At 54.1% G+C, this 68971-nt stretch overlaps 3 protein-coding genes across 3 annotated transcripts; 2 read left to right on the forward strand and 1 right to left on the reverse strand.

The window, feature by feature from the left end:
- The first annotated feature begins 4644 nt into the window (after window positions 1-4644).
- Window positions 4645-27221, forward strand: RANGAP1 (Ran GTPase activating protein 1). Its single transcript, XM_065887282.1, has 15 exons — window positions 4645-4756; window positions 8903-9030; window positions 11788-11847; window positions 13258-13437; window positions 15637-15771; window positions 17727-17885; window positions 18889-19002; window positions 19340-19439; window positions 19525-19609; window positions 20680-20812; window positions 21816-21935; window positions 23554-23656; window positions 24608-24696; window positions 24969-25090; window positions 27152-27221. Exons 1-15 carry the CDS (start codon window positions 4645-4647, stop codon window positions 27219-27221), a joined length of 1710 nt encoding a protein of 569 aa, XP_065743354.1.
- Window positions 27222-32947: 5726 nt separating this feature from the next.
- Window positions 32948-38484, forward strand: CHADL (chondroadherin like). Its single transcript, XM_065888121.1, has 5 exons — window positions 32948-32955; window positions 34464-34632; window positions 35194-36888; window positions 37416-37582; window positions 38235-38484. The coding sequence occupies exons 1-5, from the start codon at window positions 32948-32950 to the stop codon at window positions 38482-38484; spliced, it is 2289 nt and encodes a 762-aa protein (XP_065744193.1).
- A 3912-nt stretch (window positions 38485-42396) lies between these two features.
- Window positions 42397-58847, reverse strand: L3MBTL2 (L3MBTL histone methyl-lysine binding protein 2). Its single transcript, XM_065887134.1, has 17 exons — window positions 58788-58847; window positions 56353-56587; window positions 54739-54872; window positions 53355-53478; window positions 52487-52566; window positions 50821-50938; window positions 50286-50420; window positions 49913-50001; window positions 47104-47335; window positions 46672-46748; window positions 46381-46485; window positions 45607-45754; window positions 45123-45205; window positions 44582-44816; window positions 44023-44088; window positions 43045-43161; window positions 42397-42605 (listed from the first exon to the last, which is right to left on the reverse strand). The coding sequence occupies exons 1-17, from the start codon at window positions 58809-58811 to the stop codon at window positions 42493-42495; spliced, it is 2115 nt and encodes a 704-aa protein (XP_065743206.1). The 5' UTR covers window positions 58812-58847; the 3' UTR covers window positions 42397-42492.
- Window positions 58848-68971: the final 10124 nt, after the last annotated feature.

Here is a 68971-nt window from a genome sequence, read left to right on the forward strand (position 1 = left end):
CCTTGCAGGCAGAGAAGGAGAGGGAGGGTGGAAAGAGGATCCACATCTCAGTAGTTGTGTGAACCAGGGTCTGGAGCTTCAGTGTCTCATCTCTGCTGGGAAGGGTGGCAATGAGGCCCGCTTCCTTTGTAAAGATTAAATTAGTTGTATGTGGAAGGATCTGGCACATATTTAACCCTGAATTGCAGGTAAAGCAACCACACGTGTGTGGGCTGAGTTGCGAGGTAACTTTGGAAAAGAAAGCTGCATATGTTGAGAGTGATTGTGTCTGGGAGCTAAAGTTTCTTGGGTAATGTTTACCTTTCTCTTTATCCTGTTCTGTGTTGCTTGAAGTGTTTATAATGAACATATGTTATTTACACAGTGGTTAAAAAGTTCTTTGTGAAAAGAAAAAAAGAAAAGCTGTTTGTGTTCTGTTACTTAAAAAAATTTGAATCTAGAGAAAAGTGGCAACAAAGTTCAAAGAACTTCAGAGACCCTTCGCCCAGATTTACTTATTTTATTTATTTATTTTTTACTTTTTGGCTGCGTTGGGTCTTAGTTGCGGTATGCGGGATCTTCATTGCGGCATGTGGGATCTTTTGTTGCAGCGTGTGGGCTCTACCTTGTGGCGCAGGGGCTTCTCTCTAGTTGTGGCGTGTGGGTTTTCTCTCCCTACTTGTGGCGCGCGGGCTCCAGAGCGCATGGGCTGTAGTTTGCGGCACGTGGGCTCTCTAGTTGAGGTGCGCGGGCTCCATAGTTGTGGCACACAGGCTTAGTTGCCCCATGGCATCTGTGCCCTTAGATCCCCGACCAGGGATTGAACCCGAGTCCCCTGCATTGGAAGGATAATTCTTTACCACTGGACCACCAGGGAAGTCCCCAGATTTACTTATTGTTAACATTTCGCCACATTTGCAGTCTTTTGCCATATATATATGTGTGTATATACACATTTTTTGGAGCCATTTGAGAGTAGGTTTGAGAGTAGGTTGCAGACATCATGCTCCTAATTATTTCAGCATATATTTCCCAAGAACAAGGGCAGTCTCTTACATAACCCAGTACAATATAAAAACAAAAAAATCAGGGACTTCCCCAGTGGCACAGTGATCAAGAATCCGCCTGCCAATTCAGCGTACACGGGTTAAAGCCCTGGTCCGGGAAGATCCCACATGCCGTGGAGCAACTAAGCCCGTGTGCCATCAACTACTGAGCCCACGTGCTGCAACTACTGAAGCCTGTGCGCCTGGAGCTCATGCTCTACAACGAGAAGCCACCTCAATGAGAAGCCCGCACACCACAAGGAAGAGTAGCCCCCACTCGCCACAACTAGAGAAAGCCTGCGCTCAGCAACAAAGACCCAACACAGCCAAAAAAAAAAAAAAAAAAGTCCAATGTGGATACAATGCTATGATCCAACATACAAATTTTGCTGTCTCGATATTGCCCTCTATAGTAATTCCCCCCATCCCCACCCCCAAGATCCTAGCCAGGACCATGTATTGCATTTAATCATCGTGTCTTTTTACTCTCCGTTAATCTGCCACAGTTCCTCAGCTTTTCTTTGTCTTTCATGACACAAACATTTTTGGAAGAGCACAGACACGTTATTCTGTAGCATGTCCCTCAGTTGGGTATGTCTGATGTTTCCTCACGATTAATTTTATGCGTTGCTGAATGGATGGTGATCCTTCTCAGTACATCACAGCGGGAGGTGTGCGATGGATGTCAGTTTGTCCCGTTATTGACGTTAATGTGGACCACTTAGTTAAGGTGGTGTGGCAGTTTCTCTACTATAGAGTTACTATTTCCCCCCTTCCCCCCCCTTTTTAATTATCAAGCAATTTGGGGCTATTTATATGAAACCCTCGAACGTCCCTCCAATTTCATGGGACAAAATAGGCGAGGCTTTCCCTTTAGGAAATGGACACCTAGTTCTTGCCGAATCGATGTAGCAGCGAGCCTACGGCAGTACCACCCTTTGTCAATAAAGTTACGTGAACGTGAACCTTTCCGGAAGGGCTGAGGCGGTCGGGACGCAAGGCGTTTAGGGAATTGTAGTCGCCCTAGGAGCTCGCGGCTAAACACCGCCCAGTGGCCTCTCAGAGAAAGAACCAGAAGCCGAAAAGGGAGGGCAAAGAGGGACGAGCCGAGGCGCTCTAGGATGCGGTGCATCACGGGAGTGATAGTTCAAGCGCATGGTCCTTCGGCGTCCTGCCGCGCCCCGCGCCGGAGAACTGGACTGTCATACCCGATAGGCCACGCGCGCGGGGGAAAGGGAAGCCGGCCTTGGCCTCCAACAAATCAAATCGAAGGAAAGAAACTGCCGGCTTTCAAAATCCTCCTCCTCCGCCATCATCTGCCGCCGTGCGGGGAGCAGGTGGTGTTGGAGGCTCGAGCGGCGAGAACCGCTCGGAGAGTTGACGGACAAGTGGGTTGGGCATCGGGGCCGCTGGAGTGGAGGCGGCGACCCCCACCTGACCTGACCCGGACCCTAAATCAGTACCCACCCCGCGGGACCGACGTGCGCGCTCCGGTCTCCCCACGCGGCGGCGCCGCCTGTTTACGGTAAGGTCGGGGTCCCTTTCCTTTTCTTGTCACCTGCCTGGGATTGGGGTGGGGGGCGGCGCGGCCCTGGAACTGGACGAGGAAGGTGTGGTGCCCCCGAGCACTCTGTGCGTGCCCCCTCCGCCTTCTCCCCTGTGCCCTCGATGGCAGAGCGCGATGGGGGTGGGAGTGAGGGAGTTGGGGGGCGTTGGCCCTTTTCACAAGTGGGGAGACTGAGGCTTAGAGAGGGCGTCAGGCCCACCCTGGCCGCCCAGCCCGCAGCTGCCAGCAGTGGCGTCTCCTGTTAGCGTCGGTGTCATCTGGGGGCGGTGCGCGTCTGCCTGAGATCCGGGATGGGGTTCCCGTACAGCGTGGCTGTCATTTGCGGCCCGTACTCGCGCATCGCTCGCTGCCGCCTCCCAATAGGCCCACACCCGCGGAGAGCCTGGGCTGGCGCCGCAGGCCCCGGACCAGCGTGAGTCTCTGCTGACGCTTGGCAGGAGCCGTGGATGTGTACCTAGGAAAATCTGCGACGCTCCTACGCGGAATGGAGAGGAGTGTGTGTAATTACCGTCTGTCTGTGCTTTGCCGATGGTCCTTTGCGGACCTTGGACCAATCAGTTCACCACTGTGTGCTTCAATTTCCTAGTCTTTATAGTGGATGGTGTGTGTTTGTGTGTGTGTGTGTGTGTGTGTGTGTGTGTGTGTATGTACTGGACTGAGAAATGGACCCTCTTTCAGCTGAGAAGTTTTGTGTTTCCATTCCATCTGGAGGCCTCACCACCATTTTTCTAACCTTAAATTGTCCCATTCCATAACTCAAGTAGGAGGGGGTTGAGGCTATTTTATATTCAGTTTCATCCCCTCATTCATTGTTGGAGCAGCTTCGAAATGCCCTGCCTCATGCAGCAGATAGAGTGATCCTGTCAAAACATACGTCAGATCACGGTCTCTCTTCTGCTAGAAACCCTCCAATGGCTCTCTTTGTCACTCAGAGTAAAAGCCACAGTTCTTAAAATGGCCTTTGTGACTCAGGCCTCTTGTTGACTCTCTTTCGTCATTTCTTACCTCTTCTCTCCCTCCCTGTCTGTGCTCCCGCCCCGCTGGCCTCCTTGCACTTCCTCTAATCACCCCTCTTCCCCCACAAGAACCTTTGCATTTGCTGCTTCCTTTGTAAGAATGCTCTTCCCCCAGATATCTGCATGACCCAATCCCTGATATCCTTCAAGTCTTTGGTTTTTTATTAATAATACCTTCTCTAACCATTCTATTTTAGATGGCAGCCCTCCCCCAAGAAAAACAACAAAACTCCTTACCCCTTTCCCTGTTTATTTTTTTCTTATCACTATCTGAGACACTACATATCCTCGTTCTTCCCTGATTACCTGTTATTCCTCTTTGGGGAAATGTAGTGATGCTTTCTGCCAGTCTGCTGAACTCCAGGCTGGAAGCTCCTTTTTTCAGCAACTCTGTCCTTGGTCTGTTGTGATGGTGGCTGTTGTGGTGTAGAGACTTCTGGTCTCCTAGGAACCCCTGAAGTCTGGTCACCATGGGTGGTCCAGTCTCCTGGCCAAGGCTGAAACCAGACGTACAGTGGGCTGACCCTCGTGCCCCACCCCCAGAGTCATGCCACCGTAGGGATGACCTGGATCCCATAGCCGTTTATGTCCTGTTTGAGGAATGGGACTCTCAAACAGAGAGCAGCCCAGATGATCAGGCAGCTGTGTGTGCTTTGGGTAGACTCTTTGTAGCCATCAGACTGGGACTTGACGGCCATTCACTGGGGACCCAGGAAATAGTCAACTCACATGGCTTTGCTTGGTGTCCCAGCTGGGGCAGTTGGGCAGAGGAGGACTTGTAGTCAGATGGTAACTCTTCAGAGGCTGAAACCTCCGCCTTTTTAGAACTGTTCCTTCCCAAATGCTATTTTCATTTCTCCCAGTGGTTTAGGGCTTGGGATTTCCTTAGCAGGGGGAGGTGGGGTCAGGTAGCTGAAATGACTGATGTCCTACCTTGCCCTCCCCAACCCGGAGGCACCCGGAGAATCCTGTCTTTTAATGAACTTTGACCTCCTCAGGTTGCAGATTTCCAGGGGAGCCCACCAGCGTGGCCAGCATGGCCTCTGAAGACATTGCCAAGCTGGCAGAGACGCTAGCCAAAACCCAGGTGGCCGGGGGACAGCTGAGTTTCAAGGGCAAGAGCCTCAAACTCAACACTGCAGAAGATGGTGAGTTCCCGTGCGGACTGGCTCAGCGAGTGAGCGCTTACTGTTCCCACTTGTCAGGCCGGTTTAGCTTCATTATCACACAATTTGTCCTAGCACAGTGAGGCTCAAAGATGATTTGCCCATGAGCACACGGTGGGCATCCCTGCTGGTGACAGCTCAGGCTGGCAAGGTGGGAAGGGCCCCTTTATCTCTTGGAAGGGATGGTAGGCAATGAGGGACCACAGTTAGCGGCAGTCCCGAGATACAGCCCTGACTTCTTACTTCAGATCCAGCCCCACCTTCACCCGCAAGATCCAGAGCTGGTCTGGGAATAGTTGTTACCTTCCCCAGAGCTGAGGCCCTCATGCAGATGCATTAAAACAACAATCCAGGCCCTCTTGGGAGGTCTAGTCCATGCAGCTGAAGGGCCCTGGGAGAGGGATGGATGCTCCTGACTGAACAGGCGTTAGGACTGCAGAGAACGAGGAGTCGGAAGGCAGACCCTGTCTTCCCATCCCTGGCCAAGGCATGGCTGACACTGATCAACCCTGAATACCCTGGCATCTGGAAGTAAAGGCACCTACGTCAGTACTTGTAAGGCCTCTTGAGGTTCTGGCCCAGCCAGGGAAGCTGGTCTGGACTTGCCTGGTTGTCATGGTGTGCAGGCAGGCGTCCTCCCCTCTGCCGGGTCAGAGACTGCTTGAGTCCTTGGGCTGCTGGCAGTGTGGTGATGCACGTCCCTAATATCTCTGTAGGGCCTTAAAATTTAGAGTTTCTCCCTGTGCTTTGTCACTTTTGATCCTTGCGTCATCCCTGAGGGAGGGAGGTAAAAATGTTGCCATTTTATAAATAAGGAGAAAAGGACTTGGGGGACTTCAGTAACTTACCCAAGGTCATACAGCTGGTAAATAGCAGAGCTGGGATTTTGTCAGAGGTCCAGCTGAGTCCCTGTTCTGGTGTTTCTCAGTAGATGTGCAAGCTCAGCTCAGTAAACATGAGTTTGCTATTAAATGCTGTCATTAACACGGTGTCAGGCGGTCTTGACTGCCATACAAAGAGTATCTCAATTTATCCCCCCAAAAGGCCTTGAGGTAGATTTCATCCCATATTGCCGATTGGGAAATTGAGGCTTAGGGAGGTGATAGGACATTCCTAAGGCCCAGCTAGAAGTAGTGGAGCTGGGAAGAAAGTTCAGGTTTGTCTGGTCCTAAAATCCATGCACATAATGACTTCACTAGCTCAGGCTGGATATGCTGCCTCCCATTTTGGAGGTCATCAGGGATGGCCAGCTTGTAGCCATGGCATCTCAGGAGCTCCTTACCTGGAATAGGAATGAGGTACCCAGACAACCAACAGGAGGGAGAAGATGAAACGTGCTCGGAGAGACATGAAGAGAAAGCTCTGGGAAGTAAGGTCGAGGAAAGGGATCTCTTTTAGCTTAGGAGGGCACAGGAAGTCATTCTGTGGATGAGGTGGGTGTTTGAAGGAGGAAGGGCACTGCACGTGAGTTGACCCAGGAGCTGAGACACACAGGGTGGGCTTGAGAGAAGAGAAGTCAGAATCTCATCTCACCAGGGCAGAGGCCCTTGAATGCTGTACTGAGGTGCCTGGTGGCCTAATCGTGGGCCCAGAAAGGGCCTCTATCTGGGCTGGGAGTGAGCGGGTGAGGTCCAGGGAGGGCAGGGGCCTGTGAGGGGAGGCCGTGAAGCTGATGATTAGAACAAGGGCCTTTTCTCTCCCTAGTAAGTCATTTAAGGATCAAAGTTCTTGCTGCCTTACATAGCAGAGTACCTGGAACTTGTTACTTTGTGAGGCAGTAGAGGCTGAAAAGACAAATCCCTTCCATGCAGCCTCATGACAGTCGGTGGTTATTCAGGGATGGTTGGGGCCCATCCCTTACCTGTTTTTGAGTTTAAACAGAGGTATGGGTTGAATATCAAGTGAGAGGGGCAACTCAACTGTGACCCCCACCCTCTCCTGTACCTGCTCTTCCCATCTTGGTGCTTTTCCTTCCACACTCACTCTGTACTTGTGACTCTCCCCAGGCTAAACTTGTGGCAAGCGCAGTACCTTCAGATCTCTGTACCTGTGTCACTTACACGGCTCCCCTTGGGGCCCTGGCATCTCTGTTGCCTTCCTTCTAAGAACGGTATAAACATTCCCTTGAGCAGTATCCTTTCTTCTGGTGACCTGGCCATTCCCTGGATGTTAGGGGGACTTCCTTTTGGAGCAAATCTTCCAAAGGGCTGAGAGGCCATGCCAGCCCTTGCCCCAAGTGCCAGCTGCAGGGGAGGCCTGGGCACCTGGAGCTCTGGAATTTCAGCTCCAGAGTATGGAGAGAGGTTCGGGGACTTCTCCACCAGGGCCCTGCATGAAGTCCTTGGTTGTGCAGAAGCAAGGCTTTGGGGAGCAGCACGTAGGTTCAGTTTTGGAAAACCAGTCTGAAGCTCAGCTCTGCCGTTTTCCCTGAACTCCTGGGCAGGGTGGTTTCATTCCTTGGAGCCTCAGCTTTCCTCTTTAGAAAATGGGAGTCTCATACCTGTCCAGTCTTTCTTGTTGTGAAACGAGTGCTGGTCACTGCCATCTGTCCGTGTGACCTTAGTAGGTATTTCCATACTCTCTCTGCGTCTCAGTTCACTCAGCTGTAGACTAGACCCAACAGTAACTACCTTTAGATGTGGTGGTAGTGAGCAGAGGCAAAGCGAGTCCCTTTCTTCACAAACTCATGACCCAGTAAGGAAGATGGTATAACGATCAAGTCACGGGAGTTCCCTGGTTGGCCTCCTCGTTTTCACTGCTGAGGGCCTGGGTGGGTTCAACTCCTGGTCGGGGGAACTAAAAAAAAAAAAAAAAAAAAAAAGTAACTATTCAGATGAGTGTAAAATTGTAGCAGGCTGCACGTGAGACATCAGAGGCTGTGAAGCCCGGTTGTTGGCCAGTAGCAAGGGTTTCTGAGGAAGTGCTGCTGCACGGGAGGCGCGGGGAGGAAGGCGCGTGGGGAGGCTTCTCAGGGAGCCCCTTATGGGCTGCAAGTCACAAGCTTTCCGACAACCCTCCGGTTGTGTGTTTTTCTCTTCTCTCACACTCCTCTGTCTCTTCCCTACCACGTCACCCGCTCCGTCCTGTGCCAGCCAAACTAGATTTGTCTTTCATGTAAGCTGCGTGCTTTTTTCAGATTGTGAAACTAATACATGCTCATTATAGAATATGGAAGCATCGAAAGACGGAAAAAGAACCATATCTTCATGATAACACAGCCCAGGGATATAACTGCTTTTAATTTTCATGCATTTTTTCTGGTCTTTTGTTTTTTTTCTAAACACATAGCTGAGTTCCTCTTTTTTTTCTTAAAATAATTGAGATCATAATTACAGATACTTTAAAAGCTGCTTTCTAACCTGATGCATTGAGAATATATTGAGCAGGTGCTGGAAAAACACAGATTCACTCAGAATCCCACCACCTGGAAATAACCCCTTTAACATTTGGTTTCTGGACCTCAGTGTGTGCGTGTGAGAGAGAATGCATGTGTGATCAGGCCAAACACCACTGGATAACCTAATTTTTCACTTACCACTATAACATGATTATTTTCCAAGTCAGGTAATCACCTGTGTTGCCATTCATAAGGACATCAGTGTAACTATTTATATCACGTATCCCAGTGAGTTAACCTGTTCTCTGCTGATGGACATTTAGGTTGTATGGAATTTTTCATCATAATGAAACAGGACAATAGTGAGCACCCCACACGCGAGTCATTTCACCATGAAAGCACGTGTGCCATCGTGCCTGCTGACCTCTGACTTGTGCCGTTTCCCTGCTTGGCCTGGCGTACTCCCCTTCTTGGCAGGCTACACACACACAACCCACAAGGTGTGCCTAGCACCTTCTTCACCCAAACCAGCCAGTCCCTCTTTTCCCTTGCCTCCCAAGCCTTTCATACCTGCCTTGTTTTAACACTCATTAGAGAGGGATTTTCTGTGCAGCCATGTCCCCTGCTAGACTGTGAGCCGGTCCAAGTCTCCCTGGTGAGCCAGGGTCTGGCACCCAGTAGTTGAACCGTAGCCCTTGGAGTTGTGAGTGACGAGGTAGTCGCTGGGCCTCAGTCGCTCTGCCGTTCGTGGCTCCAGAAGTCTAAGGTTCTGTTTTTTTGGTCCTGGGCAGCCAAAGACGTGATTAAGGAGATTGAAGATTTCGATGGCTTAGAGGCCTTGCGCCTGGAGGGCAACACGGTGGGCGTGGAAGCAGCCAGGGTCATCGCCAAGGCCTTGGAGAAGAAGTCGGAATTGAAGGTGAGGTCTGCAGGGTGAGTAGGCTCAGACTGGTTGGGGACAAGCCTCCGCTCACAGCCCCACGGCCGATGTCATTAACCCTTAAGGCGACTCAAGTCCATTTTGTGAGTTAAGGGAACTGAGGCTCAGGGGAGCTGAGGAAACAGCCCAGGATCTTGCCACTGGTCAGTAGCCACTGACCATTCCCGTTTCCAAGTCGGATGCGCCTTCCGTGGCACAGCTGTGCTTTCTGAAAGGGGAGGCATACAGGGCCTGGGCCATGAGAGGAAACGGAGCAGATTTGTCCAGGGAGGGCCCCGAGCTCGTTGTCAGAGTGACCCTTGATGTTTGTTTCCCTCAGGAAGATCACGGTCAGGTTAACAGACAGCCAAGTCAGGACTGTCTCCGCTCTCCTGCCCAGGGCCTCCTGTCCTGATCATAAGCTGGGACATTTTCCTATGAAAGAACTCAGCTCTCCTCAGTGACCTGTGAAGGACAGGAACGGAGGAGAGGTGGCCTGGGCACGGAGGCCGCAGCAGCTGAGCTTTGGCATCCAAGGACCTGGGTTCAAGCCCCAGCACCACCACCTTATTTGCTGCATTATGAGGCCTTGCATTGGACTCAGCTCTGAGACTGGGCTCCTTTACGCAAAGAAGTTTTTCCTCCCTGAGATGTTGCCATGGTGGCCACATGCAGGCTCATGTAGTGAGAGAGCTTGAGCCGCGGGAATACCGCATGCATCTTGTCACCCTGTGTAGACCCAGGGCCTTGAATCGCCCCATGTCGTGTCTCAAGCCTGCTTCAGTGCTGGAAGGAGCCCAGGGTGGGAGCAGCGGCAGGGCCAGAGCTGCCCTTGACACCGGTGCTGTTCTGGCCACAGTACTGATGCGAGATAAGTAGCTATTTCCACTCTTGCAGCACGTGCACAAGTTAGGTCTTGACAGATGAGGAAAGTGTGGCCCAGGGTCACACATCTCAGGATTGCAGCCCAGATACCATCCCGGTCTCTTGACTGCTCTGCTGCCCACTTGGAGATCATTGAGGCCTAAAGCCTATTTCAAAGATAAGATACAAGGGGTCAGAGACAGGGAATGGCAGGCCTGCATCAGCTAAGTCAGGACTAGAAGCCAGCCTTGTGCTCCAGAGCCCCATGCTGACCTCAGCCCATCAGAGTTGGGTTGGGGAAGCTTCAGGATGAGATGCCACTGTCTATTGGGAGGGGCTCAGACTGTGGCTACCTGTTCTGACCCTGCGCACCTGTGTGCAGGTATGACTCACTGAGCAGACCCATATAGAATGCCTCTCGGTATGTTAGTGATTTGCATTATTGGAGGATGTGAGAATTCTCCTGCAAAAATCAACTTCTCTTGTACTTAAGGTTGGGTTTAGTTCGTACATTGTAAGGACTGGGTTTCAGGGGAAAGTTGCTTATCCTGTGTCCCATCATTTCCAGGTTTGGCCCAGGAAAGGCTAGAGCTGCCAGAGTTGATATTTTGGTGGACACAGCAACCAGAGTTAGAGGGTAGGGCTGTGTGCTTGGAGCCTCAACTCTGCTGGCCAGCATGATACATGACCCAGTCACATGGCCACTACCTTTGTGACATTTACCTGATATTTCCTTTAAATCAGCTCATTTTGAAGTAATTTAAAAGCAAACATGATCCCTTCTATAACTGGAAAATGGCATCCCTTACCATAAAGGAAATAAAAGAGTGTTATTAAATTCTAGTTTGAGGCCATTGCCATCCAGAGACTCTGAGCCTGAAGCCTGCTCTCCCTTCGTTAGAAAGGCAGATGAGCTGGAAGTGGGGAGGTGGGTGAGACCCACCAGCCCCAAACCGAGCCTTCCTTCTAGAGGTGGTCAGGAGGGTTGAAAAGAGACTTGAAAAGAGAGTAACTTCCGGGACTTCCCTGGTGGCGCAGTTATTAAGAATCCGCCTGCAGGGCTTTCCTGGTGGCGCAGTGGTTGAGAGTCCACCTGCCGATGCAGGGGATGTGGGTTCGTGTCCCGGTCTGGGAGGATCCCACATGCCGCGGAGCGGCTGGTCCCATGAGCCATGGCCTCTGAGCCTGCGCATCCGGAACCTGTGCTCCGCAACGGGAGAGGCCACAGCAGTGAGAGGCCCGTGTACCGCAAAAAAAAAAAGAATCCGCCTGCAAATGCAGGGGACATGGGTTCGAGCCCTGATCCTGAAAGATCCCACATGCGAAGCAACTAAGCCCATGTGCCACAACTACTGAAGCCCGCGCACCGCAACAAGAGAAGCCACCACGTTGAGAAGCGGCAACAAAGACCCAATGCAGCCCAAAAAAAGATAAATAAATTAATTTTTAAAAAAAGATTAACTTCCTCACTGCTGGATCCTGTATTGTTTCCTTTCCTGTTCCTCCACCACCCAAAATCATGTTGCTGTGGCCCACACAGTGTGGGAAACTAGCACTGGGGAGGAGTACTGGGCCAAGAGTCTAGTGTCTTGGTCCTGGTTCTGCCACTGCCCTGCCAGCGGGCCTGGGGCCAGTCCCTTCCCTCTCAGCCTGATTTCCCTCTTGGAGAACCAGAGGGTTGGACAGATGGCACGTTTTCCTGACACTTCTGCTGATTCCCCCATGGTCCTTAGGGGCTGCCAGGTCCTATTAGCTTCGGTCAGAGCTGGTCCCACTTTTCACCCAAATTCAGCAGTCTTGTTGTGCTCAGTAATCCAAGTCTATGGAGACAAGGGGCTGCCCGAAGGCCACCTCCAAGGGTTTCGGCTAACTCTTTTCTTCCTCTTTCCAAAGCGATGCCACTGGAGCGACATGTTCACGGGAAGGCTGCGGTCTGAGATCCCACCTGCCCTGGTGAGTGAATGGGGCCTCTGCTCGTGCCGCCGGCTGCAGGGACCCCTTTAGCACTTCCCAGGACTTTTTCTCACAGCCTCTTCTTTCCGGAGACTGAGTGCCCTGTGGGTGCCTGAGATGCTGAAAAGGCAGCCAGGCGAGCACAACCTCCGCCTGTGTCCTGACGAGCAGGAGCCAGGAAGTGAGGACTCAGAGTCCCTGTGAGACCGGGCGGCCCGGTGACAGGAAGTACAGCAGACACTTCCCAGGGTTCACTCTTGAGCTTAGTGGTTTCGCCCGCAAGCAGCATGGATCTTACTCCCTACGTGATTACCCCTCTCGTCCTGGCCCCTCCCTCCCCTGCACCCTGTGGTCCTCTCGACCTCATTCTGCACACAGGCTGCCTTGGCTGTCCCGTCTCCCTCCAGCCCTTCCCTTTCTCCGATACCACTCTTTTTTTATTTTTTAACATCTTTATTGGAGTATAATTGTTTACAATGGTGTGTTAGTTTCTACTTTATAACAAAGTGAATCAGTTATACATATACATATATCCCCATATCTCCTCCCTCTTGCTTCTCCCTCCCACCCACCCTCCCTCCCTATCCCACCACTCTAGGTAGTCACAGAGCACCGAGCTGATCTCCCTGTGCTATGCGGCTGCTTCCCACTAGCTATCTATTTTACATTTGATACCATTCTTTTTGCTTTGGTTCTCATCGTGGGTGGCTTCCCTCTGCCTGTTTTCCATTTCCCCATTCCTGGGGCTCACCTCCTCTTGGGTGGAGCTCCCAGCCTGTGTGTGCACAGGCACACTTGTGGGAGGGATAGGAGGGGTCACAGGACAGAACATGGCTCAAGGGAAGGGGGCGGGGCTGGCAGCGGGCAGCCTCTCAGTGTATCCTCCTAGCCCAGAGTGTCCTTGGGGCGAGGTTCGTGGTCAGTTGTTGGCACGATTGTCCATGTGCCGGTGCTGCCTTCTCAGGCCTCCATTTATCTAGCCGGCACTGGTGCTCCTGAGATGCCTGGGCACCAACCTCATTTCCAAAGCAGTTCAGTCCGGCAGACAGTTAAGGGTCATCCAGGTTGTGACAGGTGTCCCCATGGAGGCCCTGGAGGACGGGCTCCCTGGGTGGGGGATTTAGGAAACCCCTGGAGAGCTGCTCCAGTTAGATACCAGCCTCAAAGGATGGACGAGAACCAGGGGAGGCTGGGGTTAGAGGGCAGGTTAAATAAATTGATTTGGGTGATTTAAGAGCCCTCTGCAGGGTTTTCAGTCTGATATAACATGATCAGCTCTATAATGAAATGGTCTGTGTCTCTGCCAGTTCCCCACCAGTCTGGGTGCCCCCTGAGGGCAGGGGGGGCCTGGCATAGACGCAGCACCTGGTCCGTGTCTGTGAAACGGACATGAGCTCCCTCTGTGCCCAGATCTCACTTGGGGAGGGACTCATCACAGCCGGGGCTCAGCTGGTGGAGCTGGACCTGAGTGACAACGCGTTTGGGCCCGACGGCGTGCGAGGCTTCGAGGCCCTGCTCAAGAGCTCCACCTGCTTCACCCTGCACGAACTCAAGCTCAACAACTGTGGCATGGGCGTCGGTGGCGGCAAGGTGGGTGCGGCAGCCCCCTTCCCCGCATCCCCATTGTCCTCCGCCTCCCTCCCTGCCCAGTCCCCTGCTACATTTGTGTCCATCTGAAGTATGTGCCCTTGGCCACCCACCGTCTGGGATGGTTGGCCTGTTGTTTTTCTCTTCAAAGGAGAAGGGCCTCAAAGGCAGCAGCCTGTGGCCAGTGGGGAGAGGAGATGGAATCTGTGAGTGTGGGGTTGCCAAGCAACCATCCTCGGTTCTTGTGTTGCCTTGGCAACACATAGGCAGTATTGCATACATGCTCCGACCTGCTGGCTCTGCAGAATGCAGGGCTTGGGCATCACTAGATCTGCTCTGCCCTCAGAACAGCTGGCAGAGCCATGTAAGGCCTGGCGTGTGCACGTGGGAGAGGGAGCCCAGAAAGAGAAACTACTCTGGGAGGCCTGGGCACAGCTCACCTTTGTTCCTGGCTAGGACCTTGCCCAGGGTGCCTCCCCCATCCTGCCAGCAAGTCAGGCTGGTCCATGTAGAAAGGCACCTAGGGAGGCCAGCCCTGTTTATTCTCTTCTTGGTCCATTCTGGCTGCTTTAGGCCTAGATTCTAGAAAGGCTGAGCACCCCTCTGCATTCCCATCCTCCTTCCCTCACGTTCTGACCAAAAGGAGCAAAGGGCCAGGACATAGGAACAGACAGAGAACGGAGACATCGTTTCTTTGAAGATGTGTTACCTTAATTCTCTCGCCCTTACTGAAAGGTGGGTGACACTGTCCCCATGTTTTCAGATAACTACACTTGAGCTTAGCGATGTTGGGTTGAGCACCCCAGATGATGTACCTAGCATGGGATGGATGTGGGATTTGAACCTGTATCCACACGGCTGGTCAGAGCAGCAAGAGAAGCCACCTACGTGATGCTCACGGTGGCCCAGGCTGAGGAGCCAGAGGGGCCACCCCTGCAGACGGCCTGTCTCCTGCCCGCAGGAGGGAGGGCAGGTCACGCTTGTGCACCCATCTCAGCCAGCGCTCCTCCAGTCTAGGGGGCAATAGGCTGTATGTGTTAAGACAAAAATGTTTGCATCAGCACTGAAGACAGGTCCAGCCCAGCCCAGAGTGGGATGTGCTGGGAGAGCCACCTCTGCAAAGATTCCTTGAGGCTGGTCTACAGCAGAAGTTGGCGGTCTCTGCCCTGAGCACACGCGTGACCCACCACCATCACGGAGTCAGGCTGGTGGTGTCCCGTGTCCTGTATGTGCCCCACGAACAGAGCTGCGTGCAGGCAAACTGACCCAGCTGCCGGTCACAGCTCCTCCGCGTATTTGCTCTGGGAGCCCAGCCAGTTCGTGTGCCTCCCCCTGAGCCTCGGCTTCCTTGTCATAGAGTAAGGCCAGTTCCACCTGCCTCCCAGGCCCGTTTTCAGGTTGAAACAAGGCGTGAAAGTACCTTTGCCAAAAGTGCTCCAGACCTAGTAGGTGCTCTAAACGTTATCTCTCTTCTGCTTCACTTCCCCTGAATCTTCGATGTCTTATTTACCCTGGTCTCTCCAGTTCCAACCTAGCAACTGACAGCATTTTTAAACTCCTGCTCTGTTGGTGTCACGGGAGAGAGGCTACCTCCTGGCACCACCCCAAATCAGGGCAAACCAGATTTTAGGGTTTCACCCCCAGCAGCTGAGCCCCTGCCGTGTGGCTGGACTGAGCACGGGCGTGTCAGATGGGTGCGGCGGGGCCCTGCTCTCCTCAGCCGGCTCCCGTTAGGCATCGTGGAGCGTGGAAGAGATGCTGGAAGATCTGGAAGATTTGGGTTCTGTGCAGAGTCTGCCACTTGCTTAGTGAATGTAGGAGAGTTTCTGTCGCTCTCTGAGCCTGAGCTTCTTCAGCTGGAGAGTGGGAATCGCGATGGTCCCCACCTGACAGAGGGCTTCTGACAGTAAGGCCCCTGTGAGGCCCCTTCCCCAGGACCTGTCTTAAGGTTGGCCACTCAGTGTTGGTGTCTCCCTGCTCCCCATGTCTGCTGTGGGGCTAAACCCCATGGGGTGACGAGATGTGCAGACACAGTGGCGGTGTCAAGGCCCTGTCCCTGCAGGGTGCTGGGTGTGGGTGAGGCAGGACCGCTGTGCTGCTGAGCAGCTCTTCGTCCCCGTGTCCACCACCCTCGGGTTTCACGGCTTGTTGAAGACCAGGGCCTCCTGCCTTAGGCCCGGGCCCCTTGCCTTTCCCCCCCAGATCCTGGCAGCAGCTCTGACTGAGTGTCATCGGAAGTCCAGTGCCCAAGGCAAGCCGCTGGCCCTGAAGGTCTTCGTGGCTGGCAGAAACCGTCTGGAGAACGACGGAGCCACTGCCTTAGCAGAGGCTTTTGGGGTGAGTGGTTTCTGCCCGTGGAGCCCATCAGACTTGCCCTTGAGCCAGCGGGGAGGGCGGGAGCAGGAGCCGCGGCTGGATGAGACGCCCCTGGGTGTCCTTGTCCCCGCTGCTCCCTCTGCTTTGCCCTCGCTCCTCCCGGCGGGCCCAGGACACTGCTGAGTCTCTGCTAGTGAGAGGGCTGCACCTGCCCCATGGGCTAGGAAATTGGGGGTCTGTCTCCTACTTCTCTTAATTTAAGCATTTCCTTTGGCAGACGATATTCTAGCAGCATTAACCATGCTCAGGCCACAGCAGCATCCCCCGTGGTCCTGCTGCTTCCGGCACTCCACCTGCCTCAAGAGAGTGGACGTTGCAGGGGAGAAGGGCCTTGTGTCTTACTGGACCCCTGGCTGCAAGGGGCTTCTGCCTCTTCCTCTGTAGCTGGAGTGGCCTGGTCACCTCATAGACATGGTGACATTAAAGATTACGCCTTCTCTGCACCCCTTCCCTTGGTCGCTGTCCTCCATGTGCTGGGACGGGGTACATCGTCGTCGTGCCAGGCCTTCAGCAGGCGTCCTCGGTGCTCTTAGAAGTGGGGGTGGGGGGGCGCTTAACTTGGGTCCATGGGATCCCACTGGTCTGTGGGTAGAATTCAGGGAGTCTTTGAACATGGCTGGGGGGAAATTGCATGATTGTTATCACTACCAGAGTTAAATACAGTATTACCTTCCACTGTGAATATAGACAGTAAACCTCAGCAGCTTTAGAAATTCCTGTAACTTTGTTACCAGGAGAAATCACAGATACTTTCCTGTCCAGTGATAGCTGTTAGAGATAGATAGAAATTTTGTTTCTCATACATTAAGATCACGGTGATGGTACACCTAGGTCTTGTTATTCATTGCCTTAAGAGGTACATATATTACCGCAGCACACATTTGGGCAGCTTCTCTTAATATTTTGATAATTGTCTTCCGAATGAATTTGTTATTCTATATAATTTAACTTAAAATTTAAAATCATCCTGAGGGGGGGAGCCCTGGGGCTTTCCCAGATTGCCCGACGGGTCCACGGCACAGAAAATAGTAAGAGGCCCTGGCTTGGAATGTGCCTCAGTTGGGCTGCCTGTATTTATTTGTGAACCCCCACGCTGTGCTGGGCGCCCAGAGACAACAGAAGGTGCCTGGGTACAGAGTTATGCCCGCCTGTCCTCAGTCCCGGGTAGGAGTGGCAACTGGGACGTGGGCCTCTCCTTGAGCTCTTGGGGGCTGTTGGGGTGCAGACGAGAAGGTGGCTTCGCTACTCCAGAGTGACGAGCGCCATGACAGAGGAAGGATGAGGTGCTCTGGGGGCAGAGAGGAAGAGCCCTGGATTGTGCTGGGGGGTTGATCCAGGAAGTCTCCCTGGGGGGAGGAGGCATCCAAAATGAGAGCTGCTGAACGCATGAGGAGTCGGCCTGTCAAGAAAGTGCCAACAACACAAGGAGACAAAGTTCCAGGCAGAGAAAGGGAGGCGTCCAAAGCCAGAGTGAGAGACGAAAGACCCTCCTCGCCCCCAGAAAAGGAGGTGGTGTGTGGGATGCCAGTCATATTGTGCAAATAAGGCAGTAGAGCCCCAAGAGAGAAAGGCCAAGCAGAGCTATGTTATATAGAGTAGAGCCAGGGCTGACTGTCAGGCCAGAGCCCAGGGTCCCCACAGTGCAGAAGGTACCAGACGAAGACACCTGTGCTCAGAGCTGTGTGACCCTGGGCAGGTTACATAGCCCCTCTGATGCCTGGTCATCTCTTAGCTAGTGGTGATCCTAATCCCAGGTCGGTCTCCCTTGTGAAGTTGTGGAGAGGCGGAAGTGGTCATGCCCCGAACGGGCCCCAAACGGGCAGGTCCCTCTGGTGTCTGATGTGTAGTGCTGCCTTCCTGCCTGGGGCTGTCCCCCTTACTCGGGGGCCCACCTGTCTCCCTCCTGCTCCTCGCAGATCATCGGGACTCTGGAGGAGGTCCACATGCCGCAGAACGGGATCAATCACCCCGGTGTCACTGCCCTGGCCCAGGCTTTCGCCATCAACCCCCTGCTGCGGGTCATCAACCTGAACGACAACACCTTCACCGAGAAGGGTGCCGTGGCCATGGCCAAGGTGAGGGGGTGCGGCCAGGCCACAGCAGGCCCCGGAGACTGGGTCTGGCTGCTGCCTTTGTGCTGGACCCATCAGCAGGTGGCTGCTCTCCCTCCTACCCGCCCACCTGGTGTGTATCCCATGCGTTCAGCCATGTGAACATGTCCAGAGCGGGGCGTATGTCACAAGCTAGCCTGTGCCCTTTTGGGCAGCTCTGCATGTCCATACCACCACATCCTAAGCTGCCTTCATGCAACCCTGGCTGTCGGCGCTGGTTTTGTTCTCAGAGGCCACTTGGAGGCTGCTTCAGCCTGTTTTCTCACTGATTCTTTCGTCAGCTGTTGATTGAGCCCCTGTCTAGCGCCCATCCCTGTACTAAGTGCAGGCCACACAGAGTTGAGTCAAAGACTCTGCCTTCAAGGAGCCCTAATTCGAGGAGGGAAGTAGCTAATCGGCAACAGCACAGGGCCGTGAGCACAGTGGCTGGCTGGGTGTCCCATGACCCCACAGGAGTCTAGTAGGCCTGCCGTGGGATGTTAGCAGAGACGTGTGCAAGGGTTGGGGAGCACACAGGAAGTTCCAGTCAGACGCAGGGCAGGCTTCCTGGAGGAGGTCACATTTTGGCCAAGTTCTCCAGGACAAGTGGACTTTGTCTGGACAAGGAGGGCGGGAGGGGTGTTTCAGGCAGAGGGGTCAGCAGCACGTGGGGAGGCCCAGAGATGGCAGGAGCCATGCTCCATTGGGCCTGGTGTGAACAGGCCAGGGTTCGAGGTGTGTTGGAGGGCTGGAGGAGCTGGAGGGGGAAGGCAAGACGTTGTGGCCTTGCTGACTCCTTGAGACGTGCTCCCATGAGTAACAGGGAGCCACGAAGGGGGCTTAGCCGGAGGCCAGGAGGCCACGTGGGGGCAACAAGAAAGCTGATGAGTGCCCCAGACTGGATACAGGAGGGACAGGGTGTGATGACCAATATGGGGTGTGGCACCAGCTTGAGGAGGGCCCTCACCCTGGTCCTCACTTCCCGCAGACGCTGAAGGCCTTGCGGCAGGTGGAGGTGATCAACTTCGGGGACTGCCTGGTGCGCTCCAAGGGCGCCGTCGCCATTGCAGACGCCGTCCACGGGGGCCTGCCGAAGCTGAAGGTGCTGGCTGGCTGGCTGCCTCCTCCCTCCGGGGTCCAGGCTCCCCCACGCTCGGGGTGGCAGCTGCGCGGGCAGAGCAGCTGTGGGGGGAGGTGGCCTGGGTTGATAGCCCACTTCTTCTACACCCTCTGCCTGTGACTCCGTGCAAGTCTCTTCACCCCTCTTGAGCTGCAGTCTCTCATTTTTCAAAAAGGAGGAGGAGAGTGGTGCGGGTCACTGCAATATAGCAGAAGTATACTGCACCCTAACTAGGGGGAAACGGAGGCTTCAGGGTAGTGGCAGGCCTCCCAGCCCGTGTTTCCATCATCTGCCTCTACCCCTTCCCATTATTTTTTAGGAGCTTAACTTGTCATTCGGTGAAATCAAGAGAGATGCTGCTCTGTCTGTTGCTGAGGCCGTGGCTGACAAGGTGGAGCTGGAGAAACTGGACCTCAATGGTAATAGGGGTGGTGGCCTCGGCCCAGGCCTGCTGGGCGGGCCCCAGCCCCCGTCCTGACCCTCTGTTCCCTCCCCTGCGAGCAGGCAACACCCTGGGAGAAGAAGGCTGTGAGCAGCTCCAGGAAGTGCTGGATGGCTTCAACATGGCCAAGGTGCTGGCGTCCCTCAGGTAGGGAATCTGGATCAGTGGCTCCTTTGTTACTACTTTTATTCATTCAGTAAACGTTGGTTGAGTCCCTGTGATGTGCCAGGCACTGTGTTGGGCATTAGGGATATGACAGTAAGACAGCCAAGGTTTCTGACTCACGAGACCTCGTTGCCACGGGCGAGGGATCAAGGAGTGAGACGGAATAATCAAGTTATCACATGTTTAGCAAAGGGACAAATGGGGGCTGAGATCGGTCACCCTTTGGAGTGGGTGAGTTGGGGAGGCCTCTGAAGGGATGACCTTTGATCATCAAGGTGATGTGACGGGCAAGGTGGGGCAGCAGTGACGTAGTGACGCGTGGGTAGTGGTCGGGGGGGCTCGGCATTGTTCCTGAAACCAGCCTTAGAGCTTGACTGTAGGAGGAGATTGACGCAGGCGAATGGGGCTTACTGGGTTCGCAGAGGCCGGGGGTGGGGTGGTGGGGGACTGCCTCCTCGATCGGGATGGGAGTTGGTTCAGCCCTCAGCACCCATCTCCGCCTGCCTCTCCAGTCTCTGCGTTGGCTTCATTCACTTGTCAGGCTGTCGGTTGTGTCCCTCAGGGCCAGGCCCAGTGCCGCTGCTAGGAGCTATGCCAAGGTGGGCTCAAGGGGCTCCCAGTCCAGAGGACATGGAACAGCCTTCCTCAGAGGCAGGGCAGCCCCCTCCCTCGCCCTTAACCATAGCTTCCTGTGGTCAGCGAGATGTGGGTAGCACAGTCCCGGGCGTCTCAGCCTGGGCAGTATTCCTGCCAGGCCCTGGGCCCCAGCTGTGACAGGCGGTGTTCTTCATCTTCTCTGTCTCCCCAGTGGGGCCATGGGTTCCTTTGGGACAGGGACGAGATCGAGGTCTTCCTTGTCTGCAGCGTGGGCTTCCCTGGGTGATGAGCAAGGAGGGATGGGCTCCCTGGTGACTCTACGTGTCCCCACCCTGGCGGCAGCTGCGCCCCTCGCCCTGTGCAGGCTCCTGCCCAGCTGGGGCCTTTGGGTTCTCGGAGCCATCGTGGGCCACTGGGCAGGGAGGGTCTGCTTTAGCCAACTCTGTCCTCTGCAGTGACGATGAGGGTGAGGATGACGAGGATGAGGACGAGGACGAGGATGAGGACGAGGAGGAGGAGCCACAGCCGGGAGAGCGAAGGGAGCGGCCGACCGCACCGCCCAGGAAGATGCTGGATCCTGACGGTGGGGTGAGTCCCGTGGTTGCCACATCAGAGCCCTGGTCCCCCGAGCGTGAAATCTTGAGATGTTTTTCACGGGGGTCGTGGGTGTGGGACCCTCTTACGCAGTGACTGCAAACTAGTTTTGACTGCACTCTCTGTGGAAAGAGGAAATGATTCCAACGTAGTTGTATTTGTACGTACCTCAGTCTAGATGTGTTTATTCATCTATAAATTATAACACACGTGATGCTGCTACATTACACGCAGTCAGTAACTGTATACTGCGGTGCCGCAGGACCCTCAGCTGGTTGAGTCCGCGGATACAGAGGGCCACCTGTAAAGTTATACGTGGATTTTCCACTGTGCCGGGGGTATATAAGTATTTCTGAAAGAATAGGGTAAAAAACAAGCGTAACTAGAAGTTTTTTTCCTACCCATCTTAGTGACCCGTAAGGATGGCCCCCATTCCAGAGACTGGCTGGCTCGGTGACTCAGCTGGACACTTGGTGTTCCTTTCCTGGCCGGGAGGCTGGTGGATTCAGGGCTGCCACGTCTGTTCCCTCAGAGGTTCCCAAATAAAGCTTCGGGAGGACTTTGGGTTGGACAGATTCAGCAGCTGTTGAATTTGGCTGATTGTCCAGTTTTATGGAAGCAGTTCCATAAATGGCTGGGCGTCTTTAGTTCTTTGGGCACCTCTGGTGCTTGCCAGCAGTGCTTACCCGGGCTGAGGCTCTAGTTCCTGGTGAGGCCACTTTAGCCCTGGAGTCGTTTCTGCAGCATCACACGTCATGGCGAGGATCCACTTGGCTGCACCAGGCTCTTGGAGTCTGAGGGAGGTGGCTTGCCCCGACCCCAGAGGCTCTTACACAAGGAGCCGACCAGGGCCAGCAAATGTGGGCACCCCACCCTTGGGGAACTTTGGGGAATTCTGGACTCTGAGCCTTGACTGGCCTGCATGAGGGGCATATGTTCTGGGTAAGGAGTCTGGATCTGGACCTCTACAGAGCCACCTGTGCCACCTGTCCCCCAGGAACCAGCTCCTGTCCTGTCCTCCCCGCCTCCTGCAGACGTCTCCACCTTCCTGGCCTTCCCCTCCCCGGAGAAGCTGCTGCGCCTCGGGCCCAAGAGTTCCGTGCTGATAGCCCAACAGGTAACAGCGCTTCCGACACCAGACCTGCTCTGGCCTTGGCTTCAGGAGCTGCCAGAGCAAAGGTTCAGGCAGAGCACGGGATTTGGGGGGGCGGGGCACTGTCGATGTGGGGGGCGGGGACTACCATGTGTTGTTTTTTTGTAAGACACACACACACACACACGTGTAAATGGGTGTGACCAGTGGTTGCAGATGTCTGCGCCCACTGCGAACACACTTGGGCTGCGAGGAAGGGTAAGCCTGTGGCACCTCAGTGATGACTGGAATTCGGGAATCTTCCCAGGGCTCTCATGTGAGCACACACACCTAGGCTTCCCTCTGTGTGTCCTGTAGGACCAGCTGCTTCTGGAACAGCTGTCCCGCCCCCGGCCCCTGTGCAGGTCCCAGTCTACTTGCGTTCTTGCCCCAGCCTCACTTGTTCGTTGGTTGGGTCGTTACTTCGTTCATTCGGAGACAGTTATCGAGCACCTCCTGTCTGCTGGCTGCTGCTCTGAATACTTGGGCATGATTTTATCTAACCTTCTTGGCAACCCAGAGCGTAGACCCTTCCACTCTTATTTTACAGGCGAGAGAACTGAGGCTTAAAGAGGTTAAATGATAACAACAGGCACGTCTTGTTTTATTGTGCTTCACGGTTACTGCGTTTTTTGCAAATTGAAGGTTTGTGGCTTCCCTGTGTCGAGCATGTCTATTGGTGCCCTTGTTCCAATAGCATTTGCTCACTTTATGTCTCCGGATAACGTCACATTTTGGTAATTCTCACAAGTATTTCATACCCTCCACCAGCACAAAGATTATGACTTGCCGAAGGCTCAAATGACAGTTAGCATGTTTTAGTAACACGGTGCTTTTTAAATCATGTATGTGGCTTTTTTAGACTTGATGCTGTTGCACACTTAACAGACTTAAATAATGCACTAGGGTACGAAAAAAGTCACATGACTCGCTTTGTTGCGGTATTTGCTTTATTGCTGTGGTCTGGAGCCAAACCCGCAGTATCTCTGAGGTATGTCTATGCAGAGAAATAAAAGGGGCCACTCGCAGAGCTGGCTTGATATTTTTGCTTTTTATCTCCCGTTTATATTTTTCTGTACTCTTATTTTTTTCCCCCATGATAAATGAGATTATATGATGCAAACCTCCATGTGGCCCACCTTTTCACTTAATACCATTCATCATTTTCCTGTGTCAGTAAAACTCTTCTCGTGCCCTTTATCTCAGTGAGTGGATGTAGCACTTAAGCCATCCACTGTTTCTGTGGATTCACATTCTTTCCACTTTTCTCCGTCGTCAGGGAAATTGAGGTCAGTTTCCTTGCGTGTTAAGTATCGTTTGCATTCTGGATTACTTCGTCAGGTTAGATTGCAGGAAGGGGATCGCCGGGTCACAGGGGTAATGATTTTTAACGTGAATTCTCTCAGTGTGTGTGCACACCTGCTGTGGCCGGGCCCATGCCAGGCTCTGAGGAGACAGCGTGGGGCGAGGCAGGACCTGTCCTTGCCTATTGAAGGCCCATTTCTTGCCAAGGCCTCCTCTAGCCACAGGCACATCCCCACTGTGTGCCAAGGCCCTGGGGCTCTCACCCCTGGTGACCAGCCATTGTCTCCTGTGTCCTCAGACTGACACATCTGATCCGGAGAAGGTGGTCTCTGCCTTCCTGAAGGTGTCCTCCGTGTTCAAGGACGAAGCCACAGTGAGGTCGGCGGTGCAGGATGCAGTAGGTACGTGGGGTGGGTGGGGCCCAGATGGCTCCTGCCTTTCGCTGCTCCCGGGGCTCGGGTCGGAACATTCTCCTCTCACCTGCTCTTCCACTGGGTTCTTGCCTTAGAGCTGGCCGGGTGCTCGCCTCTCTGCTTTTTGCAGTTGGGGAAACTGAGGCCTTTCCCAAAGCCATACAGTTCTATACGGTGAGAACTCGGGCCAGGTGGCGCCCACCGCAGGAAGGTCGGACCTCTCGGAGGAGGGGTGATGAGAGCCGAGCCCTTGTCCCCACCTCTGAGCCTGTGCACACACAGTACCCTCCACCTGGAGGTCCCCCTGCTTTCCCCGCATCTTTCCCAAGGCTTCCCAGGATCTCTAGTGTGGCCAGGTTGGGCCAGGCAGAGCGGGGAGGGAAAGGGTAGAAGGGAGTGGAAACACTTGGGAGGCTTTCTCCAGGGTTGTGGGTGACACTGAGACGGGAGGGTCCATGGGAGGGGAGGCTGGGTGGGGTGGGGGTAGGAGCCTCCGTGTCTGCTCCCTGAGAGCCCCGCCCCACCGTGGGCGTTTGTGGGAACGGGTTACCTGAATTCGGTTTCCCAGAACAGCCTCGCTCGCTCGGAAGCAGGGGCCCAGGTGGTCCCTGCGGGCCCTTGGCCTTGCCTCCCCCCCGTGCCTTCCCATCCATTCCCCCTCCCCCACCCCCAGAATGGCTGAAACCTCCCCCAGCGGTGACCTGCCTCACTTAATCTCTGCCCAAGCCGATCTTATCTGTGAGGCCAGGACAGAGAAGGGCCAAGGTATCACAGCTGGCAGGTTGAGCCCTTCGCCTGGTGCTAGCTGTCCCCTCTGTCTGCCACCTGTGTCCACATCCCACCCGCTGTGTTCACCTCCTGATGAGCGCAGGAGACAGGGCCCAGCCTGTGTGCTCAGGGGCTGCGGGCCCTTAGACCTCTGCTGCTTCTGCCTTGCAGATACCTTGATGAAGAAGGCCTTCAGCTCATCCTCCTTCAACTCCAATGCCTTCCTCACCAGGCTCCTCATCCACATGGGGCTGCTCAAGGTGCGCTGGAAGGAGTGCGGGCCCCGGGGAGGGGGGGCGGGGGTGCACCAGAGGCTGCATTATCCCGCACCTCAAGTCCTGCGGGGGCCTGTCACCCACACTGGCCCCAGGCCTGGGTCTGCTTAAGCAGCCTCAGCCTTCGTGACAGGATTTAGGATTCAGCTTGACCTTGGCCGTGGGGCTGTCAGCAGGGGTCAGGTGGTGGAGACCTGGGGTCCCCCAGGTGACCTTTTGAAGCTCACCCTGCCTTCTGCTGTGTGTTCCCCTTGCAGAGTGAAGACAAGATCAAGGCCATTGCCAACCTGTACGGCCCCCTGATGGCATTGAATCACATGGTGCAGCAGGAGTACTTCCCCAAGGCCCTTGCCCCTCTGCTGCTGGCATTCGTGACCAAGTGAGTGTGCCCTCGTCAGCTCACGCGGCCGGTGGCCACGCGTGCAGGCCTCTGGTCAGCTGAGGCTTCCCTGGCCTGGTGACTGGGGCGTGTCAGAGGCCCTCACACCTCTCGGGCTCTCGGCATCTGTGTTTGAGTCTCACCACCCCTGTGCCCAGCTGAGGACACAGGGCTTGGGGACAGTGTCTCCCTGAGAGAGACAGGGGATGTGCACTGGCCCCATCTTGCAGACGAGGAAGCGAGCTCCGGGTCAAAGGAGGTGTTGGCCCACGGTCGTGCTGCTGACCCAGGTCCTGTACCCGGCAGCGTCTCTGGGAGCAGTTCTGTGTTCATTCCCTCAGCTACCTAGGCCAAAGGGGTCTGCCCACTCGGCCTTCCACAGCCGCAGGCCCCTCTCCTGGGGACGCCAAGTGCCCAGACACACGAAACCTTGGCCTCCTCCTGGAGCGTCCTGGGAAAGGTGGGGCGCTGGCCACAGTCGAGTAAAAAGGAGCCTCCAGACCTCAGGGCCCATCAGGGGTGGGTTGGGAGGCTTGTCCCCATCCTCACTGAGGCCCTGTGTGGCCCCCAGCCGACGTCCGGCCATCCCCAGGCCTCAGTCTCCCCATTTGCCCAACCAAGGGGTGAGTGAGGTTGTCTCCTAGAGCTCTGACCAGCCACACTGGCGGTGAATCCAGCGCCTTGGGGGAAAGTGGGAGGGGGTGTAGGAGAAAGGAGGTGCCCGCACCCTGGGGGACGTGTAACACTGGCGGGTCCAGACCATCAGTCAGGGTGCTTAGAGCGTGGGACGAAGTGTCGTGGGGCAGCCCGCCTGGGGTGGGGGGTGAGGAGCACGCGCTGGTCCCCCAGGACCTAGCTGGCACTTCGGCCTCTTTGCCACCTGACATCTCTTAGTTCCGTGTGCATAGCAGCGCCTCCTTAGTTGGGCCTGACTCCCTTGCTGTGTCTGCCCCCCTCTCTGCCACCACACTCGCCCCACCCAAACCGCCCCTTGCACTGCAGCTGCTCCTCTGCCGGAGTCCAGGGCAAGTCCAAACCCTGGTCCTGGATCTCGTGCTGGCTGCAGCCTGGCCTCCCCGCAGCGAGGTGCACTCTCCCCACACCTGTTCCCTCTGCAGGAGATGTTGCCTCAACCTGTGGGCCTTCGCTCAGGCTGTCTGGGGTGTCCCCACGTGGTGGCCCTAGCCCCCGCCTGCCAACCTCTGATGAAGCCTAGCTCCCTCTGTCTCCTTCCAACTCCTGGTTGGGACTGTTCGCTCTGCATTCCCATCATCCCCTGTGTGGCCCTTGGGCTGGGCATGGACACCCTCGCCCTTGATGGTCAGTTGACAGGCTGCCTCCTCCTGGCTTGTTGCCTGCCTTCCAGTGCAGGCCTCAGTCTATTCCACTTTAAAAGAGGGGGGCTTGGTAAGAGCTGCCCCCAGGCCTTGGGGGTGACTGAGCGACGGTGGAGTGATATGCATGCCCCCTTCCCTCAAGTCCCAGCCCAGTGGTCTGGGATCCAAGCCCGGACGGGATCAGGTAAGGTGTCTGTGGGCTTCAGCCCTGGCTGCACCACAGGCTGACCCATCCCCCTGAGCATCTTTCACCAGTTTCTTTCTCTGCAGTGAGACTAATGATCTTGATGGTAACCTGTTACTCGTAGGGGCCCAGGTGGGACTCCTGTGGTCCACTCTTACATGTGCACTAGTGGCTGCTGAGGGCTCCCTGGCCCTGTGCACACTGGAGAGGCCTCGGAGAGCCTGTCTGGTGGAGAGCAGAGGCCCAGGTTCCCTGCCGGCTCGGCGGCGGGCCTGTATTCTGGCCAGCTCTAGGCCATGTGGCCTCGGGTGTATCACCCGCCCCTCTTAGCCCCACCTACCTCCACCTGCAGAAGGTGGGAGCTACCGTCTCCCTTGCAAAGTCACTGTGAAAATGAGAACGATGGAGTCGGGTGTATATTTTGACCTCAGAAATGGCCCCCACTCCATCTTCACAGGTGGGAAACTGGCCCTGCTGTAGCCTGAGCTTCCTGGCCCCCAGAGGTGCCCGCCCCACCTGCTGACCCTTCTTTCCCCGCAGGCCCAATGGCGCCCTGGAATCCTGCTCCTTTGCCCGCCACAATCTACTGCAGACGCTCTACAAGGTCTAGACGCAATCTGGTCTCTCCCCATCCCTCGGCCTGGACCGGTGCCTTGGGAAGGGACTCAGAGGAAGGACTCTGGCCAGCAGCAGGGAGGGTCTTTGTCGTGTGTGTCGTGTCTCCTGAGTACGTGTGTTGGTGCGGCATATGTGCAGGTGTGTGCTTCGTGTCGGGGTTCGGATTTTTAACGTCTCCCTGCTGGACTGGCCCTGGTCCCGCTGGAGGGGAGCTGGCCCCCAGGCGGAAGGGCTGCAGGCTGCTCTGCCATTAAACTCACCACCATCTGAGGACGCTCTGCTGATCTGTGCTGCAGGCACCAGGCCCTGGTGGCTGTCCCCACCCACCTTGCCTTCCTTATCCTCTGGGGCTGCACCAAAGCCTGGGGTGCTGCTGTCCGTGTGCTGTTCCCTCTGTGTTGTGGCTGGGTGTTTCCTGCCCCGCCTGGGGCTGCTCACCCGATGGCTGCCTCTGCTTCCTGTCGCCAAGTCCCAGTCCTGCAGCCGCCACTCTTCCTACCATCCACCCACGCTGTGCTGAGCCCTCAGCCCGAGGGCCAGAGACTGCTGTGCGTGGGGCCGCGAGCAGAGGGCAAGACCCTGGCACCCACACCGTGTGGACAGGAAGAGAAGCCAGTGGGCAGACGCTAGGGTCTAGGAGCTGGACTTGCCTGGACGGTGCCGGCTCTGTGCCCAGTGGGCCCTTCTCTGGGTGCGGAAGTGTCTGTGACAGGCCTGCGTGCTGAGCTGGAGGGGGCATCTGGGCAGGCCCAAACCTGTTCTCCAGCCTGGGGGGGCAGGGCCAGGGCCCACTGATGCCTGAGCTGCATCTTGGACACTCTTAAGGATCTGGGGCAGGGGCCGGGTGGGGGCTGGGCATGCCCTGTGACACCTGTGCTTCCCCTCATGCTCTTTGTGTGTCTGGGCTGTGCCCGGGGCTTCACGAATAAAGTCATGTGTAGCAGCAGCAGAGACTTGAGAAGCTTTTCATCTAAAGTGGGCTGTTCTCAAGGCCTTGGTGCCTGGGGTCCCACCTCAGCATGGCCACTGTGACCCCATCTTGGTCTGTAGTAGGGGGGCAGTCCATCTTGCAGAAGAGCTGCCGGGCCAGCCCTGTGTCATGACCTGGGGCAGACCTGGATGCTTCCTCTGTTGTGTGCATGCCGGCTCCCATGGGACAGCTGGGCGGGTGGTACCCAGGAGGGGCAGCGACTCATAGGGGTCGGGGAGGGTGGTGGGACTCCTGCTCCGGGCAGGGGAGGATCTGAGTTGTGGCCTGTCTCACCTGCCTGGCCCCACTTCACCCTTTACTCGACCTCTGGGCTGCTGCTCCACTGGCCCCTTCATTGCCGCATTGGTGGGCCTGGCTGAGCTGGACGGTGTCCAGAGTTTGCCACAGGCCCTGCTGGCTGCACAGGCAGGGGGCCCTGGGCCTGCCTGGGAAGCCGCCACGGGGCCCAGAGTGGAGGGCACCACCCCTGGGGTCCTCCCCTCCGGCTGCCACAGCGGTGTGAGGATAGCCCAGCACTTCTTACTGCCCCTCCTAGACAGCAGGCACAGGAACAGAGGTCCCTCCGACGTTTTTTAGGGGGCAGTGTGTCTTTATTGGCCACAGACTACTCCAGCATCTCTCTAGGCCGGGTGGCAGAAGCGATGCCCAGGCCCTTGCCCTCCCCTCCTCCCAGCTGATAAAGCAGGTGGAGGTCCGACCAACTCCACCCCCATCTCCTTGCCTGGCCCTGTTTTGAGCTCTGGGGCTGCAGGTGCAGCCCTCGGAGAGCTCCCAGCCTGGTGCAAGAGACCATGTGTGGCCCAGAGTGGGGACTGTGGGCAGTGAGGTCAGAGAAGCCTTCAAGAGTGAGGGGTGCGAGAGCTGAGTCTTGAGGTTCAAACAGGACTTTTCACAGGTGATATCTGAGAGACGGAGAAACTGCAGCTTGGAGCCGAATAGGGGTCTGTCCAAGGTTTTCTGGCCTGGGTGTTCCTTCCCTCCAGGCCACCCAGGGCTGGCCCTTGTTCCTACCTAGCTAATGCGGGTCCAAGCTTCAGATCAGACTGAGAGAAGCAGCACAGATCTCGTTTCCTTAACCTCACAACAGGTCGGCAGTGCCTGACTCCTGGGACCCTGGGACTGAGGAGGGTGCCCCGCCCCTGCTCCAGGTGCCTGAGCACCGTGATTTGGGGTCTGCAAGATCACAGATGCCTTTGCCTGGGCAGCCTGTGACCCCCACATACGAAGGCCTGCTCAGCACCAGGCTATTCCCACTAAAAGGAGCTCAGCTATGGGCCAGGAGCTCACAAACTATCAATTCCATTCTAAAAGCTCAGACTGGAAACCCCCCAGGAAGCATGGCAGAAGGCACTCCTAGCAGCACTGTTTGATGGCAGGAACCTAGAAGTGACTCACAGGCCATCAGGAAAATGGATCAGGAGCAAAGCCGCACAACGCAGTGTTACACAGCAGTGACAATGCATCCACTGTGGCTCGGCATGCACCGTGCACGCCATGGGTGGATCAATAGTGACGTCGAGTGAAGAAAATCTGTCTAACGCCCTTAGTTCAAAAGCCAGTAAATGGAACGTGTGGGCCTGTGTATGCGTGTGACAAACCCAGCTTTCAGGATAGGAGTTAGTCTGGGGAGGGCAGGGGACAGGACGGGGTGGAAGCACAGTTAGGCCACCGTCGTGCACCAAGATTCTAAGTGATCCAAATTCATTTGCCTAAGGAGCCATATTTTTTAAAGGAAAATTAAACACAGGAGAGCATTTCTTGACACAAAAAGCACAAGCCATCAGAAAACTTGCCTATTTCAAAATAAAAAGTGAAAAACAATGACCAAAAATACCGTAAAAGTTAACGACAAGGTGAGAGAGTAGAAAGACATTGCGACATATATAACAAGGATTCATGTTGAGAATATACATCCAGTTGAAAATTGGGCAAAGGGTATAAACAGGCAGTTCACAGAAGAGGAGACCTGAAGAGCAAAAAGAAATGTTCAGGCTTCCCTGGTGGCACAATGGTTAATAATCTGCCTGCCAATGCAAGGGACATGGGTTCGAGCCCTGGCCCGGGAAGATCCCACATGCCACGGAGCAACTAAGCCCGTGCGCCACAACTACTGAAGCCCGCGCGCCTAGAGCCTGTGCTCCACGACAAGAGAAGCCACCACAATGAGAAGCCCGCGCACCGCAATAAAGAGTAGCCACCGCTCGCCGCAACTAGAGGTAGCCCGTGCACAGCAATGAAGACCCAACACAGCCAAAAATAAATAAAATAAATTTTAAAAAAAGGAATTATGTTCAACTTTACTGGAAAATAAGGAAATGTGAAATACAACCACAGATAATACCATTTCAGACCAGACTGGCAAATACGATTAAAAGAGGTGACACCAGGAAAGAGGTGAATCTGGCACGTCTTACACATTGCTGGAGGGATGTCAAACTAATAAAAGCCACTATAGACAGCAATTTGGCAGGTACTGAGAAAGCTGAAAATGCATGTAGCCCGTGACCCCAAATTCCATTTCTAAGGATCTACTTGAGAGAAACTTGTATGTGTACACAAGGAGACATGTACAACAGCAGCCTGATGAGGGATACCAGAAAATTAAGAAATAACCAAATGTCCGTAAGTAGAATAGTTAGATGATGGCACGTGCATGCAGTGAGATCTCATGTAGCAGTTAAAATGAGTAAACCGGATGCAGAAGCTACCTGTATCCACTGAGTAAATCTTCAAAAAACACTGCTGAGTGAAAGAAACAAGTTTGCAAAATAATATGCACTGTTTGATACATTTTAAAAAATTAATGCCCTATATCGTAAAATTATACTACTTCATGAAAGGGGTTGCCTCTGGGTAGAAAGGGAGGAGAGAGAACGAGACTATACCTCCTTATTACCTGCGTCTGGGGCAGATTGCGCTCCTGCCTCTGTCCCATGCCGCTGTTGTGGAATATTTATAGAAGGGAATGCTGGAATTACTATATAAAAATGAACGAATTTTTACAATATGCACCATAGGTGAATCTCACTAAAATAATACTGATTAAAAAAAGCCAGACAGGGCTTCCCTGGTGGCGCAGTGGTTAAGAATCCGCCTGCCAATGCAGGGGACACGGGTTCGAGCCCTGGTCCGGGAAGATCCCATGTGCCGCGGAGCAACGAAGCCAGTGCGCCACAACTACTGAGCCTGCGCTCCAGCACCCGCATGCCACAACTACTGAAGTCCGCGCACCTAGAGCCCATGCTCCGCAACAAGAGAAGCCACCGCAATGAGAAGCCTGCGCACTGCAACGAAGAGTAGCCCCTGCTCGCTGCAACTAGAGAAAGCCCGCGCGCAGCAACGAAGACCCAACAAAGCCAAAAAAAAAAAAAAAGCCAGACATAAAAAGATAAACACCGGGGACTTCCCTGGTGGTCCAGTGGTTAAGAATCCACCTTCCAATGCAGGGGACGCAGGGTTCGATCCCTGGTCAGGGAACTAAGATCCCACATGCCTCGGGGCAACTAAGCCCGCATGCCGCAACTACTGAGCACTCGCGGGCCGCAACTAGACGGAAGACCACGTGCTGCAACGAAGATCCCGTGTGCCGCAACAAAGACCCGACACAGCCAAATAAATAAACAGATATAGGGGGTAAAAAGAAGGATGCACACTGTGCAATACTGTTGATAGAACTTGCTGAGTGAAATAAAGCACATGCAGAAGTCTGTGTGTGAGGGCTTCCCTGGCAGTCCAGTGGTTAAGACTCCGCGTTCCCAATACAGGGGGCCTAGGTTCGATCCCTGGTCAGGGAACTAGATCCCACATGCCGAAACTAGGACCCGGCGCAGCCAAATAAATGTTAATAAAAAGTCTGTGTGTGGTGTGACACTATTTCTTGTTTGTTTTTAAAGCCAAAAAACAGTAATGAAAGCTGCATTTCCACCAGAAACACAGATCTAAAGTATCATAGGATCTGAAAAATCATAGCATACATTGCTATGGTCTAGATGAACTATTTCATTTTTTAAAAAAATGCACATGTCCCCAGGAAGATAAGTATTTAGGTATTCTTTGCAGCACTGTATAACAAAAAATTGGACGCAACCTAAACGTCTAAGATGAGTGAGTGAGTTGATACACTTACACAGTGGAATACAGTACAAGTCAACATGAAAGAATATACCTAAGAAGAATCAATTTAGGTAGTTCCCTGATGTTGAGTGAAAAAAAACAAATTTACAGAATTTATGTACAGTGCTAAACAATGTATGTAAATGTATTATAAGCACAAAACAGGGCAGAGTTAACTGTTCTTGAGCACCTACTATGTGCCAGGTGCCTACCTTAACCCCCAGAGCAACCCTATGAGCTAGTTACTGATACTCTGTCTTTTCACAGAGTAGGAAACTGAGGCTCGGTGAGGTGCAGCCCTGCCCAGGGACACAGCCGGAGGAAGCCTAGGTCTGGGACCCACTGGCCAGCCCCTTGAGGCCCCTCCCTGCTCGGCCGGTCCAGGGACTCGGGTCTCAGGCCTGGGCCAGGATTCTGAGCAAGAAGCCCTGCAACTTCAGCCGCTGCTCCTGCCGTGCCCGCCCCTCACTCACCTCACAATGCCTCCCATTCAGCCCTGTCCCCGCTGCCAGGTCTGCGGGCTGGGAGGGGGGCTCCCGCTGGCGTCCAGGCAGGGACCGTTGGCAGCCTTCCCCTGTGCTGCATTTCCAGGCTGGACTGGCCGTGCGATCGACATGGCGGGGTGAGTCTTTGGGCCCTGCGGTGGCAAGGTGGGTTAGAGAAGCTGAGTGCCTACAGGCAAACCCCTGCCCCTCTCTGGGCCTCTCAGGGGCTGGGGGACAGGGGCTCTGGGATCTCCCGGGGCAGAGATTCTCCAAGGGTCTCTCTGAAATGGGTTCCGAGGAAGACGGTGAACGTGGCCGCTCCCAGGAGCTCCCCTGGGCTAGTCCTCCAGGAGCCTGTCTGAGCGCTAGGCAGGCCTGAGGCCTGGACGCTTGTCCTTCAGGGATCTGTCCCCACACCCCCGACCTGCCCTGAGCCTCAGCCTCACTACAGCTCTACAGGATGCCACCAGCCCCAAGGCCGGGCTGGACCCTGGGACCCCAAGGAAACTGAAAACCGCATGGTGACAGCCAACCCAGTGAGTGGAAACACGGGAGGCTCAGGGTGGGAGTCAGCCCAGGGATCAGGAAGGGTTGCTCAGAGAGCTGAGGACAGAGGGAAAAGCTGGTGAGGCAGAGAGGAGGGAGCTGCTTTACGTGCTGATGGTGGGGGAGCCCGGGGTGCCACTGAAGGGTCTGAGCGGGTACCAGTTGGGGAATCAGGAGTCAGGATTTCCCAGCAAAGGCAGTGAGGAGAGGCTGGAGGGTTTTCAGCCGGGGGTGTCAGGGCCCGTCTGTATCTTGGAAAGTTCCCTTTGGTCGGTTCCCTTTGAGCGGAAGTGGGGAAGCCAGGAGTGCCACCGTGGCGCGGGCCTCCCTGTGGAGAGGCAGGAGGTAGTTGTGAGGTAAAGGGGTCCAGCTGGGTATTGGGTAGATGGGGAGTGGATGGACAGACAGGAAAGTGGACAGACCTTGCCCAAAGCACAGCCCCAAGGCCATACCCGCAGTTCCCCCCATCCCAGGCCAGGCCAGCGGGGTGGCACTAAGATGAAGAGAGGACAACAGACGAATAAACAGGAGAGAAGTTGGAGCCCCTTGCTTGCCTGTCAGAGTGGCTCTGACCAGCCATTAAGGCTCCTCAGGGCTTTCGGATGCCACGACACCTGGTCTCCCAAGTCGTGCCAGCCCTGGGTCCTCCCCTCCGGCTGCCAGGCTGTCTTCTCGAGGTGGGTGCCATTACGCTCCCTGCCACCACGGTGCTGATGCCACTTCCGTCTGAGGAACGGCTGATTCTCTCTCCACCGCCAACCTCACCCTGGGAGGACACAACTCCCCCTGGACCCGGGGGCTTCTGCACAGCCTGGGCACACCTCTGAACTGCATTCGGCAAGGCCTCACTGAGCCACTGGCAGACAATCAAAGGGACTTGCCAGGTTGCCTTTCTGAGCATGTTTCCTCTGGTATAAAACAGGGATAACAATGCAATCTATGCTCTGGGGAGGGGTTGGAGGCTCAGGGTAATGACAGCTTCCCTGGGGCCAAAGGAGGAAGACATCTGAGGGGCTCTGGGACAAGAGCTGGGGCTCAGTGAGTGGACAGTGTGGGACACTTGCTCCTGTGAACACCTGACCCTTCTTCTCTCTGCCAGGCCCCAGAGTGTCTCCGTGGTGCTGCTGCTTCCTCTGCTGCTGCCACTGGGGCCAACGTGGCATGCAGCTGCCCAGCGCTGCCCACAGACCTGCGTCTGCGACAATTCCAGGCGGCATGTGGCCTGCCGGCACCAGAACCTCACCGAGGTGCCAAATGCCATCCCTGAGGTCAGCAGGGCAAGATGGGGTGGTGGGGGTGACAGCAGGAGGAGCCCGGGCTGGCACCAGTGGATCTGCCATTGCCGGGCTGGGAGGCCTTGGCAAGTCACTTTTCCTCTCTGAGCCTCAGTCTTCACATCTGTAAAATGGGAATGATAATAACCAACAACAGGGAGACAATCTATTTAAAATGCTATGCAATTGGAACAAGTTAGGTGACCTATATAGATACAGCATTGAGTTAATTACAGGCCCTGTGGGCAGAGAACTAGGGATATACTGGACTAAGGTATGGTCTCTGTCCTATGGAGTCAAGAGCTAGAGGAAAAGAGTGAAAATAAAGGGGCAGTGACAATTCAATGTGAAAAGTGCTAGACTAGGGGATACCCAGGTGGCTGGGGAGGAAGGCTTCCAGGAGGAGGTGTCAGGGAGCAGGATGAAGAGAATGAAGGAAACTTGAGGGGGAAGAGTGTTCCAGGTGAGGGAACAGCACGTGCAAAGGCCAGGGTAAGCAAGGGGCACAGGCGTGGTCCTGGTGCCGCTCAGCCTCCCCTACCTCTCCCTGCTCAGCTGACCCAGCGGCTGGACCTCCAGGGCAACATGCTGAAGCTGATCCCCGCAGCTGCCTTCCGGGACCTGCCTTACCTGACACACCTGGACCTGCGGCACTGCCAGGTGGAGCTGGTGGCCGAGGGTGCCTTCCGAGGCCTGGGCCGCCTGCTCCTCCTCAACCTGGCCTCCAACCGCCTGAACGCGCTGCCCCAGGAGGCGCTGGACGGGCTAGGCTCGCTGCGGCGGCTGGAGCTGGAGGGGAACCTGCTGGAGGAGCTGCGGCCGGGGACGTTCGGGGCGCTGGGCGCGCTGGCCACGCTGAATCTGGCCCACAACGCCCTCGTCTACCTGCCCGCCATGGCCTTCCAGGGGCTGGTGCGCGCCCGCTGGCTGCAGCTGTCCCACAACGCGCTCAGCGTGCTGGCCCCCGAGGCCCTGGCCGGCCTGCCCGCCCTGCGCCGCCTCAGCCTGCACCACAATGAGCTGCAGTCCCTGCCCGGGGCGACCTTGTCCCAGGCCCGCGGCCTGGCCCGCCTCGAGCTGGGCCACAACCCCTTCACCTACACGGGCGAGGAGGACGGGCTGGTGCTGCCCGGCCTGCGGGAGTTGAGGCTGGACCACGGGGCCCTGCAGGCCCTGGACCCCAGGGCCTTTGCCCACTGCCCCCGCCTGCACACCCTGGACCTCCGTGGGAACCAGCTGGATGCCCTGCAGCCGCTGCAGGGCCCGGGTCAGCTGCGCCGGCTGCGGCTGCAGGGGAACCCGCTGCGGTGCGACTGCCGGGCTCGGCCCCTGCTCCAGTGGCTGGCGCGTGCGCGCGTGCGCTCGGACGGCGCGTGCGGGGAGCCGCGGCGCCTGCGCGGCGAGGCCCTGGACGCCCTGCGGCCCTCGGACCTGCGCTGCCCCGGAGCCGGGGCGGAGGAGGAAGAGGAGGAGGTGGCGGCCGCGCGGCCCCGTGTCCCTGCCGGCACCTCCAAGGAGAAGGCTGGGGCGGCCGGGCCCTGCCCTCGCGCCTGCGTGTGCGCCCCTGAGTTCCGCCACAGCGGCTGTGAGGGCCGCGGCTTGCAGGTCGTGCCCCGCGGCTTCCCCAACGACACCCAGCTCCTGGACCTGAGGCAGAACCACTTCCCCTTGGTGCCCCGAGAGGCCTTCCCGGGCCTGGGCCAGCTGGTGTCGCTGCACCTGCAGCACTGCGGCATCACAGAGCTGGAAGCAGGCGCCCTGGCGGGGCTGGGCAGCCTGCTCTACCTCTACCTCTCGGACAACACGCTCTCCAGCCTCAGCGCTGCCTCCCTCGAAGGGGCGCCCTGCCTGGGCTACCTGTACCTGGAGCGCAACCGCTTCCTGCAGGTGCCAGGGGCCGCCCTGCGCGCCCTGCCCAGCCTCTTCTCCCTGCACTTGCAGGACAACGCTCTGGACCGCCTGGCACTGGGGGACCTGGCAGGCATGCGGGCCTTGCGCTGGCTCCACCTGAGTGGGAACCGCATCACCCAAGTGTCCCCCGGGGCACTGGGCCCCGCTCAGGAGCTGGAGAAGCTGCACCTGGATAGGAACCAGCTGCGAGAGGTGCCCACTGCGGCCCTGGAGGGGCTGCCTGCCCTCCTGGAGCTGCAGCTCTCGGGGAACCCGCTCAGGGCCCTGCAAGATGGGGCCTTCTGGCCCGTGAGCCACTCGCTGCAACACCTTTTCCTGAACAGCAGTGGCCTGGAGCAGGTGGGCACAGGGGGAACAGGGGTGAGGGGAGGCAGCACGAGGGTCTACGCAGCTTGCGTTCACTCAACCAACACTGCCGCCCCTGCAGTGCCAGGCCCGAGGCCGGGCGTGGGGTCCCTGAGATGAGCCCGACTCTGCACCTGCCCCAGGGAGCTCAGGTGTGGGCCACAGACCAGGAGGAATGCTGTGCCACACGGAGGGGCTTGGCAGGGAGGGCACTGCCGAGGCGTGGAGGAGGGAGGAACGTGGATCCGTGGGGTTACCTACTGTTGCATACTTTGTGGGCAGAGCTTTGCCAATATGTCGGGGTCCAGGCATAACAGAAAGAACCATGGACTGGGGGTCTGTGTGAGTTGCAAAGGGCACGTGCTTTGGCAAAACCTGGGTTTCCACCCCAGCACTGCCCTTCCTGCCCATCTTGGGCTCTCTACTCCCCTTCTGCACGGGGAGCATGAGGCTCCCTCCCAGGCCTGGGGGTGGGACAGGCCTGGCAGGAGCTCACACCAGGGCCTGGCACCTTCTTGCAGATTTCTCCGGGGGCTTTCTTGGGCCTGGGGCCTCGGCTCCAGAGCCTACATCTGCAAAAGAATCAGCTGCAGGCCCTGCCCGCCCTGCCTGGTCTCAGCCAGCTTGAGCTCATCGACCTCAGTGGCAATCCCTTCCACTGTGACTGCCAGCTGCTCCCACTTCACAGGTAAGCACCCCCAACTGAAGGCCCCAGCTGGGGACCCAGCAGCTGCTCTCAGTCAAGCCCTGGTGCCATCTGAGCTCCTTTGGCGGGCGAGGATCCTTCCAGGGCCAGCTACCCTTCCTGGGGGAGCCAGACATCCACGGGGCTTGGGTGGGCTTCTCTGAGCCCCTGTTCCCTCATCTATAAAGTGGGAATGAAATCTGCCCAGCCTAGTGGGGTGGGACCTAGTAAATGTGTGAGAGCACTTTACGTCATTGCCTAAGAAAGCAACAAGAACCGTGGAGTCTGGTGACGTGGGCTCAAATCCACCTCTGTGACTGACCATCTACCTTTGAGCCATGTGGCCTCTCTGTGCCGGCCCCTCATCTGGAAAGGGGATGATAGCGATTGCGTCCACCTCCTGGTGGTGGTCGTAAGAATTACATTAAATTAGATAGCTTATCTAGATTGAACAGCGTCTGGGTCTTCAGCCCTCTGGAACTCTTTATTACTGGCCCCCTGTTACAGGGAGGGGATTGAAGGTTGAAATGACTTGCTCAGGGTCACATAATTGGTGAGTGGTCGAGTCCCACTGCCCCCACATCACTGAGGACCTCTTCGCTCTCCTCAGGAAAGCTCAGCACAGCAGCTTCCCCAAACCCCCTTTTCTCCTCAGGTGGCTCACTGGGCTGAACCTGCACGTGGGGGCCGCCTGTGCTGCCCCTCCCAGTGCCCGTGGCCAGAGCGTGAAGGCTGCAGCTGCTGTCTTTGAAGCCTGCCCGGGCTGGGCTGCCGGGAAGGCCAAGCGGACGCCGGCCCCCAGGCCTAGTGCCCAGAGGACCCCCATGAAGGGAAGACGGCAGGGAGCAAACAAGGTTGGTTGGGGGCAGGTGCAGGGAGGCCTCGCTGGGTGGGTCAGGTTTTAAAGCCCCTGGGGTAGCAGGGATCTGACTTGTCTTGGTCCCAATTTCATGAGGTTCTAGATCTGGGTAATGACCCTGTTGCTTCCATTAAAAAATGTCTATCCCCCTCTCCTTACCTCCTCCACCTCTGGGCTAAGCCCAGAGTGGGTTTGTAAGGAAATGACTGTTTCATCCCATGGGACAATGGCCTTCCCGATTAAGCTGCAGCATCCCAGGACCCTAGGTATCCATGAGAACCCCACCGTGACTGTTACTGCTGGATTGCCATTGATTCAGCCTGTCCCCACCTGATCTTGGGGGCCTCGCTCATCCCTGGGGCGGGAAGAGCAGGAGTGCAGGTGTGTGGTTGGTGCCACGGGTCGGACTCCATCACCCCCTTGACGTTACGTTTGCTGTCCGGACAAACCCATTCACACTGGAACGCTCAGTTGTAGCAAAATCTCGCAGCTCATCAGAGAAGAGTGGGCAGGACACGGGCACCCCTCCACGTGGCGACCCATGCTGGGTGGTGAGGGGATGTAGACCTTAGAGGAAAGCCGTGACCAGAACAGGGTGGGCTCTGGGAAGGAGGGGAGAGGGCTCTGCCTGCTTCTGGACCTGCAGCTTGAAGAGTTGGGGCACCTAGGGACCATCAGATGGTGTTTGTATTAGTTCCCTAGGGCTGCAGTACCACAAACTACCACAAGCTGGGTGGCTCAGAACCACAGAAATGTATTGTCTCACTGATGTGGAGGTTAGAAGCCTGGAATCAGAGTGCTGGCGGGGCTGTGCTTCCTCTGAGGCCTCGAGGCGAGGGTCCTTCCGTGCCCCGTCCAGCCTCCGCGGGCCCCAGATGTTCCTTGGCTGTGGCAGCACAAGCCCCGTCCCTGCCTCCACCGTCACATGTCTTCCCGTGTCTCTGCACATCGTCTTCCTGCTGGATGTGTCCAAATTCCCCCTTTTTATGAGGACACGAGTCATTAGATCAGGGCCCACCCTAATGACCTCATTTTAACTGGATCACCTCTGTGAAGACCCTATTTCAAAATAAGGCCTTATTCTGAGGTGTATCTTTTTCGTGGGGACTTAATTCAACCCGAAACAGTGTTCGTTGTGGAGGTCGGCTGGGAGTGAGGAAGAACCCCTAAAAAGACCTCAGGCTGAAGGTGAGCATTCGGCCTTAGAAGCGAGACCTGGAACCAGGGTCGATGACGGCGGCCATACTTGGTGAACACTGGGGCGGCGCTTTCTGCCGGGAGTTGTGAACAGCACCGGTGTGGATGCTGAGCTTGACTCGGGAGCAGCAGCCCCGACGGGTTCACCTCCAGGTCTGGACTCTCATTAAAAGACCCGCACGCCAATCCCACATTTTGTAGCTGCGACAGGAATGGGGCCACGCGGGCCACCCCATGCAACCACCCTTTCTGACACGGAGATACGCCACCAAACAGGCTTTTTGTTTTTACTTTGTTGAAAGTGGCAGCTTCCTCCCAGGAATACCAAGACATCGAAGGAGGATAAGGGGCCTGAGCCCCGGCAGGGTGTTCTGGGCTGGGGGACTTGCCTGGCCGAAGGCACCTGGCAGACGAGCCTGGGCTTGCTCCTACTGCTGTCATTTAACAGTTGTCAAGCCACCAAGTTACTGAACTTTAACGAGTCCTCTGTCTCTTATGCGTAAAATGAGTCAGCGTGTCCTCACGGGATTACTGTGAAGATGAAGCGAGCCGTGTGAATGCCTGTACACTAGCGCCTGTCATATGAGGCTATCACAAATGGTAGTGCCCTTGCTTCTCGTCCCTCAAGCAGAGCTGAGGATCCAGATGGGGATGATAGTAAAGGGAGGTGTTTGCACGTGGCCCAATCTGCACCAGGGAGCTACTGCAGGCTGTCAAGCAGTGGGAGCAGGGAGTGGAAGTGGTTCTGTTCTTTAGGATATTTCCCAGCCATCAGGTGGCCCCGCTGCTGTGAGACTTCGAGACCTGGTTCCATCCAAGGGCAATCGAGGAACAAGGTTCATTCTGTGCCTTAAGCTATTATGTCCCAGTGGTCAACACTTCCATCTGTAACAAATTAACCTCTAGGTCCCAGCAACACGCTATGTACACTTATCACATACTTGGGCTTTCTGGAACCTGTGGTTTTGGGAGGGGAATGGCTGAAACATAAATAAGGAGAATATAGCATGTTGTTGCTATGGAGACGGGGAGCTCCGGAGATGACAGATGACACTTGTGTTCTGCACTCTTCATGTGTGAACTCACCCAGTTTTCATAACTGACACCGTCGGGTGGCATATCAGAACGCACTCTCGCTCTAAGAACAGAACGCTGACAAATTGGACTTCAGCAAGAAAGGGATTCAATTGTCTCATGCAAGTTAAGTACGGGAGGCCAGTCCAGGGCCGCAACAGCAGCTAATCGTGCCCTCCAGCTCTGCCTGTTGTGCTCACGGCACCTGTAGGCTTCACTTCTCCATTCAGGAAGAAGCAACCGAAGGCCAAAATGCCATACGAGTCCTGTTTTCCTAGAAGCTCTTCAGTCAGAACTGGATCCACGAACGGCAAGAGCATCGGGGACGATGAGTTAGTCTCAGCTGAGCAGTTTACCCTCAACAAAGGCAGAGCTGAAGTGCACACACATGCCACCTTCCTCCCCTGGGAGCTCATGCCACTGACTGACCCATCACCACTCAAGTCTGGTGTGTGTGAGAAGGGGGTGGGGTCAGGCATGGTCCCTCTTTCCTGGGACCTGCCACGTCCTTGGTCGTCACTGTGTTCCACACACACCTAGTCACGTTTTGGGGAACTCAGGCTGCAAGAGGGTGCTTTCTGGGCCTGGTTTCTATACCATGTGGGCCTGCAGAGTGTCTTTAGAAAAGGAGAAAGGATCATGCAAGTTCTCTTTGAACTGACAGGAAATCAGCTCCCCTTGGGCTGGTCACCCCACCTCTGGGATGACACCCAACAACTGGGTCCTGAGCACATCCACGGTCAGCACCCCATCTGGCAAGCACCTGACAGTCCAGGAAGCCAGATACCCGCCCGGCACAGCTGCAGCCCTTAAAGGGGTGACACAGGGGCCCACCCTGCCGTGCCGTCACTACCCAAACACGTAGAAGGAAAGAAAAGGGCTGAGACAGCACCTGCCATCACCTTAGGTTCCAGGAAGAGGGTCTCTTGAAGAGAGGATGGATCAGAGGGAGGAGACAGTTTCAAAGGAGACTAACTGGGGGAAAAAAAGCAGCTGAAATTTGGGCAGATGCTAGATGAACTTCTAGAAGGTACTTTAGAGAGAAGGGGATTCAAAACATGTTACGGAGTTAAGGACACGAACAGTGAGGAAAACGAGCCAGGAAGCGTGTCCCTTCCTCCAGGAACTCCTCCAGGGCCACCTCAGCCAGCAGGGCTGACCACCCAACTCTATCACGGCCTTGTGACTTTCTGGCAGGGCCAGACCCATCTCTGGTTAACAGGAGAATGAAAAGGACAGGTCCTAGCCCCCCTGGGCTCCAGAGCGGGTTAAGTTCAATGCTGGTGGCAGCCTCCCTCTCAGGGGTTGTGTGTGCTCGAACACACACACACACACACGCTGAATATGCTCGTACACACACAGAGGCACACACACACACACACACACACACACAGAGGCGTGCTGAGCTCACCCCCCCCCACCAAGCAACTTGTCCTCCAGTGTGCGGCCCCTCACCCCTGGCAGTTGAGGGACACGGTGGGTGTGGATGGAGGCTGGTAAGGAAGAGCTTCGGGAACTCCAGCTGGAGAGGGAGCTGCTCACAGGCGAGTCTGTGGGTCTCAGCAGCCCTAGTCACGCCGGCCTTGCCCCGGGAGGGGGCAGAGGCGACAGGGCGGGTCCGGGAGACCCTGCGTGTTCGTTCGCTGCCCAGCGCCCACAGCACCAGGCAGCATTCACGCAGAAAGGCTCAGTCTCCAGAGGAAAGTGGGGTGGAGGGGTGGTGGCAGTCGAGGCGCCCTGGGCTGGCTGCCAGCTGGGTGGCTGGGCAGGCAACGAGGAAGTCTCAGTCATCTGTCTCCTGTTTGATGTTCTCGATGGGAACGGGCAGCTCTGGACTCGGGGCCTTGTCAGGCGTGGCCACGTCGAGATGCTCTTCCTTTACACGCACGGTAATGACTGAGGAGGAAGAGAGGTGGGGGGCAGGGAGAAGAGAGTGTGCCTGTAACTCCGGGAAGGGCGCGGCCTCAGGATCTGGGGAAGAAATCAGGCTTCCTACGGACGGGCCCTCAGGACATGGCAAGGGGAGCCCCCTCCCCCTCTGTGGGGGCAGGCAGCACAGAAGGCCTAGGGTCCCGTCACCCCAGCCGGGCAGGCTGCCCACCCTGCCAAGCACATGAGGTGGAGAGGGCCATGCGAGACGCTCGGCTCCATTCAGAGCTGGGGGTGGGTGTTTGGGAAGCCCTCCAGGCCCAGTGGTCTGAGAAGGGTTGCTTGGTGCCCAGAAACTTCCCTTCAAACTTGACTCTACTCTTCTGTGCCCAGGTGGGGAAGGAGGGGGTCGGCCTCTGAGCACCGGAGCCGCCCCCAACCTCGACCCCGCGTGGGAGGCTCTTACTCTCATCAGGAATGGGCTCCGACGAGATCTTCTCTGCCGCCTGCAGGTCGTCCTCCAGCAGGGGCTTCTTGGACCCCTGTCTGAGGGGCCGGGTCTTGGTTGGTGGTACTCTTTTTCCTTTGAATAAACACACGATTAAACCCGGGATAGGGGCGCATCCACGTGGCGCACGAAGGCTGGGTCCTGCCCAGTGGTCAGGCAGCACAGCAGAGCGGAGAGTGCCAGTTTGGGAGGACAGAGGCCCCAACTCTGACCTCAGCCCCCAGGGCTGTGTGCCTGCGGCTCAGAGGCTGCCTCCAGCAAGGGACTGACACCCACCTCCCCCCACTCGCCACCATGGTTAAGCTTCCCTTTTTGGATCCTCGCTTTCTTCATGTCTGAAGTGTGAATCCCAGCCCTACATTTTGAACGGCACAGGGTCCTGCCGCTTGGTCGCCTCCACGCCCTCACAGCATCTTAATCCTGCCTCGGGACCACACTGTCTCCTCTCTGTTCCCTTCAGGACATCCTCTCCTCTGCATGATACCACGTCAGGAAGCCCACCTCACCGCACTGGCCTGCAGCTCAGCTTGGGGCCTGCTGAGAATGGGCCTGTCTGTGGAGAGGTCCCCAAGATCAGTGGCTGCCCTTCCTCCCACTCCCTGGGGGTCATGAGGGAACGACAGCCTCAGGGAGCAACTTCCACCCGTTTCCTTTCGTACCTTTTACTTTCAAGCATGGCCTCTACACATGGCCTCCCTACACCCCAAATAGTCTCGTCTCTTTTCCTCGGTATCCTGACCACTGCCAGAGATGGAAGACTTACGCTCTGGGTCCCTGAAGACACAGGGTGATTGATGGCTGGGCCCGTGGGGCAAGGGGTGAAGGAGAGGGCGGGACCATGAAGAGCGCGACTTAGGTGGCGACACCCCACCTCCACTCCCAGGGACACAGGCTCAGCTGATCCCAGGTAGCTTTAGAGCATCACGCATCACTTACTTTTCTTCCCAAACTGTTTCTTTTTCTTCTTTGTGGCCTCTTTGGCTTTCAGAGGCGTGGTGGGCTCTGTTGTTGAAAGTATGGAGACGAGGTGAGGAGAGAGTTCTGAGAGGACACAGGCTGTAGGCACACCCCAAGATGCCTGTCCGCCCCTCACCGGCCTCCCTGACACAGGGGACACCCCCAGAAGGAAAGCCAAAGCTGGGCAATGAGAACGGGGCGGGGGCTGCAGAGAGGGACTGGACAACAGCTGTCCCTTCTTCCCACCCTCATCACCAGGGCTCTCAGAGGGACCTAGGGAGTTACCTGGGTGCACAAGGGCACGAGCATATGACAGAGTGGGCAAGGTCAAGGAAGGAGCTCTGCAGGCCAGAGGGAGAGGGAGACAGAGAAGTCAGGACAGGGAGGGAGACAATGGGCCACTCTTTTCTTAGAAGTGGTCCAGGAGATTCTCGATCTCATGCCAAAGAACGAGGTGGGCGTGGGGCGGGGGCGTGGTTGGCAGGAAGGAAGAAGAAGAGGAAAGTCAAGAGCCCCTTAGGGCTGCGAGAGCCCAGACCTGTGGCCACGGGCGGCTGGAGCTGGTAGCCGGTGAGCTCACACCAGCCGACGGGGTAGATGTCCGGGGACTCACAGTCTACCCACTGGTCATACTCGCTGTCCCAGCCATCAAAGTGGATGCTGAGGAGACGGTGCACCACCCGCTTCACAGTGGCCACACAGATGAGCCGGGGCTCCATGAGGTCCACGGCCTCCAGCTTCATGCCCACCTTGAAACCATGGTTGGGGCAGTCCTGGGAGGGGGAACAAAGGCAATGACCAAGCCAGCCAGGGCCCTGCCCCAGCGGGGCAGACCTGGGGGAGGGAGCAGGGCTGAGCATGCCTGCGGGGGGAGGTTCCTCTGACCAGTGATCCCACTGCATTTTGTTCCCAGGCACTGGCCCTTCTGGGAAAGGGACCAGCTGAACTGTTCAGCACAGCGCCCATGTCAGAGTTTGGGACTTCTCCCCTGAAGTGGCGGACCTCAGTAGCAAAGACTCAAGAAAAGAGAAGGGGTTGGGATTGCCACCGCTGGCAATGGGCAGGATTGGTCTCCTCACCGTGTTGAAGAGTCTTGATGGAGCTGCTTTCGCCTTGGTCTTCTCCAAGTAGGTCTCCCAGCTGAAAGTGTGAGCCTCATACCCTGTAGGAGTGGAAAGTGTAGGTGAGGAGGGGGGAAGGGAAGCGGGAGGGAGTCCCGGAAGGTCTCCCAGCGCCAAAGGGGCACCTGCAGCTCAGTCAGGACCCCCCCGGAGTCTCCCCAGCAGCCTTCTTCCCTCCTCCCCAGGCTGGTACCTGCTCTAGGACCATGGTCCTGTTGTACAAGTTGTTCACTGACCAAAGGGACAAGTGGGAGCTCTGCTCACCGAGCCACATACCGGCCATGGGGCCGAGCCAGCCCAGAGTATGGGCTAGTGGTGACCCTGGGTAGCTCTGTCACCTCTCCAATCCACTCACAGACTTCAAACTCCAGGGGTCTGGCTTGGCCAGGAATTGGGGCCAGTGGCCCCACCCTGCTCCTCCCAACTGTAAGGCTCGTCTTGCCTTTTGGGGGTGTGAGCTCAATGTCATTCTTCTGGCAGAAGGTGGCTGGGAAGATGGCGTGGGAAGAGGCATGATAACAGAACCAGTCTGAGCCATCTGTGGAGGGCCCCCCGTCCACACAGATCATCAGGTAGCCATCCAGGAGGACCTAGCAGGTGGAGGGGAGGAGGGCAGACAGAACATGGTATGCTGAACTGCACCCCCATCCCAGGGTGAGGTGATACGATGGGGACGCAAGGTGGATGGATCCAACCAGAGCTGGTTCTCAGCCTTCCCCGAGCTGCTTCAGAGCACTCAGCACTGGTGTAACCCACACTCGTGAGATCATTTAGCCTCCTCACTAGATAGCAGATGCTGTGCCAGCAGGAACTGCATCTGTCTTCTTGTCAGTGTGTTCTCAGTGAACACACAGGCCCAGCCTGGAGATCTGCTGGATGGATAAATCGGCAAAACCCCCTGGAGGGCCGAAGGGTGGCTGTTGGCTCTTCAGGCTGCAGCAATAACAGAGGTTTGCAGTGAAGTCAGCCCGGCTATGGCTTGGCTAGGTCAGCACTCAAAGGAGATGGCATGTGGCAGCAGGGAAACCTACACCTGACCCAGGACAGGCTCAGGCCAGGTGTTCAGTAAGCACCTGTCCAACGCACCTCTGACCCTGACACGAAAGCAGATTCTGACCCTGACACGAAAGCAGGTAGCCCAGGAGCAGCGAGAACTGGGAAGCTCTGCCACCTCCATGCCCGCAGAAAGCCATACTGGAGGCTCCCCCAGGCTCACCTTGCAGATGGTTGCCACGCAGATGTTGCCCAGATTCAGGGGGTCAATGGCTTCCAGTTTCATCCCCTCCTCAAACCAACCGCCTTCCGTGTAGACAGCTCGAACCTTAAAGGAACGGGGCACTTGGGGAATCTCCGAGCTGGCCCATGGAAGGTGGGAAAGCAGGCCTCATCTGCCATCGGCCTGGGAAGGAAGTGGGGAGGGAAAGGGACATCCCAGGGAAGAGCTGGGGTCCGCAGGCCTGGAGTGGACCTGTGGCCAAGGGGACAGTGCCCAAGGGCTGTGCCTCACCTTCTTGAACAGATAAGGAACAGCATCACAGTAGATCTTCCGGAAAGTGGGATGGTGGGCCATGTCGCTGCGCCTCTCTTTTAGGGAAATGGCAGAGGGAGGAAGGGAGAAAAGGAAGGTGAAGCTGCTAACAGGGCCATCTCCACGCCTCCCCCAGAAATGTGCCCCCTAGACCAGAAGGTCTCTGTAGGAACTATTCAGCCCTTAGGACCCAGACCCTTCCCACATCACATGGAAGGGATGTGGCCTGTAGCCTCTAGTTTCAAACCAGTTTTTAACACTTCAACCTGAGTATCCTGAGTCAAGGCACTCAACCTCTCGGGATACTTGGTCAAGTCCTGCCATCCGCACGGTAGGGATGATCGCCTCTACCGCGCAGCATAGTTGTGGGGTGTAGAGATGTGCCCTCACTGGCCAGGGACTTCCGCTAACCTGACAGCTTGATGCCATGGCCGACACGCCTTGACCAACCCACTGGGTGGATCAGGGGGCTCCACATGTGGCACCAGAAGTCATCATCGCTGTCGCCATCCTCGTAGAGAAGCCGTAGGCGACCCCCGATTACCGTGTCCACCACAGCCATGCGGGTCCGTGACACCTGGGACTTGTCCACCACCTCCAGCCGCATGCCCTGCCGAAAGGGGTACTTCATGCTCTCCACCATCTGCAATGACATCAGAACACAGGCCTGCTGGGGTCATGTGGACCCTCCCACCCACCTTCCTGTTCTGTCCCTTAAGAGTAATCAGAGGATGGGGAAGGTGGAGTGGAAGCACCGCACACACTGCGTCAGGAAGCAGGTAGATGAGCCCTCCTGTCCCGCCAGCTTCAACCCTGGCTCTCAAGTCCCTAGGATGATACTGATGATATGATTTTTACATGTGCACCAAAATGCCAGTAAGTCATTATGATGGGTATTACAGAACGCTTTTCAGACTAAGGAAACAGGTGCCCCAGAGAGGTCACGTGACTAACCCAGAGTCACACGGGCTCGTGAGTGGCAGAGCTGGGCCGCAGATCTGGCTCTGGTGTCCAGCTTTGTGCTCTTTCAGGGATCTGCACTCTGACCACACGGGCACCCCGCTCCCCTCTACCTGCTGGCCCCCACTGACGGCACACACAAGCCTCGCATTTAGGGAACTGAGTGCCCCTTGCCTCCATACATCTAATTTCAGCTCCAGCCCCTCTGCGCTGCAGCTCTGAACGGCTCTCATAGCACCTCAGTAGTGATGCCTGCCCCTCTGACACAGCAAAGGACAGTGACCAAGATGTCCACAAGCTGCTCTAGAGCCCTGGTGGCGGGGCCTGGGTGAGGAGACGGGAGGTTCTTTGTCTGCTGTGACTTTGGTGCTGTCCTGCCGGGGGTAGAGGATGGTTACGTAAGCTCTGTAGGGCTTTTCCAGTACCAGGGCACTGCGGGCTCAGGGAGAAGCATCCCAGTCTCCACGTGACGGGGGGCTGAGCAGTGCTATTCCAAATCCCACCAGGAGGGGGAGCGGCTCAAGGGTCTCAAAGCAGCCACCAGGACACAGATCTTTCACCCTCAGCTCAAGGGCTGGAATATACCAGGCCCATTTAGCAGAGGGAGAGACACCGGGTGAGAACTGGGCTGGGGTCCCTCTGGGCCGCCTCCCTGCCGCTGGCCTTTCCTGACAAGCTCCTTTCCTCTGTGCCCACTGGTGCAGCCCACGACCCGACAACGCTTTATTGCCCTCCTTTGTTTAAGGTCACACACTGGAACTCAAGGTCTGTAAAAGCAGAAGCTAGGTTTGAGTCATTTCTATTGTACATTCTCAGTTCCAAGCACAGAACTAGGCACGGAGATGCGGGACTGGATTACCATACAGGGATTGGATCTGGACTTGAGCTCCCTCCACAGACCCACCCCTCCTACCCTCTCCACCCGCAATCTTCAGAGGCAGCTGCTTCTGCACGCATGCCCTGCAGGGACTGGGCACGTGACCGCTAGTGTGTGCTTGCTGACTGTTCACGCAGAGCCCTGCTCTGCCACCCAGAATAAAGCTCTTTTTAATTTAAGCAGAGATGAGGCCACCTTGACAATCCTGGTGGCCTGCACACAGCCACTTGCCTCATCCTAACACTAGGGCCAGCTCATCTTCAGTCGCCAACCCTGTCCACTGTGCAAGGTACTATGGGAAATACAGGAGAAAAAGCTTGCAGTTTTGTGGAAAAGACTGATAATTAACAAAATATAGAGAGATGAATAGCAAATGAGCACTACCCAGTACGTTCAAATAAGGGAAAAACTGCTTTTGAGGTGCTTGGAACCATTACTCATTGAAGACCAGCTAAGGCCCACGGCGCTAATGTTCTCACCAGGCATCCAGGGCCTTGGGTGAGATGGCCCCAACTACGCTCTCATCTGATTTTCCACCGCTGGCTTCCATGCCTGCCCACATCCTACCCATCAAGGTAGAATTCAAATGCCATCTTCTCCACAAAGCCTCCCTCCATACCTGCTCGTCCTGAGGCCACAAGGCCAGGTCAACCACATGTCACGGTGGTACCTGCCCTGCATCCCCTTGGCTCGCTGCTGTGACGCTTACCCAAGCAACATGAGAACAACACGTGTGGGCATCCGGGTCAGGGGCCCCAGAGACCCTAGATGTGGCCCAGGCACCTATGTGAGCGAGCCGCACAACAGGAGGCCTGGCACACAAAGGGGGAAGAGACTAAGTCTTCACTGCATATCCTTGTGATCCCTTTGAATTTTTACCATGTGTATGATTTTTTATGTTAAAGAACTAAATAATTTTTAAAAATTAAATGCCACACAGATGATTTTGAGGCACATCTCTGGTACAAAATCAAGGCTATTTTATAATTTTTCATGGGTGTGACTTCATTTCCTCTGCCAGACTGGACGGTCCCAGATGGCAGGGTCCACATTCTCCATATTTCCAGTGCCTTGTATACAACAAGTACTTAATAAAATCTATTGAATGAACTCTCCTGAAAATGCTATGAGCAAAGGTAAGGATCTAGAAGAAGAAATGGCAGACAAAGCAACATGATCGATGCGTCTGAGCAGGGAGGAGGCTATTAGGCTGGGAAGGCAGATGACACCCACCATCCATCCTTAGGAAATCTGGAGCCACTAAGATTGCTAAGCAAAGGAGTCTTAGAAAAAATACTCCAGTGAATAGCACAAAGGACAGATCAAACGGGATAGGGGCAGGAAGGAGATCAGTTAGGAGACCCACAGGGCTCACTGCCAGACCTTGATATGGAAATCCACGGGAAGCGTCCTGGAGCCCACCAACCGTTTCATGAGGTAGCCCTTCCAATCGGTGAACTTGGCATGAATGGCTGCAGAGACAGAGCAGAACCCTGAGTACAGACTGACAACACTCCCACTGATGGGGCACCAAAGCTGCCCCAGAGAGCAGCAGAGGGGCCTAAATAACTTATTTCTGCCTTTTCAGGCCAGCAATCACCATCTTATAAAACCGGACTCCCCCAACTTGGACCTGCCACAGGGCCTCTGGGACAAGGCAGGACAGGAAGCAAGGAGGCAGGTGGGCCCTGTTCTGGTCTAACTGCTCCCAAGGGCCCCATAGGAACCAGGACAGGGAACGTTCTCATCAACTTACTCCGCGGGGGCACCAGGATCTTGCTGTTGATGGCACACCAGCCGATGGGGTGGACATCCACAGTCCCCAGGTTGCACCAGAAGTCATGGCTGGCGTCATTTTCAAAGCCTTCATACCGGAGCAGCACCCGGTACCCTGAGAAGGAGGAGGGAGCGGTGTGCTCTTAGGCCTTCGCTCTTCTCCAGCCTAAACAGGACTTGTGCTGACTATTTCAAGAACTCCTTCCACAACAGCCAGAGTAAAAACAAACCCACACCACGTACTCGGAAAGCAGTACAGCACAGGAGGGAGAATAATTTTCTATAGCCTGGTCAACCCTGGAATGAACTTAAAAGATGGGAGTTTCCAAACTCGCCAAGCTCTGTGGTCCCCTCTAAGGTAGGCAAGATAAAAGAACAGCAAGAAGGGAGGCAGAAACTCCAGCAGGCGGGTTTTTGTGTTTGTTTTATGAAGCTGATTTCTGCTCCACCACTGCCTGTCCATCTGGAGATGTCACTGCCCAGCCCGACCCTGCCTCGGCCGGAGGAATACCCACCTGCCGCCTGGATGACCGAGGCGATCCAGTACACACGGCTGGGGAGCACAGCATCGCTGTTGAGCACCTCCACCTTCATCCCCTTCATCACATCCTCCCACTGGTCATAGAGTGGGACCTGTAAGGGGGACAGTGAGCCACCTGGGCTGGCAGAGGAGAGCAGCTGGCTGAGGGGCCTCGCGAGAGTCTGCGTCCTTCCTCCTTCGCCCCTCAGCATTGCCCCTCACTCCTTGTGTGTGGAAGGCCAGGCCGGGGACCAGGGATGAAGAGACGGGCAAGACGTGGTGGTGGGACTGGGCAGAGACCCAGAGTCAGAGGTCCTGGGTGCTAAGCTCTCCAGGGCCGCTCCTGGCTGCTATCCTCATGGGCACACCATGGCTGCGCCAGCCTGCGTGACAGTCACGACGCCTAACAGTTTCTCACCCTCACCACGTGCCAGGTGCCATTCTCGGCACAAATAGCACCACTTCCAGTCGTCACTCCACCTGGGCCGTTAGGACCACGACCCCTGGTCTCGCAGCTGTCGCCAGGCTGGCTCTCACAGAGCCGGCTGCCCACCCACCGCTCTGGCACGTCCTTTCTCCACCTCTCCTCCTCCTGTTAACATGCCCCCGACAGCACTGGACTGCTTGGGGCTGCCTCCCCAGTATCTAATCCTTACTTTGCTGCCAGTGGCACTTTGGTTCTCCTTTAGGGAGATTCTCCTTTTTTCCTTCTCAGCCCTGGTTTCAGCCAATCAGCGTATCCCATTCCATCTCCCTGGCCGGAGGGACTGGGTTCATCCCAGAACCCAGAAACAGTTATACTGCTCAGGCACGTTCAGGTGGGCTTTTTACAGAGCATATCGATGCAGACATATTAGTGCAAGTATGATGCAACTCCCCGCAATGAAATGCCTGAACTGCTAGAGAATTCAGGAAATAAAGAGCTCCCCCCACTGGGAAAGACGTGCACCTTCACTAGCACCCAGACAGGAGAGGAGGAGTTAAGCTGCACCGAGTGCCAACCTCTTCCTGATCAGCAGCCTCCCCAGAGTTCAGTAGCAGCTCAGAAATGAGAGGCTAGGAAGTGGGTTTAAAGAGGCCTCCTCCTGGATTTCCCGAGTTTAGGAAATTGGCTTGAAAGACAAGAGAGCTCCCTCGGTTTCTCTCTGCGCCTGCAGGAGACCACCGCTCAGGCCTGCCTGCTAAGTTCTTCGGCTCCAAGCCCAGCCCTCCAGGTCTCAGCCTTTGCTGTTTCTCAGTGACAGGGAGTCGGGGAGCCTTTAGAAGAAGGGACTCCAGGAGGCATCCACATTGGCCTCCCGGGACCAAGGGGCCCAGGGCAGTTCACAGCACCAAGCTTTCAACGCGAAAGCACTAAAAATGGGGGAAAAGGAGAAAGAGATTCTCAAAGTTTGCTTCTGGATATCAAAGCACAAAGTGCCATTACGTAAATAAGCGAAGTGGGGAACCTCCGAGGGGCTAGAAGCTCGCGTTGAGGGCCTGTGGGAGGACTTTCTGAAAAAGTGGACAGAAAGGTAAGCTGGAGGGAGCGGCAAAGCTGGGCTTCGAGCACCCAGACCTCACCCTGTTCTCTCCCGGTGCCGACGTTGCGAGGCAGGTGGGTGAGATGGTGGCAGCACTCAGGACCCTGCCCGCCCTCCCCTCATCCCCAGGGCACTCACGTGTTTAAAGCAGCTGACAGGAGCAGCCTTGTAACTGTGATCCTTCAGGAACTTCCCCCAGTCGAAACCCAAGACCAGCGCTGCGGGGCAAAGATGGAGAGGGTTAAAGGGTCGAAGCTGGGAGCTCCGGCAGCAGCCATTCCAGGACCCCGGGCCGGAGGGGCGGGGGCAAGCAGGTCCCTTCCTCACCCCATACCTGCCCCAGCAGCGGCCATCAGGACGGCGGAGGGCCTTATCCAAAGGCTGCCAGACTCTCAGGAATAGAGGAAACACTCAGAGGGAAATATGTCTGGTCTTCCTTCCCCAGAGAAAGACGGAAATTCAAAGACCCTTGGGCTTAAATTCCTCAGACCGCCCCCAACCTCTCATTGGCCACAGCCAATCTAAATGGGTGGGAGGTACACACACCTAGGCCCCTCCAACCCTTGAGCCTGGGGGCTCAATATCGGTCAGAAACTCAGACCATCTAGCGCAGTCGCTTCATGCCTACATTTGCTCAGAAATAGCTACACAAGCTCAGAAAGAGAGAAAGGTTCCTCCCTTATCCCATCACCCTTCTTCAAACAAGATCTGGGTCTCCACTGCCCCAGGGAAACAGAAGCCAGAGAGCTAAAGGCAATGCAAAACAAAAGAAGCTAATCCTCGCCTTTTAAATTATCAAGAGTAGGGGTCTTGGCAATTTAAGAGTGATTGAGGGATCTTCTGGGGTAATTTCACAATTACCAGGTGAGGAAGATACAATCCAAAGCAAGCCTGGGCCGGCACTTTCTAGCTGGCCACCTTTTCCAATCCTCGCTCCTTGGGAGGCCACCCCAGTCCTGGCACTGCACCCAACCTGCTTCCTGAGCACCGGTCCCTGCAGTCTTACCGTCCTGCCCTGTTGGTGTCCCATCTGCGAGTTGTCCTGTCCCTTGGGAATGGAGGAAGGCTCCAATTTTGGCAGACCAGGCAGCTTTGTGCAGGACTTTGGCCTTCTTGGTAGGTGGTTTTCCCTGAAGGGAGGAGAGGGTGTGTAGCCTAAAGGCTAAGAACAAGGCTCTGGATTTGGACAGGTTTAAATCAGGCATCAGTCCAGTTAACCTCTTTGGGACTTCAGTTTCTTCATTTGTAAATCAAGATGATAACAATGATAATGCTTAGCTCAGAGGGGAGTTGCAAGGATGGGGGTTGCCCACACTTAGCTATTGTTCAACTAGAGAGGGGGTGGGGATTGGCAGAGCCACACGCAGGGAGGGGCACTTTTACTATCTTTTAAGCCCCGCCTCTGCCAGGAACCTCTTCTTGGTGTCGTCAGCTCTCAGCCATCTCCTTCCTTTGGTGCTCCTACAAATTTATGGCAGAGAATGGGCTTCAAAGGGCTCGTGAACTGAACCATGGACTCGCTCTAGAACATACATGAATGTTCTAGAGAGAGTCCATAGCTTATCGGGTGCTCAAAGGCATCCTCCCCCAAAGTGAAAGGCCACTGATCTGGTCTGTAATTTGTAACTTAAGTACTGATCAGAAAGGCCCAGAGAATTTATTAAAGAGATCGGTGAGATAGAAATGTGGATTGAGGGAGTTCCCTGGCAGTCTAGTGGTTAGGGTTTGGCGCTTTCACTGGTTCAATCTCTGGTTGGGGAACTGAGATCTTGCAAGCTGTGAGGCATGGCCAAAATTTTTTTTTTTAATTTGGGTTTAAATTCCGGAGACCTGGGTCCAAACCCTGGCTCTTCAATTTTATTTGTGTACCTCTAAGTAAGTTAGTAAAAATTTTTGAGCCCTTAAAATCGGAATCTTTAAAAATTCATTTTTTAGGGATCACTGGTTGGACTGAGAGTGCCAAGCCCATAGCAAGTATCCCCAAACTATAGTTATAAACAATACCATTATTAGCTCACTGAGAAGGACTTTTCTATGCCTTGACTAAAATCTGCAAAATGAGGGACATAATAGTAACTGTCTCACAAAGAGAGAGATAGAGGGTATGAGGCACTAAGCAGAAGAGTGGGCACTGCAACCCTCATGCTTCACAGGACAATCACCCGGGGAGCTCGTTAAAGGCCCTGTGTCCAGGCTACACTCAGCCCCAATTAAATCAGAATCTTTGCGAGTAAGACCCAAGCATCAATATTTTTTAAGGTTTGCAGGTGACCGCAACGTGCAGTCAAGTTTGAGAACCGGTGCTGTGAAAACACAAGGCCAGTCTGCTGATTGTTCCTGTCTCAGCGCCCACAGCCCCAGGAAGGGTCTTCCAAGTGATGGCCTCTCACCTGTAATCTAGCCAAGATACTGGCTTTCTTGGAGTTGGAGGAGTAGCTCCTAGAACAGGAGACGCTGCAGAATCTCTTGGTCTTGGAGAAGAAGGCTTCCCTCGTACCCACGATACCACACATCTCACAGACAGCTGGGAAGAGAACTTAGCACATGACTTCCTTGATCGTCACTCCAAATCAAACAAAATGATGGGCCCTTCAAAACCTGGGGCACTGCATTAATCAGGTGAGTCCCAGGCCCCCTAAGGCTGACAGAACTGGAATAGAAGGTTTGGGTGTGTACACCTAAAGCTCCTTAGCACCCCTTGGCTATATGTGTCAGTGGTGGGGCTAAGGAAAATCCATGAGGATGACTGGGGAAACAGGTGAGTGTTGGAAAGTTTGCAAAGAGGAAAATGAGAAGAAAAAACGTACCCATATCATTTAACTTCCGTGGACCTATTTTTTTCTCATCTATAAAGAGACTGAACTAGATCAATGTTTCATCCCTGGTATCACATCAGAGTCACTCGAGGAGCGTTTAAAAATGCCCAAGCCTTGGTTTCCCTGGTGGCGCAGTGGTTGACAGTCCGCCTGCCGATGCAGGGGACACGGGTTCGTGCCCTGGTCGGGAGGATCCCACATGCCGCGGAGCGGCTGGGCCCATGGGCCATGGCTGCTGCGCCTGCGCGTCCGGAGCCTGTGCTCCGCAACGGGAGAGGCCCGCGTACCGCAAAAAAAAAAAAAAAAAAAAAAATGCCCAAGCCTGATTCTAATTAACTGGTCTGTGGTGGGACACAGGCATCTGTGGTTTGTTCAGAGTTCCCCAGGTGATTCTAATGTGCAGCCAGGCGATAGCATCCCTGGACCGGATGGTCTCTAATAGTTCGTTCCAGTTCTAAAGTTCTAAGATTCTAAGAGAATGGTTAGAAGAAGACAGAAGGGAGAAAGATAAAAGAAAGGGGAGAAAGGAAGAGAAGACAGGATGAATGGAAAGGAAACAAGTGGCAAACAGTATTAGATTCTCCTCTCCTAAAGAGTAAAGGGACCAGGGGACAGAAATGTCATCACGGACCATCTGGCCTCCCCATCATCACAGGCAGTCCCCACACTGGAGGCCCTGACACAGGGGTCCAGGAGCTGTGTAAGCATCACATCTCTGAAGCCAACTGTCTTCCAGATGATTCATAGGGATCCTCATCTGCCCACCCCTACCCTAACCCTCTAACCCGGAGGTCACTTTATTCTGTATTTTCCCCCCTCTCACTTCCAACCCACAAGCTATTTCTTGTCCCTTCCCAGATAGTAACCAGATCACTTTAGGTGTCCTATATTCTCAATATCTAGAGAACAGGACAATCGCAAAAGCAGCACCATGTTAATGACTGGCATCTAATATGTGCTGAATAAATATTAATTATAAGAAAGAATGAAATCACAATTTGAAATCAGACTGCAGCAGAGGAAATGACCCTTGGGGATACTTGGGATGCCTCTGCTCTCTCCTAGGGCCTTAGACATCAGATCAAAGGGCCCTTCACACCTGGACAGCTCTGCCCACCTGGCCTATATCCCCCTCTTCCTCCACAGCCTCTGAAACCTCCCCCTCTTCAGGGGACACTCTGAAGGCACCTGGCTCAGAACCACTGCCATCCACGGAGCGGGGAGTCCCAGGGCTAAGCAAATGCAAGGGGGAGGTGGGCAGCTCCCCTGCTTCCCGATCCTCATTTTCTGCTTCACTTGACTCCTCGAGGTAGGAGCTGCTCTCACTGCCCGCACTGCTGTTATAACTCCGGAAACTGTCGTAGCCACCAAAGAGCTCCAAGTCATCATCTTCCTCTTCCTCCTCCATTGGTTCTGAAGTCTCCTAGTGACACAAAAGCAGGCAGAAGGAATTATGGTTGGCTTAGTGTATGGGAAGGGAAGCTGCAGATCTGCTATCAACTCCCTTTCCAGTTCTTGGTCAAGTCAACACTTTTGGGCCAAGTGGCAGGCAGAATCAAATACTCCTTTTGCAAACACCTGGATCATTACTCTTGTTTATACATTTCTCAACTGCAAATCAAAAGAATACCTTAGGGGCTTCCCTGGCGGTACAGTGGTTAAGAATCCGCCTGCCAATGAAGGGGACATGGGTTCGAGCCCTAGTCCAGGAAGATCCCACATGCCGCAGAGCAACGAAGCCCGTGCACCACAACTACTGAGCCTGCGCTCTAGAGCCCACAAGCCACAACTACTGAAGACCGTGCGCCTAGAGCCCGTGCTCCGCAATAAGAGAAGCCACCACAATGAAGAGTAGCCCCCATTCGCCGCAACTAGAGAAAGCCAGCGCTCAGCAGTGAAGACCCAATGAAGCCAAAAAAAAAAAAAAAAAAAAAAAAGAATACCTTAGCAAGACAGAAAACATGTATTAGGAATTCACCAAGGTCCCTCTGTGGATTTATAAGTGATGACATTTTACCATAATTCAAACAGAATACACTGATGTGAAAATATCCTAAGCAAAGTGCCTCATGAAGACTTCCTGGGGAAGATGTATTTTAGAAACTCATTCTTCCCCCTTCAGCATATGTACACCAAAGTAATTTCAACTCAAAAACAACTTAAGTCAGACAAAAGTTAATTTGGGGCCCAGACTGCCCTAAAGAGGATTTCGGAGGCTAATGACACTCTAGCTATAGCACTGTGGTATATACAATAGCTTCGGACTCAGCTCTGATCCTAACTAGCTGTGGGTCCTTGGGCATGTCATTTAACCTCTCTGGGTCTCAATTTTCTCATCTATAAAACAAGAAAAATATTTGGCTCCAGGAAGTGGAATGTAAATGAGATACTGTATATAAATCTACCTGGCATGTCGTAGAAAAGGTGTGAGGAATTTGGGCTCTAGGCCAGGGCTCCAATACCATCCCCACTGCTTACTAGTTACTACCATCCCTACCGTATGACCTGCAGCAGGTCAATCTCAATGCCTCAATTTCCGCACCTGTAAATGAGAACAATTCCACCTATTACATAGGCTTTGGGGGAGAAGTAAGGGTTAATACGGGCAAGGCACTCAGAGCAGTGACTTGCACACAGTATGTGCTCAATAAATGTTGGCGATTATTACTGGTTAAAAGCATGGGCTCTCAAAGCAGGTACACCTGAGTTTGAATCCAGGATCTTCCACTTACTACCTGTGTGATTTTGTGCAAGATATTTAACCTTACTGTTCTTGGTTTCTCCATCAGTACAATGGAGATAATAACAAGCCCTCTTTAGAGGACTGCTGTAAATGCTGATATGACATGCAAAGCCTAGTTCCATTTCCAGCAGTTAGTGACAGCTCTAAAACTGTGAGCTGTCATTCTTACTCTCCACTGTATGATTCTTTTCCTTTACCCTTATAGAGTTTTTGAGCGATTCCACTTTACATTTACAACTACACATGCAAATGTGCTAGAAAGGAAACTCAAATATAAGGTGACCAGAAACCAAATGATTAAAGGATGCGTGGGTCACAGGTGGTGGTAGAGTGGAAAAAGCAAACCTGGTTGAGTTTTGGAACTTGAGGTACTTAGTGCCCATCTCCTTCACTTTACAGCCCTGTGACCCTCCTGGGGAGTCGCACCACCCCTCCAGGCCTCAGCTACCTGAAGCGCAAAAACGAGACACTGGGCTGTTGAGTATACTGGGAGATAATAAACGTGAACGCTCCGGACACGGAGGGTTTATTAAACTTTAATCATCCCTTACTTCCCACCAGGATGTGACAGGCCTCATAGTCCCTAAAGGACACCACCATGAGACAAGGAGGAGGAGGCAGATTCAGGAGCTCTCAGATTCTGAACCCAATTCCCCTTCCCCAGGCCAGGGAGGCTGTTTCTCCCTCAACTACTCGGCCCCAGCAGAACCGGAGCAAAAAGCAACGCCAATCGCCTCGGGCCCTGCTCAGCCTAACTACCTGTTTATCCATCCTTCCACCCTCCACCCTCCAGGCGTCGCTCAAAGGCCTAAAGAAGGGCCCACCGAGCGGAGCTCTCGGGGTTCCCTTTCCCAGTCACGAGAATTCCTCTCCCTCTCACCTCGACGCCCCGGGTCTTCTCCATGAGACTAACAGTTTCTTCAACCGTCACCAGGTGCGGGAAGCCATATTGGCCTCGCTGCTCTCCCCGAGCGCACTCATTGGCCGCCTCCCAGAGCCGCGGGCCAATCACGCTGCAGGAAAGAGGTAAAGCCGGTTCGGCGCTCCCCTGTGCCCCTCCTCCCCGGGAGAGGGGGAAGCCGCGGACCTTATGGGACTTGTAGTTCCCCCTTGGGTGCGCTTGAAGTGGGAGGGGGCGTTGCTATAGCGACGTGAAAATTCCCCCGGCCTCAGAGCTGCGGCGGCTCGCGCGGACAGTTCTCGTTTCTCCACGCCAACCTCTTGCTATCACTCCAACCCCATTCTTCATTAAAGTTATTGAATACTTAAGATAGGTACTGTCCAGGCGCCAGGAATAACCTCGGACTCTCCCTGATCAGAAATTTAAGGTGCCCTAGGGCGGGGATGCTAGCAGAGAGACTCTTTTCCGGTTCAGGCAGAAACTGGAATACTTTTATGCCCAATGCTGTAAATGTCCCGCATGCTCAAAATCGTGCAAAACTCCCTCTTACATCACCATCTCCTGAAAAAAAACTCAGATACGTGGCTCTCTGCCTCTTTCCTCTTGGATTTCCCACAACCTCCTTACACACTCGGAGTTCTAGGTGCTGTCGCAGAGCTTTACAAACATCTCAAATCAGGGATAATCAATCACCCTTTTAAAGATGAGGATGGACTTCCCTGGTGGCCAGTGGCTAAGACTCTTTGCTTCCACTGCAGGGGTACGGGTTCGATCCCTGGTACAGGAAGTTCCACATTCTACAGTGCGGCCAAAAAGCGGGGGGAAAAAAAAAGAGGACGATGAGGAAACGGTGGCTCTTTGGGTTTAGACACTTTCTAACATCACACAGGATTGGACTTTAAGATTTAGTCCAAATTCTTTCCCTATGCTATGCTGTACTCTGAGAATCTAACTGTAATAAGTGGGGCTCAACATATATTAAATATGTTTCTAAATTTGAGGTCCACCAGATATATGTGAAAGTCTTTCCTGATTTCTTTCATTTCTTCAACCCTTTCTACCTCCAACCCCATATCTGTGCTATCCACAGAAACTGTTGGTTCTTTTTTTTAAATATTTATTTGGGTGCACTGGGTCTTAGTTGCGGCACGCTGGATCTTCATTATGGCATGTGGATCTTTAGTTGTGGCATGTGGGATCTAGTTCCCTGACCAGGGATAGAACCCGGGCCCCCTGAATTGGGAGCGTGGAGTCTTAACCACTGGATCACCAGGGAAGTCCCTGTTGGTTCTTCTACCTCCAAAATGTATCCTGTATTTCTCCACCTCTACCACCCTAATACAAGCCACTGGTCCACTGCAGCAGCCCTCCAACTAGTTTCTTAGTTTGAATCTTCATCTTCTTTAATCCAGGCAGGTGATCTTTTAAAATCACAAACCAGATCATGTTCATTCTCTTGCTTAAAACCCCTAATAACTTCCCCTTGCACATTGAATGAAATCCAAACAATCGACAATAACCTGGCCCCAGCTTTCTTTTCAACCTCCTCTTGTACCATCCTCTCTACCTTTCGCTGCATCCATCCACTCACCTCTTCTTTCAGTTTTTGACTGCCAAGCTTGAGTTGGCCTCAGGGCCTTTACACTTGCTGTTCCACGTGTATGCAATATTCTTTCCATGGCTCTTCTCATGGATGGATCTTCATCTTTTTAGATTTCAGCTCAAAGTCACCTCGTCTGGGACCTTATTTAAAGTAGTTGTTCCCTCCCCTCACTCTGTATCTCTTCCCGCGTTTTACAGTCCTTTGTAGCACTTGTTTCTGTCTGAAATGCTCTCATTCATTAGTTTACTTGTTTATTGCCTATCTCCTGCCACTGGAATGTAAGCCTCATGAGGGCTGGGACTTAAGTCTGTCTTGTTCTCTGCTGTATTTCCAGAGCCAAGAACAGAGCCTAGCATACACTAAGTGCTCAAAGACTAAAGAGCTAGTTAATGAGACTTCAAGGATTACAACAGGCTGCTGCTTTTTTCTCCCTATTTCTTCATCAAAGATTTTTTTTAAATTGAGGTATAGTTGATGTACAATGTTATATAATTTTCAGATGTATGACATAGTAATTCACAATTTTCAAAGGTTATATTCCATTTATATTTATTACAAAATATTGGCTAATTTCCTATATTATACAATATATCCTTGTAGCTTATTTATCTGTACATAGTAGTTTGCCCCTCCCCCCTTTCCTCTCCCCACTTGTAACCACTAGTTTTTTCTCTATATCTGAGTCTCTTTCTTGCGGGCCTCTCACTGTTGTGGCCTCTCCCGTTGCAGAGCACAGGCTCCGGACACGCAGGCTCAGCAGCCATGGCTCACGGGCCCAGCCTCTCCACAGCATGTGGGATCTTCCCGGACCAGGGCACGAACCCGTGTCCCCCCGCATCGGCAGGCAGACTCTCAACCACTGCGCCACCAGGGAAGCCCCCCCCTTTTTTTTTATAAATTTATTTATTTACTTTTGGCTGTGTTGGGTCTTCGTTGCTGCACGCGGGCTTCCTCTAGTTGTGGCGAGCGGGGGCTACTCTTCGTTGCGGTGTGTGTGCTTCTCATTGCAGTGGCTTCTCTTGTTGCGAAGCACAGGCCCTAGAGCGTGGGCTTCAGTAGTTGTGGCTCGCGGGTTCTAGAGCACAGGCTCAGTAGTTGTGGCGCATGGGCTTAGTTGCTCCGCGGCATGTGGGATTCTCCAGGACCAGGGCTTGAACCCGTGTCCCCTGCTTTGGCAGGAGGATTCTTAACCACTGCACCACCAGTGAAGTCCCCCGAGTCTCTTTCTTTTTTGTTGTATTCACTAGTTTATTTTTTAGATTCCATATATAAGTGATATCATACAGTATTTGTTTTTCTCTGTCTGACTTATTTCACTTAGCATAATACCCTCCAAGTCCATCCATATTATTGCAAATTGCAAAATTTCATTCTTTTTTATGCCTGGGTCATATTCCATTGTATACATATACCCCATCTTCTTTATCCATTTATCTGTTGCTGGATAATTAGGTTGCTTCCATTTCTTGGCTATTGTAAATAATGCTGTGATGAACGTTGGGGTGCATGTACCTTCTTGAATTAGTGTTTTCGTTTTTTTTTTGGATATACAGCCCGGAGTTTTAATTTGTAAAATAGGAGTAAGACCACCTCATTGGGTTTTTGTAAGAATTAGAAATAATAAATGTGCAGTGCCTGCCACATACAGGGAAGAGTAAATGGTAGTTATTATCATCCTATTAGATGCTAGGTGGCAGCAACTAGAAGAGTAAACCTACCTAGAAGAATAACTTCTGTGAGTTGCTTAAACTTTTATAATTTTATAAATACACAGCCATGAATCTCACAGACAGAGAATCTGCTCCTGGCAAACAAATCAACTTATTCATCATATACTTATTTAGTGCCTACTCTGTGCCTGGGACCACACTGGACACTTGAGGAGTAAGAGGTGAACAGCTCTGTCCTCATGGAGTTTACTGCCTCCTGCAGGGAGATAGTGGAAACTGAACAAACATCTAGTTCCAGCTGAGAAGGAAATTAGCAGGGCACTGTGATGGAGAATAGGGAAGTGAGCACCTGCAGAGGGGGTGTGGGGAGAAGGCCTTACTTGCAGGATGAGAAAGAGCCAGTTAGGAGAAGAGAGTTGCTGGGGAAAGGTCATTCCAGGCACAGACACAGAATTTAGAGAGGGAGGTGAACAGCTCCAGTTGGCAGGAGAATATAATGGGAAAGCTTTAAAGGTTTTAAGGAGGGGAGTAAATGGTTCAGATTATGTTTTAAGAGCTCACTCGCTGGGTGCTGTGTGGAGAATGGATTGGAGGTGGGTCAAGAGAAGCAGCAGGGAGACCAGTTAGAAGCTTCCTGGACTGATCCAAGGGAAGGACGATGGTGGCTTGGACCAAGGCAGACTTAGAAGGCATGCAGAAAAGTAGAAGAATTTGAGAAATATGTTGGAGGCAGTAATTAATTGTATGGAGTAGGTTTGGAAGAGGAGGAATCCAGAATGACCCTGGGCAAACCTGTCAGATGGGTAGACGGTGGGACCATGTTCTGTAGTTGTTAAAAACTGTACAAGGAATAAGGGAGTTTGGGTGGCTGAATAGAGGGAATTAAGAATTCTGCTTGGTCTAGCATGCCTCCAAGAGGGCAAGAAGGCAGCTGGAGCTCACCAGAGAGCCCTGACCTGGAGATGTAAATCCTGCAATTTTTGACAACCTCCCTTTAAGATAGAATGAGAGTCCCTAAATCCATCTTCTCTGTGATGTATTATTTTTCACATCTCAATGCATATATCATTAACAGTAGAGGAAAGCGGAAACTGGAGCTTTCCAGTTTCACACATTTCAACAAAAGAAACAAAATTACCAGGCTTTGGGGGAGGGAAGGAAGCTGAGGCAGGACCCCACAGTGACAGAAACTGTTAGCCTAAGTTGAAATGGCGGTTAATTAGGAATTCAGTTGAAACATCTTATTAAACACAGGTTGCTAAGCAACAGTGGCCACCCTGGAACAGTGTGGCTATTCCTTCTGCAGTGGAGCTCCTGGGCCTTGGGTCTGAGCTGTTGCAAAGTTACGCTTTTTGGCTGGTCTGAGCCATGCCTTTACACACAACCTCATATACTCCCTTCTTTTGGGGAGGCTTCCCTCTGTGAGTCACTGTCCCTGTCTCTCTGGGATCATTAATCTCTCACTGTCAGATCCCAGTTAACAGCACAAATGTGCTCATATGTCACCCATTCTATACAAATAAATCCCTTGAAATCACCTCCTCTGTCCCTGGCCACGGTGCTATTCCACCCCCCAATGTCTTGAAAGAATTGTCTGCACACACTACCTCCACTTCGGCTTCTCCTCACTTTGACACCTGTCCCCACACTCCACCAAAAGCACTCTGGCAAGTTCAAGTACAGCTTCTCTGATGTAGAGCCACATCTTTCTTCTCTCAGTGGCATTTGATATAACCGATGACTCCATGCTTCCTGAAACACTGTCCTTTCTGGGTCCCTCTTGGTTTTCCTCCTGCCCCTCTGGCCAATCCTCTCTCCTTTGCAGGGCCTTCCTCTTCTACCTCAACCCTAAGGAATGGTGATCTCCAGGGCTCTGTCCTGGAACTGCTTCTTTTCTCTTTACTTCTCACTGAAGGTGATGCCTTTCATTCTTTTTTAAATTTATTTAATTTATTTTTGGCTGCATTGGGTCTTCCTTGCTGCTTGCGGGTTTTCTCTAGCTGCGGAGAGTGGGCGCCACTCTCTGTTTTCATGCCCGGGCCTCTCATTGCGGTGGCTTCTCGTGTTGTGGAGCACGGGCTCTAAGTGCTTGGGCTTCAGTAGTTGTGGCACACGAGCTCAGTAGCTGTGGCTCGTGGGTTCTAGAGCGCAGGCTCTGTAGTTGTGGCGCATGGGCTTAGTTGCTCTGCAGCACGTGGGATCTGCCGGGACCAGGGCTCGAACCCATCTCCCCTGCATTGGCAGGCGGATGCTTAACCACTGCGCCACCAGGGAAGCCTGATGTCTTTCATTCTTAATGCTGTAAATGCCATTTATATGCACCGGATTCCAATCTTCAGCCTGTGTGTTTGTCCTCTGAGTTGCCGACTCATATATCTATCTGTAGAGATAACTTACATCATAAACTGCAAAACAGAACACTTTATTCCCTTACCCCAAACCTATTTCTCTTCTAGTTTTCCCCATTTCAGTACTCAGCACCATCCGCCACTCAGGAACTTCCTCTTGATTCCCCCATCTTTATCGCTTACTTTCAATCTGTCAGCAAATCCCTATAATTCTCCAAAACCTATCTCAGATATTTCCTCTTCTTTCTATCCCTACTGCCACCCCTTGAACCCAGACCACTATCATCCCTGCTCTGGATTTCACTGAAGCCTCCTAGCTGGCCTCTCTTAACCTATCCTGTAAATTGGATTAACTCCTCTGCACCAGTGCTGTGCAGGCTGGGTGCTCCTTTCCATATCATACCACACCTGTCTGGCCTTCCCCCAGTTACTTCATAAGATCTTTGGGGAGAGGGCAGGACGACTCATGTTGAGGTTAGAGAGATAGGGAAGGGCCAGAGTAAGAGTTATTTATCTTTTTTTTTTTTTTTTTTCCTTGCGGTACGCGGGCCTCTCACTGCTGTGGCCTCTCCCGTTGCGGAGCACAGGCTCCGGACGCGCAGGCTCAGCGGCCATGGCTCACGGGCCCAGCCGCTCCGCGGCATATGGGATCTTCCAGGACCGGGGCACAAACCCGTGTCCCCTGCATCGGCAGGCGGACTCTCAACCACTGCGCCACCAGGGAAGCCCTATTTATCTTTTTTTAATAGAGAAAAATGTTTTCTTCTTCCTTTTTTTTTTTTTTTTAAATTTATTTATTTTTGTATGCGTTGGGTCTTCGTTGCTGCGCGTGGGCTTTCTCTAGTTGCGGCGAGCAGGGGCTACTCTTCGTTGCGGTGCGCGGGCTTCTCATTGCAGTGGCTTGTCTTGTTGCCGAGCACGGGCTCTAGGTGCGTGGGCTTGTGGCACACGGGCTCTACAGCGCAGGCTCAGTAGTTGTGGCGCACGGGCTTAGTTGCTCCGGGCATGGGCTCTTCCCTGACCAGGGCTCAAACCCGAGTCCCCTGCATCGGCACCAGGGAAGCCCCCAGAGTAAGAGTTATTTGTTCAAATGATTTACTGCGTGCCTACTGTGCTCTGGACACAATAGCAAACGGGAGGACGGCACAGTTCCTGCCCTCTTGGAGCTTCCATTCCAACACAATCCAAAGGAAAGGAGACCAACGCTTTCCGGCCCCGACAAGCGGGGGGCATGGTGCTAACCGCTTTGACACCCGGTCGGCCACCTATGACTCTGGGAAGGCCTCAGTTCTTCGCTTCATCTGCAAAATGGGATGATAACGGTTAGCTCCTGACTCTCTGGTGCTCCCCCGGTGGTAGGGGGTGGGGATGCCGCCTAAGTGAAAAGGGATCGAAATAACTGCCCCGCCTCCATCCCCGGAGGGGCAGGTTGGGCCAGTGGGTCACGTGGCCGGGCGGCGCTCGCCGGTTCCCGGCGCCAACCGCTGGCCACCCCCCCGCCCCGCCCCGGGGCACGCCCCCCAACCCGGCGCGCGGCTCCAGTCTCCATCACCCCCGCCCCCGCCGCCCGTCGGCTGGAATCCTGCAGCTCGTACCCGTGCAAGCCCGGCTGGAGCGGGGAGCAGCGGCGCGGGCTCGCTGGAACCGCTGAACAGCGGAGTCCAGTCTGGGGGCGTCCGTGACCGCCGTGTAGGGTGGGGGCGCTGGGGTCGACGGGAGAACTACTGAGTTGGGGGCCACAGAGCTGGGATGTCCGCCCCCGGGCTGCGCCCAGCGTGGGGGGAGGAGGCGGCGCGACTCCCCGCCTCCGCCCTTTGTCTTGGGCTGAGGAGAGGGGCTGCGCTCGGCCAGAGCAATGAGCACAGTGCCTGGCGCGCAGCGAGCCCTCAAACTATCCCGGCCTTGATTGCAACCCCAGTGCGGGGAGAAAACAGGAAAGGGAGTGATAACTGGGCTGACAGAGGCCAACTGCCATTATTAAGCACCCAGAATGGCCAGGCGCCGTCACCACCCTTTCCTTACCGCGGTGGCAGCCTTGGCACACAGGGCGCACGTGTGTCCTAGGATTGTGAAAGAGGCAGAGCTGGGATGCGAACCTGGGCCATTTGGCTCTTGCCGGCTGCGCTAGGCTGAGGAAAACGCGTTCTTGAACCAGGCTTTGAAGATTGAGAAGGTTTGATGGGTGGAGATAACTGAGCGAGCTCTGCCCCAGTTCGCTGTAAGACCTTGGGAAGTCGTTTGATCTTTGAGGGCCATACTTTCCTCCGACGTGAAAATAGCTGGACTTAGGAAGACTGAGAACTAATATGTGAGTAGTGCTTTGCAAAGTGTAGAGCACGTTCAAATACGTTGTCATAGATAACGCCTCACAATTAACGCACCAAGGAAGTGTTTTTATTAGCCTCCCTTTATCAATAGATGGAGAAATTGTGTCCTAGAGAAGTTTATAAGATCAAGGAGCAGGGGCAGAGCATTAATGTTGAATAAATCAAAGGCTTGTAGGATAACTGCCTTGGATGAGCATAAAACTCTGAAACGGAAACATCCTGTGACCTCACCTGAGCTCCTAGCTATTAGTTTAAAACAATACTTTTGCTGGATCTGCTTGCCCCTTCCCAACTCCCAACAACTGTGTCCGAGCAACCCAGATCACCAGGCCACAGCAGTTTTAACTGTTATTATTTTTTAAATGGTTCCTGGTTTGGGTGGGACCAACTATGAGGAGTCCTTTAGGCAAAGTCACAACTGGGAAGTAGTCGGATAGGGGGTTGCCTGAATTCTGAAAATTCCGGCTGAATGTTTTGGGTTTTCTTAGCAACAATTATTTTGAGGGCATTGGTGATAAATAATTTGTGTCCTTCCTATTGACAGGTTCACCTTCTAGGAAATTACTGGAAGGAACATGAGAAATGTAAGTAGGGCTTTTGAAATCTCAGTTAAAGGAACCGAAATTGTTTATTTGTAGAATAATGGCAGTTAATTTGGTGATACCGTTTCTAGGTGTACAGTAAATTGGCAGGTGCTTATCAAATGCTCATGTTTGAGGGGTGTATTTACTAATACATGCAGTGAGGTCTAGGCAGGTGGCAGTCCGTCACCACAGACACTGACAGGTACCCTGAGAGATGCTATTTTTGTTCAGTCCCCATTGGCCTGTGAAAGAGAAGAGGGGCCAGGTGTTTTCTACTGTCTGTGATGTGTGTCAGGTGTTTTCTGGGCTAGGTCTTATCACCTATCATGTAACCTTGTTTTTCCTCACAACAAACTTAAAAGGCAGGAGGGTTTTTTTTATCCTTTTAGAAATGAGAGTGAAGCTTAGGAAAGTTAAGTAAACCAGCCCTCTTGGTGCCGAAAAAACTTTTCACTAAACCACACTTTTCCCATTGTTGATCGATCCAGGTTCAGAGTCTGTGAATATTTAATGAAAAGCTGCTTTTGCCAGGTGCCTTTGAGTATTTTATTGAATCCTCATGACAACCCACCATGCTTTTTGCTCATTTCAGCTGATCACCTTAAAATCAACTAGGAAGCCTTAAAAAAAAGAAAAGAAAAGAAAAGCTCAACCACTCCTACAGGGCAGGAGATAAGCATTTATAAATCCATGGTGATGTTGTAGGCCCTCTTTCTAAATATAATGTGGTGCTCTGGAGACACCAACAGCAGTAATTCCTTTAATACAGTCCTGACATCTCAAAAGGGGTGGTGCAAAACAAAGTGAATTGCAAGAGCACACTCTTCCACTGACAACAATTAAATCTGAAAATGTCACTGGTTTCCTGTGATCAGTGCACTCAATATTGATTAGTGGGACTAACCACTGATCTGACACTTGGACCAATTAGGTGTTACTTATGGAAAAACATCTGGTGGAGATTCCAGCATGTCCAGTAAGAAAGGTGATTGGTAGTTTGTTAAAAGGCCTTTGCCTTCAGGTGCTTAAATCTGAGCATTGAGGGAAATAGTGACAGAGGCAGCCTTCAGTCTTTTTTTTTTTAATTTTTGGCTGCATTGGGTCTTCGTTGCTGTGCGCAGGCTTTCTCTAGTTGCGGTGAGCAGGGGCTACTCTTTGTTGCGGTGCGCGGGCTTCTCATTGCGGTGGCTTCTCTTGTTGCAGAGCACGGTCTCTAGGTGCGCGGGCTTCAGTAGTTGTGGCTCGCAGGCTCTAGAGCGCAGGCTCAGTAGTTGTGGTGCATGGGCTTAGTTGCTCCGCGGCATGTGGGATCTTCCCGGCCCAGGGCTCGAACCCGTGTCCCCTGCATTGGCAGGCGGATTCTTAACTGCTGCGCCACCAGGGAAGTCCCAGCCTGCAGTCTTAACCCTCCTCGAACCAACCTCCACAACTCAGAGGTTGTTTTAAAAATATAAATCTGATCAGGTCATTTTTTTTTCTGCCTTTACTGGAAAGGCACATATTGTTGTTGTTGTTGTTTTGTTTTTATTCATCCCAGACTTAAAAAAATTTTTTTTATTGAAATATAATTGATTTACAATGTTGTGTTAGTTTCAGGTGTACAGCAGAGTGATTCAGTTATACACATGTAT

The sequence above is a fragment of the Phocoena phocoena genome, chromosome 11, assembly GCF_963924675.1.
Source record: "Phocoena phocoena chromosome 11, mPhoPho1.1, whole genome shotgun sequence".
Taxonomy (NCBI): Eukaryota; Metazoa; Chordata; class Mammalia; order Artiodactyla; family Phocoenidae; genus Phocoena; species Phocoena phocoena.

Excerpts from the sequence above, each read along its gene's own strand:
- RANGAP1 (XM_065887282.1), top strand. The coding sequence starts at position 4,645 with ATGGCCTCTGAAGACATTGCCAAGCTGGCAGAGACGCTAGCCAAAACC. Across the intron at positions 4,757-8,902 it reads ACTCAACACTGCAGAAGATG|CCAAAGACGTGATTAAGGAG; the intron begins GTGAGTTCCCGT and ends GGTCCTGGGCAG. Across the intron at positions 23,657-24,607 it reads GGCGGTGCAGGATGCAGTAG|ATACCTTGATGAAGAAGGCC; the intron begins GTACGTGGGGTG and ends TCTGCCTTGCAG.
- CHADL (XM_065888121.1), top strand. Across the intron at positions 34,633-35,193 it reads TGCCAAATGCCATCCCTGAG|CTGACCCAGCGGCTGGACCT; the intron begins GTCAGCAGGGCA and ends CTCCCTGCTCAG. Across the intron at positions 36,889-37,415 it reads ACAGCAGTGGCCTGGAGCAG|ATTTCTCCGGGGGCTTTCTT; the intron begins GTGGGCACAGGG and ends ACCTTCTTGCAG.
- L3MBTL2 (XM_065887134.1), bottom strand. The coding sequence starts at position 58,811 with ATGGAGAAGACCCGGGGCGTCGAG. Across the intron at positions 50,421-50,820 it reads CTCGGTCATCCAGGCGGCAG|GGTACCGGGTGCTGCTCCGG; the intron begins GTGGGTATTCCT and ends CCTCCTTCTCAG. Across the intron at positions 45,755-46,380 it reads GCGTGGCAACCATCTGCAAG|GTCCTCCTGGATGGCTACCT; the intron begins GTGAGCCTGGGG and ends TCCACCTGCTAG.